Below are 72,089 nucleotides of genomic sequence, written 5' to 3' on the forward strand. Positions count from 1 at the left end.
TACAATTATGGTTGATCATGAACTAATGTGGCTAAAGAAGGATAAAACTAAATTTGCAAAAGCAGAACTCTACAGAGAACATATTCCTAGTAAGATTCTAGACTAGGGAAACAAGTCCAATATAGTTAGAGTAATTCAGAATTACTTGCATAAATATTTCAATGAATACTTGTTAATTAATTGATGCAGTCTGAGCATTCTCTCCTGGCATGTGCCCTTCACACTTTATTTTACCTTGTTTTTTCTGTGGTTCTTGCTTGACTTGTGTACAGCGTTGCTGTAGAATTTTCCATATTTTGGGAAAACAGGTACTCTGTGTTTTATTCAGTTAGACTTAGCAATTGTACATGGTGCCCACTTATGAGGCAGATAAGCTCTGGTGATATGAGCTGGCAAGTTTAGCCCTCTGCTTTCAGTACCTTGTCACTTAATAATGAGTAAAAGACAATGACAGAGTAGGTCCACAGATACCATGGTGAGATACTGAAAGGGAGCATTGCGTACCAACCACTGTAAGGCACTACAATAAAACTTTACATGTGTCATCAAATCCTCTCAAAAATCTCCAAGATAGTATCCCACTGATGCTGATATACAAGACCAGGTGATAGTGCAGACCTAGATGAAATGGTATATATACTTGTTCAAGGGTTATGAGGTTGTCAGTCTCAAGCTAGTCAGCCTGGACACATGTACATATGAGCAAAGCTAAATAGACTCAGTAAGTTATATAGACACACACACGTATGCATGCAACAGTCATTAGAGAAGAGATTTTGCATGTGGAATGAAAGAAACACAAGGGATATGAGGCAGAGGGAGAGGCAGGAATAATGTAGATGTAGTGATCAAATATGGCAGTATCAAAAAAATTATTGAACAAACATCATCCACAAAAACAAAACAACAACAAAAACAAAAATGGTACCATGAGCCTGTTGTGGGCTCATATCTGCAATCTCAGCCCAGAAGGCCCAGGTAAGAGAACCTTCATGTATTCAAGGACAGCCTTGTATACAGCATGAAGTTGAGACCAGTTGGCACTAAAATAAGATCCTGCCTAAAAACCAAACCAAAACCAAAAACCAAAACAATAACAACAGCAAAACAACCAAGTAAAACATTTATATAAGATGTGGAGCCAGAACTCAAAGCAAGAATCATTAAATTCCACACCCCTGTTCTGTTATAAATACGCAATAAACAAATGCCCACAGATGTCCAGTCTGCAGAGGAGTGCCTTGAATATTCCAGAGATGATGCAATACTGTCCCAGGAGCACTTCCCAGAGGAGAAGGCAGACAATAGTGCTGTAGGTCTTGAACATTCCATCTTCTGATGGACTGTTCTTAGTCCATGTAACTAAGGTGGAGCCTACCTGGAAAATTAAAGTGCATTGTAGGTTTGCCATTGGATGGTATCACTCCCCTTCTCTGTCTGTCTGACTTTCTCTTTCTGTGTGTGCATTAATGCATACACAGAGACATCTTAAAGGATACACATTATTATATTAAAAACTATTTAAAACAAAGTTTCAGTGTAAGTAGCTTTGCTAATTTATTACCTGATTTATTCCTAACCGTTAATGTCCTCTTTCTGTCTTTTCTCTCTGAACCTTCAGCATATGTACTTCATTTATGCATGAAATGAGTTCTTGTAAAGTTGTGTGATTTTTTTCCCTGTAAATGAAATATTATATTAAAGATACTGGGGACATATTCTTTTAAAAAAACCTTATGGCAAATTGCTTTGTAAAGCAAATAATGACCCTATAACCAATCTTTCTTTAATCTAGATTTCCATATATAAGATTTGACTAAAAAAATGTTACATCTGTACTTTATTTTTATATCTGTCTGCTAGCTGTACTGCAACATAATAGTATGCCAATTTGAAATACCATAATTTTATACTTTTCCAGTTCTCACAATGCAATCTTAGAAGATGTGTTATTTTCTATGTAATTCATGCATACCTTTCCTTTTCTTTGGTAGAACTTTGGACTTGAGAGTTGTCTACCACTCTCTCTCTCTCTCTCTCTCTCTCTCTCTCTCTCTCTCTCTCTCTCCCACGTGAGAGTTTGGAGAGATCAGTAACTCTTCATCTTTCACAAAGCCATAATGATGTGTCACAATTAGTGCATGGTATTGTATGTTTCTTTATATATTTACTATTTACAACAGACTCCTTGGTATGAACAATTGCCTCAATTGTTTTACAAGTCAGTAAACTAGACATCATTGAAACTGAACTTATGCAGGTATCTTGCCTGCCTACAATTCATTAATTCATATGAGCTACATATATTAATATACACATCACACTTTACACACATGCAAACACACACATGAATATCTATAATGTGTATTTGTCAACCATACCTTAATATATAGTGTTCAAAACAATGCTCTGAGATGGATACTGTGGGATGACTCCCCAAATCCATCTAAATGACACCAGCTCACCAAGTTACTCAGAGGGTGTGTGATGTGTGTTAATACATGACTTATTCTTTTGAGCATACAGTACAGTGCTAAGTAGAGTCACCATGCAGCACATTGTTTTTCAGAATTTTCTCATTTTATTTAATTGAAAATTTTCATTCTTTGACCAATTCTTCACATCTTTCATGCATCTTAGGAAAGCAATGTTCTAGCCTCTGCTTTTCTACCAGTTAAACTTTTGTAGATCATACAGTATCGTGCAGTTTTCACCATCCTGTGTTTGGTTTACTTTAATTAACATAGTATCATCCCCAAGTTCACCTATATTTTCAAAAATCACAGGATATTAAAAAGCTACGTTTTCTATTTATTTATTTTGTGTCTATGAGTGTTTACCTACATGTATGTATGTGCACCAGGTACATTGCTGTTGCTGAGTGAGGTCAGAATGTGGAATCAGATTCTCTGGAACTGGACTTACTAATGTTTGTGAGCTGCCACGTGAGTTCTAGGAATTCTTAACTGCTAGGCTGTCTCTCTAGCTCCCAGGCAGGATGTCACTTTATAAAGTTAAACGATATTATACTTAGTGTGTTTATGAGCATATGTCATATTTTCTTCATTAATTCATCTATGAATACTTCAATCCCCTCCCCCCACACACCTCTTGACTATGTGAATATGCTATAATGAACACAAGAGCACAGAGAACTCTTGAGAATCTGATTTCATTTCCTTTGGATATAAACGAAGGTATAAGATTACTAGATGAGAAGTCTTCCTAGTTTAATTTTTGAAGGGTGAGATTGTTTTCCATAATGGATGTAGCAATGTGCATTCTCGTCAACAATAAAGATTTATATTTTTCCTACTTCTTTGCCAACACTTCTTCCCCATTGTCATTTCATAGTAGAAATTCTAATGTTTGGGATGACTTTCATTTTGATATTGATTTGCATTTTTCTGATTATTAATGATGGGAATTTTTAAATATTTTTTTCATATTGCCCTTCGAGTCATCTTTTGAGATAGATCTGTTCAGGTACTTTGTCATTTTTAATTGGGCTGGCATTTTTAATGACTGTGGAAATATTCCAGTTCTTCATGTATTTTGGATATTAACCCCTTATCATATAGATTGATTGCAAATATTTTCTCCTATTCTGTGGGTTATCTTTGCACTCTGACTATTGTTTCCTGTTCAGCAAAGCGGCTTTGTAGTTCAATGCCATTCCACTTGTCTATTTCTGCTTTTGTTACCTCTGCTTTCAGGGTCACATCAGAAACATCATGGTCCAATGTTAAGAAGGTTAAGACGTTTCCTGTGTTTCCTTTCCTACGTTTTAAAGTTGTAGGCATTCCATTAGTTTTAAACTCATTTGAGTCAAATTGTGTGTATAATGTTGGGTAGGAGTCCAATTTCTTTCTATTGCATGTAAGTTTTGAGTTCTTCTATTTATTGACAATGTTGCCATTTCCCCATTGCGTGCTCAGATACACACAATAATTACTATTGTGTGTATTTTCTTAGTACTGGAATAATGAACAGTTAAAAATTGGTTTCATGGAGAATACAAAGCTGTGGATGAAGGTTTGCCCATAAAAATATTTTTGTGAAAGTCCAAATTGATTTTAGTAATATGCTTGCTATCAGCTGTCTTGATGAAATATTTTCTTGTTCATTTCAGGCCTCAGTATTTTTGCCTGTGGAATGGAATGCTCAAATCCATACTGGCAAACAATATCTTGCTGGCCGACACAGATGAGATGCTGTGCCCATTGGATACTACTTAAATCTCTTAACATTTGTTCCTAGAAAGCAAGTCTACATTAACACCATGTATATCAAAAGGAACCCCCATGAATAGCTTTGGAAAAAGAAAATACACAGTGAAATGAATTATGCCAGTCTCTATTGTGGTTGAGGGGTACTGCCCACCCTGGGGAAGGCTTTTTCCAAAATTTTTTCATGTCACAATTTCATGAAAAACAATTACAATATATTTAGGATCTAGAATCTAAGAAGGAAGGTTCATGTCTTCATTTATTTGGCTACATCACAGGTTTCAGGGATAAAGTCCTGAGTCCAGCCCTTCCATTAATGAAGTCAGTCCCCTCACATGTTTTATCCCAAGCATTTCCACACATCAGCCTTCCCAACTAGGAAACAAACCAGCTTTTTTATCACCTCTCTTTGGCCTGTTTCCTCTTATGACCAAGGTGACATATAAACAGCTGCAACAAAAATGATTTTTTTCTTAAGCATCTTCTCAATAATATCTCTGAAAAAGCAAGGCAGCTAAGAGATACATGACATTCACAGATTTTTTGTCCCTGAAGCCACAGAATGCACATGAGCAATTTCTTCATTTGACCAAAATGAATGGTCATCACAAAAACAAATGTAACTTTGGGATCCCTGATTCGGCAGAGACAGCTCAAGGGCTCAAACTTAATAGACTTTTTCTAACCGATTAGGATCTCAGAGTGGGCTGCATCATCCTGTCAGTGCAGATAGCCACATCCAAACCACAGGCACCGGGCTGCCCTTGATCCATGACCTTAGCCGACAAAATAACGGGCTGCTGAATTTCCTAAGGTTCCTAAGGAAGTCTAAAGGCTGTGTTCATTTTGCTTGGTGGTCTTTCAGGGAGGCAATTAGGAATTAAGCATAGATTGGTGCTTAAAGAAAATGCTGAACAGTGAAAGCACATTTCTATATTCCAAAGGTCCAAGAGAAGCTACGCCTAAGAAGGGATTAGCTACTATCAGATGATATTACGACTGGATTAATGATGTTCCACATTCACTATATTTATAAAAAGAGAGGAGAAAAAGAATAGGAATCTTTTAAGGAGCAGATAAGTGATTTCTATAAACCTTAAAAGCTAAAAGAAAACTCAATTTTATGGAAGATAGTGGTTCTAATAGTATATTTATTTATAAATCCTTAATTGGGGGTATTTTGCCTTATAAAAGGCCCTACATTTCAAGTAAATTACTGTTAACACAGTCTGTGAGTCTTGAGAAAAGTACATGTGTATCCCTATAAGTGTGTGTGCACAGAGAGGGGCCTTCTTGCACCAGTGCTTTATAGTCTACCAAGTATTTTAACCATTCTTATTTTAGACAATTGTTTTTGTAATGGATATACTAAAGGTGATCATTTTGTTTTATTGCTAGTCATTGCTGACTGAAATATTTTGCCATATGAAAGTAATTACTATGACTATATTACTTTTCTAACCTGTTCATGTTGGGTCCCAAACACTCACAATATGAAATTCTCCTACCTTGTTTAAAGAAAAAGAGTCACTGGCTATCATGCTCTGACCTTTTTTAAATAAAGACATGCAATGGTTATGTGATTTCTTTTTTCCTTTCATGACTCCAGAGGTTGCAAGAACAGTTTAACATTGTGTGGCATTATGAGGTGAACACTGAGAAATGAAGTAACTGCCATGAATATCGTAAGTCAGGAAATGCAGCAAATAATTCCAGGTCATCATAGTAAATAAAAATAATCCATATCATGTCTAAAGCATAAAGAAAGGAAGGAAGGAAGAAAAAGGAGAAAGGGGAGTGGAGAAAGGGAAGAGGATGGAGGGCCAGATGGATGGAAGAAGAGAAGGAAGGGAGGGAGACACAGAAGGAAAACCAGTATTTTCAGATTTGAAGTGCTGCACCTCCTCTGTCTGGTTCTCTGGGTTTCTCCATGTACAACCATACCACATCTGGAACTCTTATTTGAAAATAAGGTCAAAGGAATACATCACATCAAAGAAATAACTGCCTGTTGGTTTTCTGTCCTAGCCAGTGAGTTACCTAAATAAATTCATGTCCTATAGCTTCAACCAGGCAGAACAACAGCATTTGACCCCTAAGTGAAACACAAAGGACAGGGCATGGCAAGAGAGAGAACTGGCTTGCAAAGCTGAGCTTTTGCTCACTGATGTTTCCTTCATCTACTCTGTGCCCACAGTTCCTTTAAGAAAGTCACCTGGCTCTCATTAAGATCTGGTATCCACTCAAGAAGGAAGAGGAACAACATGCATTTCAGTTGCCAGTCTCTGAGAATGGCCATCCTCTCCAGGACACATGATGGGACAGCAGTGGTTCTGATGGGCTCCTGTCGTGCTTGCAAGGGCTAGTTCTCAGGAAATACACAGAACAGGCTTATGAACCAGGATCCCATGTGAAGATCCCAATGCTTTCTGATGTTTTTTTTTTTTTCATTAATGTCTATATTTTAAATTTTTATTTCATTGAAAGCATAATCTGCATTGTCTTGGCCCAACATCTTTAAAGAGATTGGCTGGTTGGAACGTTGCCAGGTTAGTGGTAAGGAGTCTGAGTGTTGTATTTACTTCTGGAAATAAAGGAAAAACCTGAACCTACAAAGCAACTAATGGACACTTGAGTTTAGTCTTTCTAAAAGCCCTAATAATACACATAGTCTCAAAATCATTCTGTCAATTTCTAGGTAAGGTCAGAAGCCTCTTTCTAAACCCTTTGTGCTATGAGAAATGACATTTAGTAGGAGATTCCATCATACAGTGCCAGCATGCTATGAAGTTTACTTTGTCCTAGACTGAAATCATATAAAACAAATAACTTCATATTATCTCAATCTGCATGAATTGGAGGCATTAATTCCCCAGAAGCAAAGAAAGATAGTTGGTTTCTCAAATCTGGTCACTCTAACACCTATAATTAATACCTGTATTTTGCAGAACTCTGCCCAGGGACAGACAGAAATGTGAGTTTGTCCTTATGAGATACTCAAGTCCAAAGTCCTAAGAGCCCAGCCTTCCGGTAAAGCAGTGGTGAGGTTTTTTGCAGATAACTGTAGTAGAAGGAGCTTATGAAAGTGTGAAGAGAAGAGAGCTGGGTATTGGGTTGAGCTCATGATATAGCTTCTCCATGCAAGATGAAGGAGGAGTGGGAAATGGAAGGAGAGGCCAGCCAAGAACACACAGTTCACTGAGATGAAAGGTGGTATTAAGTGGCCAAGTCTACAGATAAGCAAAAGCATGGCTTAAAGATGTGATCATTGCTCCCTAGGTTTAACACAAGGTCCGTTTTCAATGGCAACACAGTCATACATGCATCAGTTCTGGAAGGCTAGAAAATGGGAAGTGGGTTTCATCTCCTGTTTGAGATGTTGGGAATTGACAAGGGAATGCAGAGATTGCATAGAAGAGTTACAGGTCCAAAGTGTGTGTGGAGGGGGATCAAAAGTTAATTTACCTACATTGGAAAACTATTGTCGTTTAATAAGGATCAGGATAAACAAATAGGCCGAACATTTGTTTATTCAGGGAGGAATAACTTACAACCTAGACAGATAAACACCAGCAAGTTTTCCACCTACAAGAGAGCGATCCTGGCTCCTCAGACCTCCTTTCACAGGTCACTTCCGCCCCTGGCTCCACCCCCAAGGGGCGTGGTCAGTGCCACAGAAGGAAACTACAGAAAATTACTATTAGTCAGTATAGGATCAACTGAAAGTGAGAAAGAGTTGAGTTACTGAACATGAAAAGCTTTAAATATCAGCTGACAAGATGTTTCAGAGGGCAAAAATACTTGCCACTAACTCTCACAACCTGAGTTCAAGTTTCAAAGTCATATGTTATAAGCAGAGAAATGATTCCTGATGGTTGTCTGAGGAGTTCCAGTTTCCTACTGTAGCACACATGTTGAAAACGTAAATAAATACATGTAATAAAATTCTAAGTACTCATAAATTACAAATGCCTGTGATGGAAAAAATCAGTGGACATAGTGTTATTTCAAATTTCATTTTTTATCAGGTGCATTTGACAATTCCATGACTCTTTCCGATGGTATTTTAAAATTCCTATGAAGTAGGAATTGCTACTCGAATTGAGTCTGTGATGGTAATCACTGTTTTTGGGGGCCATGGCTGCTGAATGGTAGACCTAGGGCATGCATGTTCCCACCCTTCCATTTTCCTTCTATATGGAATTAACTCTTCAACAGAAGAAATACTGATAGAAACTTTTTTCAATACTTGGGACAAAAACAGATTTTTAAAAATGTAAACATCTTTTCTTGTATGTATCTTAACACCACACATCCTAGCTTTTTCTGAAAGATGTTGAATGACCACCTGCAAGCTCAGAATTGCTCCCTTCTAGTTCTGCAAGTCCAACTTCCACTACTCCTGCAAGGATAGCCAGGAGTGTGCACAGCCAACATGCACCTAGTATTATACCAGCAATTGTAGCATACACTCCAGCATTGGTCTTCTACCAAACATACAAAGACAATTAATTTTCAAAGATACCAGTCTCTCTTACATATCTTAAGATTGACATCCACACTGCAGGTCAACTGGAATAATCATATCAACATTTTTTATACCCAAAACAATCTAAAGCAAGATTTTCATAAGGGATAATTAAGCGAGCTAATATTGTAAGAAGTGGAATACACAGTAAGAATATGTGCAGAAATACTTGCTTTGTGTAATTCAGAACTGGTGTTTCAGGAGATTAACAATTATGATCGCCAGTCCTCTTCTGATTCTATAATACTCCACACAATCTTTTTTAAATTACTTTATTAACCTTTCCTCCTAGCACAGAAGTGCCCGATTATAGATAATATTTCCAAATCATCTGAGGTGTAAGTGTGTTTGATTTGCTCGGTAATTATTTGTCTACTTTATTACATTGGCCAAGCGCACAAGCTCCTTGACCAGCTCTATCTCAAGTCCAGTTAAGAACAGGGTCATATCCTTCTGTGCATTATTCCCTTTGGGCCCCAAAGTCCATGAAATTTCCCAGCTGGAGACAGGGCTGGTGCATGGGACACAGTGCTGTTAGGTCCTGTCATTAAAGTTTTAGGAGCCCTGAGCTTTATGGACAGAGTATTGTTCAGAAGTGAAGGATGCTGTTTATTCCCTGTGAGACTGGGATACTGGCATTTAAGTTTGAGCATGTAAGTATTGCTTGGTGAATCCTAAAAGCCTACCATTCATATCCATCTGGTGGTCTTGCCCAAAACCTTTGTTTGTCCCTTGTCATTCACACCACCTAGGACATTGCTTCCTTTTTGGTGTGACTCATGTATGCATTTGGGGAGCATCTACATGAGCTCACACAGACAGAAAATGATGGAATGGGATTAAAGAGGGGACATCACAAGGCCCGCCATTTCCACGGGGACTTAGAGAAAAGAAATCACTGAAAAATCAATCTTGGATTTGCAGAGGGAAAGTTTGTCTGCTGCAACTTCATAACTGTATTTACAGATGACAGTGTAACAGGGTGGAACAGGGCATGTGGCTCACTGTGGAAGGCCACCAGCAGGATAAAAATGCAAAGCCAAGAGACCCTGAGTATTGTCCATAATCAACAAATTTTGAAATTTCCATATGTAGAAGGATTCCAGGGCTGTGTTAGTAACACAGGAATCCACTGTTCAGTTCAGTCATCCATGGAATTACAGGGTAGGGTATGGATGCCAATATTTTAGACCCAAACAGAGCATAAAACACACACACACACACACACACACACACACACACACACACACACACACACACAAAATAAAATTCAGTGTCAGCACAAAGTTGACAGCGAATGATTATAACAGCTTCAAAGCTTGAAAAAGAGTGTAAATAACTAGTATCCCCCGCGGGCTCACTCAACCTGCATACATAACAAACCTGATGGACAGTCTCTGTGGTAATCGCAGAATGAGACACGCTGGGAAGATGCAAAAATTCTGCGAGCCAAGAGCCTTGACTGCAGCTCCTTCCGTGCGGGAGGGAAGCAACGCCCTAGGTGAACCTCAGCAAGGCCAAGGGCCCTAGCCTCCAAGCAGGAATGTTAATTATTGGCTCTTGTGCAGTTATCAAGGCGATGCAACCTCACCAGCATTTGCACTCTGTGAATAGTCCTCTCTCTGATCTTTAATCCTTGACACTTTGAGTCCACAAAATTGGGATTCAGCCCGACTCTGCTAGGTTCTACAATGTAAAAATAAAAGCAAAAGGAAAACCGTCCCCACCCCGGACACAAGTCTGAACTTAATGGGGTGCTTGGAAGAAAGGGAATTAATTTGCTCTTCTTTGTATGTATATATACAAACAAATGTGCCCATGCCCATAGCTGCCTCTGCCAAAGAATGTTCACAGGTGCTGGAAAAAGACAAGTGCTTCCTGCCTTGCCTCAATCCTGAGTGACAGACTTTGAGAAGGCATGACAACATCATCACCAGTACTTACAAACTGAAAGGAGACAAAAAAAAAAAAAAAAAAGCAGAGACCTTCTACACATACCTAGAGAACACACCACAGGTTTGTGATTCACTTCCAAGATAATTAATCAATTAGCAAATGATTCTTTTGCTTTTGTTATTTATGAGGCAGGAGAACTGCATGTCCGAATACAATGGCAGACCACTTGGATTCAAACTGCCCTTCAAACACATTGGTCTTATTTATCTGAACTGAGCAGATGCTTTACAATGCCAGGCCTTTGTGACCAGACTGTTTGCTATTAGAACCTGAGTAAGATTTAAGCTAAGCGGAAGAACATAAATATGACATCCTATAGACATTCATGATGATCAACTGTGTTGTATCGTCTCCAGCCACGAATACTTATTCATATAGGAAAAGAGGGAGCAAATACACTTGACATTGCTAAAAGGGGAACTATAGTCATTGGAAGGACAGGCGAGGATGAGGCTCACACAGTCATTGCTCTAGAGTACAACTCTGAAGTCTTAAAATGCAATTAAATTGCTGCAATGTGTATATGCAGTTTATAGGCTCAACACTTCTTATTTCTTTCAGAGCTCCCATATTACATGTGACACCTCTTTGGAAAGCAAAGATGTCAAGCAGCTTTTGCTTAGGGACCAGAATGTTTATCGGGTCTCCCAGACAACCATGGCTGAGTGGAAGTTCTGACAATGCTACAAATCCCCTCAGATCCCACTTGACCAAGGATCTCAGCCTTGGTCAAGGGGCATGGCTGTGCAACCTTTCTCTCTCTCTCTCTCTCTCTCTCTCTCTCTCTCTCTCTCTCTCTCTTTCTTTCTTTGTTTTTTTTCTCTCAAGGCTGCAGGAGCCTGTCCCATAAAATACAAAACTGGAAAATAGCTGAGCATGCTGACTGGTGTATGCCTGTAATTCCAGCACTCAGGAGGCTGAGGCAGGAAGATATGAGTTAGAGGCTAGCCTAGATTAAAGAGTGAGCCTCTGTCAGAAAACAAAAAAAAAAAAAAAAAAAAAAAAAAAAAAAAAAAAAAAAAAAAAAAAGAAGAAGAAAAGTAAAAAGGAAAGAAAAGAAAGGGAAGGAAATGGAAAGGAAGGGAGCTGTGTGGTTATTACCCTTCCTTCCTTCCTTCTTTTTGCTTCTGTGATCACCTCTGTATTTCCCCATCCTCAGCACTAACTGTTGCCAGGTGGATAATAGGGAACACCTGCTTTAGCCAGGTCAGGCAACTGAATCCTTCAGAAACAAAGCCTCTCAGAACCTTACAAACATTTCATTAGCCAAATAATCAGAAAGTCTGTGTCTGAGGCTGCACTTTTGAGACAATAATTGTATGTAAATGTACTCCTTTGTGCACAGAACAAAGATGAAATGGTTCATTTTTACAGCCATGGAATACTGAACTCCAGGTATACATAAGGCAGGGAAATCCTGCAATCTGTTACTGCCCCTAGGGCCACAGTTCTCAACCTGTGGGTCTCAAATCTTTGGGGATCAGATGACTTTTTCACAAGGGTTGCACATCAGATATCCTGAATATCAGATATATACATTGAGATTCAAAACAGTAACAAAATCATAGTTATGAGGTAGCAATGAAATTATTTTATGGTTGGGGTCACCACAACATGAGTAACTGCGTTAAAGCATCACAAGTGTTAGGAAGGTTGAAAATCACTGCCTCAGGGGCTTCAGGATGTAGTTACAGACCTATGGCCTGTCATTTGACAAGGAGCCAAGAAGAGAAGAGTTATGTGGTAAACTTCCCTAATCCCTAACTCTATAAAAAACAAGTCACCAAGCAAACAAAAATAATAAATAAATAAATAAATGGACTTAGAGACAGTAACATAACATAAAAGAACCATGAGACCTCATAAATAAGAATATTAGAAAAAGATCAGCAAAATATGAACACCCTAAAAAACAAACAAACTCTAAACTCCATAGCCCTTATCTTAAAATGGCAACAACAATAACAAAATAGCCAAATGTGAGCAGAAGCAAATACTATTTATTAGTGAAGCTAAATATAACTGGATTTGTTCACACACAAGAATAAAAATCACAACAGTGAATCTTGGACACATTATTTCTTAGCAAAATTATCATAACCCAGCACATCTGAACATTAAAATTTAAAAAGGATTTCAAACTGTCCTCATATCATCAGCAGAGTCATGTCACAGATTTTTTTTTATTGGTTCTACTGCCTAGGTGTAATTGTATTAATATTTTAATTTTGATACATATTGCCCATGATAACATTGCTTGCATAAATAAAAAGCACCAACATTCAATTGCCAATGAAATAATCACATAGTCTAGATCTTTATTATATCATGCATTATTTAATTATAATAATCAGAGCCCTTTTGAAGGTAAAACAAGATTAAAAAGGTTTTGTTTTATTGGATCTATATATTTGATTTAAACTTTACATGTTAGCTTTACATTAAGAATTTATAAGGCATCAGTTCAAATGGTGCTATTATGAGTTTATTTCTTTTATAATTAGTACAGTACTCTTAAAGTACTCTGACTATGAGATAATATTTCAGTATTTTAATGAGCTTTTTAAGTGTAATTGATGTAACAATCATTGAATTACACATTTATACCTGAAGAATAATGAAGGAAACATTTTAATGAGAAATTTAATCATTATTAGTAAATGATCTACTAAACTGCCATTGGCTGACATTTAAAAGCTTAGTAGAAGAAAACTGTATTCTCCCTCCATCCCCATTGGCATTGATGGTGATTGCTTTTCTGTTACCCTGACTTCCCAGGTTAACTTTCTACCATCACTAATTTATTTATAAATTTGAGAAAACTTTCTTTAACCCACCCTTGTCAGCTCCTTCCAGAAAATGTGGGGCTTGACACATAGAGGGATAATTTAAATAAATTAGCCCCTTTCCAGCCTTCAGCAGTTCTCAGCATAAAAGGGCTCTTTCTTGTGACTATTCACGCTTGCATCAGCTTGATTTTGATGAATGCCCTGCGAATTCCCTGATAGTACCTCAGACAGAGATCTTAGACCAATGTCAACAGGGTTTTTAAAGCTCCTTCATTTCCAGCACACATCAGCATTCAAGGCCTGAGAAGCAGGGGGTGGAAGGGAGCCATCTATGGGATTGAGTTCTACTGATGGGTTAAGCAGAACACCTATGCCAAGGGGGACAGACTAAACATGGAGACATGGTGAAATTTCTAACAATGTGTTTTGAAGCTACAGAAACAATACCAAATGCACTGGATTTGCATAATACTCTGTAGGTCAGGAGAATTATAGCTGAGGTACAGGCAATGCCACCCCTGGTCAGTATGCATGCTAGGGAGGCAGGATGTCCTGGGCAAAGACGAAAAGGAACTATGCCTGCTTTCCATTCCACCCTCACTAGTGGGCAGCATGCCATGGTGTTTCTGTAAGAGACAGTCATTTCCTGACTACTTAAGCAGCTTGGAATGTCAAGGTGCAGCAGTCATGGTCCTCTGATAGAATTTATCCGTCTAGAAGGAAGAAAAGGGCTTGGGTAGAAACACACTGTTAAACAGCCAATACACAGTGAGATATATCAATGTGTGTGTGTGTGTGTGTGTGTGTTCTGTGTGTACGTGAGAGAGAGAGACAGAGGCAGAAAAAGACAGAGAGAGACATGGGTGTGAGTGCCCACAGAAACCAGAATCAGGCATCAGATCCCCCAGAATCTAGAGTTACAGGCTGTTGTGAGGTGCCCCGTTTAAGTTTTGTGAAGTAAACTCAGGTCCTATGCAAGAACAGTAAGTGTTCTTAACTTCTGATCCATCTGTCCAGTCCCAATGCCAATTTTTAAAAGTAGCTCATTTTAACTGTGTAGCAGGCTTCGTTACAGCGCTGCACATAGGTGCATAATTGCTTCAGTCACACTCATCCCTTGCTCTTCTTTATCCCCTTCCTCTATCTCTTTTCCCTTCCACATCCCTGATAGTCCCTCATTTATCTCCATTGCCTTTGACTCCCTCAATTCCACATATGAGAACAAACATGCAATCATATTTTCATTTAAGTGTTGGGTTTGGACTCACAATGGGAGAGGAAGGGATTCAGGGAACAAAAGATGGCAGCACATAGTTTCCACCAGTTCCTTGCTTTGATGATCTAAAGACCCTCTCATTTCAGAGGTGTTGTGTTTGACACAGTTCTCCTCTCCCCTCTCCTATACCCTCACATCCTCTCTCCTCCCTTCTCCTCCCCTTCCTTCCTGTCAGCTCCTTTTTCTCTCCCTATTTCTCCCCTGCCCATCATTTTGCATGTGCTCAAAAAGCTTTTCAGAATTTAGATATACTTAACTGCTTTTTAATCATAATGGAGGGAGCTTTAGTTTATGACTGACTGTACAGTATGTCCAACACCTTGGTAACAACTCCAGCCCTGATGGATTGTGTAGGACAGCCTCCCCTATCCTCTTGAGTATCAAACACTCAGTCTCCCTGCTGTGCACAAACCAGTACATGATGGTAACAGTTGTAAATGACCCACAGATTGTTAGGGCATTAAGAAAATACAGATAGACCATCTTTGAAGTAAAAGGAAGATGAAGAAATCTCAACTTTTAATTTGTTGGTTTGGATGATAGTGACATGGAGCATTGTTCATTGTGGAGATAAAATTGCCAATATCCAAGCACACTATTTATAATGTATTGGTCATATTTAAAGATTAGTCATAAATAACCTCTGCTCTTACATTGGAAAATAAAATTATAATAGACCATTAGTAAGAAGGTTCTTTCTAATTACAGGATATTAGTTACCTAGAGAATAGTACATGTGTTATAAAGGAATTTCATGTAGTACAGATATTTATTTATTGAAAAATTTTGAGATTAGATCATATGTGTTTATAAATACAATATGTATTCACAGAGAAGTATGATATTTTAAAAGAACTTTCTAATTAAAATTTCATGTAAATAAACATCTTCCTTTAAAATGCTACGTCAAAACCAAAAATACAGGAAAATCTGAGGATATGTGGTATATTTTCAGAAAATCTAGACAAGGATTAGACATCAGAATGTTTTACTCACATAACATTAGAATGGTGTTATTTAGCTCTGAGAGAATGCACTGAGATACCTTGAAGTGTACATATGAGCCACCAAATTTCCATTAGTACATTTTTGTGTGTTGCAACACAATTGTAGTTACACCTGTGCATCGAAACAATTTCACTAGTCTCAAGATGAAAGGTACAGCTTTCTTCAAGATAAATAAATAAATTACTATTATTATGTGTAGCACTAAACCAATGCAAAATAAAATAAAACATTTTCTAGAATGTGAAAAAAAACATTGCCTCCTGAGAGCATAATGGAGTGAGTGGGGGCAACAAGAAGCACTACGCAAACAGCAGTGTGGTGATAAAGGGCAGCCCCGTGGATTATGTAATAGTTGTGGATGCAATTTAATTCCTTTAAGTGTGTCACAAAATATTCTGATATTCAAGAGTGTGCCATTAATGCAAAAAAGGGCATATAGGTGGAAATCAGATAAAACCAGCTCAAAGGAGAGTTGCTGTTTGAACAAAGCATGGTTTATATATATGTAATTTGATATATATTGATATATGCAATAATTTATATTTAAGAACTCTCTTGTCTCTAATCACCTTGGTTTTACTCACTATATTAGACTCCCAAAGACTAACTCATCCAGTTAGCAAACCAGATATAAACAAATGGTACTTTTAAAAATGCACCTTTAAAAGGCTCATGTAAAGGTTGTGGGAGTGTGAAGTGAAAACCATGGAGAAGGTTAGCAGTGGTGAACCTCAGGGCAGCATCATGATGCTGCCAACAAAAGTGGGCAGTGAGGTGTTTTTACCACAGCTATGGACCCTGATCCAATTCAGGAGATATGCCTCACTACACAAAAGCTCCCACAGGAGATCAGAAACTCATCTATGAAGGGAGCTTCCTCTTTAGCTCTCATTCAAAAGAGATACTTTTCACACAAAAATATTAAAGTTCTTTATGTAATCCCAGGTAAATATGAGTCCAATTAAAGCTTTGAATCTACCTTACTGGGGCACCTGAGCTATGAAAACCATATTTAAAATGGGCACACACACACACTTACACTACACACACACACACACACACACACACACACACACACACACACAAAACACATGCACTCACACACCACACAACATTTTCCTGGGAAAACAACTGTTACAAGCACTTTCCCACCAGTCTGGTCCCAGAGCTAGGTATTATTAATGAAACTATTGGCTGGTTTTTTTTTTTTTGTTTTGTTTTGTTTTGTTTTTGTATTGGCTAGCTTTATCTTAAATAGTAACCCATTTCTATCAACCTAAGAGTTTTCATGTGGTATCTTACTGGAGAGAGGGTTGGAATCTCTTCTCTCATATCCTACATCTTGACTCCTCTGTATCGCATCCCCCAGACTCCGTCATGTCTCCTAGTCCCACCTATCTTGCCTTCCAATTTGCCAACAGTGCTTTATTCATTAACCAATAAGAGAAACATATTTACAGAATGACATCTCCCATCAAACAACCAATGCCTCTAAGGCCCTGTCTTCCTCAGAAGTCAGTACTCCTCTAATGATTTGTTGAACTGGTCCACTGACTTTTGGCTGCGCCATTTCCCTGAGACTTATCATTTGCTGTTAATTATTTCCAAGAGGATACTTGACTGATATATTTATTTGAAGGGGAGCATAAATTTCATTTGAGTCAAAAATATGTTCATCAGAGAATTCAAACATAATCAGGAATGTTTGAAGGACTGATGGTGTCCATTACTTACCAATATATTAGATGAAGAATCAAGGCCTTCCTTGGAAGAGTGGTGGTCTGTGAAAGAGTCAATTAATGAGAAATATACGTGCTCTAACAGGGAATGAGTCACACCAAGATGAAATACAAAATTTTAAGGGAGAACTACTGGACATTTACTCACAGTCTAAAGACACTGTCCAGTACCTCTATGCAGTGACAAGACTTTAGTTATGTACAATCCTTTACCTTCCTTATGTGTGGCTAAGTCATATGTCCTATTTGTTTAAAAAAAAATAGATCAAATGTTACTTTCTTTGAAACCTGGGGCTGATGACTACAAGAGAAAAATAGACACAAATCAAAGAGATTGATTTCACAAAATATCATCCTGGACTAGTAAATCAACTGTAGTATATACTACAGTTAAAAACAAACAAACAAACAAATATAGTAAATCCACTTTTCTCCTGGACATCTCCCATCTCTTGTCAAAGAGCAGGGGAGTTTTGGTACTGGTATTGGTTGGTATCATTAGTTGGCATACAGCACAAGAGGTTAGGTCTTCCTGCAGTGGTGCTCAAGGCTAATGGGGATATGGTGACTATGAATGTCTTCAAGGGTGGATGTGAGAACTGTCATCTTGCCCTGGGGTGTCATTACCATGGGAAAAAGTAGCAGAAGATATAAAGATGGCACATAGTCTAAGAGGACTGAGCAAGCTGTTGCTTAGAGATGTCTAGCACCAAAGTGTAAGGAAGCCTGAAATCCTCTTAGAACATGCAGAGAAGCCAGGCAGGATAGATGCTGTCCTTTAGCTCTTCCCCCGGAGAGCCAAAGCCTGAATAAGCAAGCTGGAAAGCATACAGACTCTGGGAACTCTCAAGTGGAAACATTAATTCTGAGTAAAAAAATTAGAGTTATATTTCCCTTTCTCAAACCTGACAACCATTTTCATGTTAACGTCCTAGAACCTTTCAAAACACGGACTGAGGACTTAATATGCTACTTTGTAATTGCCAGAACTTTTATTAATAATTTTTAATTCCAGCTCTGTAGAACAGTCAGAAAAAAAAAAAAAAAAAAAAAAAAACTGACTGACAAGCTTAAAAGGCAAATGACACCGTGAAATAAAGTCAGGCCCAGGAACAATTTTGGAGCTCCAGTCTAAAAAAAAAAAAAAAAGTCTTGACAAAAATAAGTACTGCAAGTGAGCAGTAAAACTTCCCACCAAGTCCTCAAGATGTTGGTTGAACACGAATTTTGGAACCTAAGATTTAGCTATTTATTTTCAGAGCAAAGCCATGGGTCTGCTAAGAAAAGACTACACCCATTTTTATGGCGTGACTTTTTATTATAGGAGCCTAGTGTGGAGATGTTCCAGATACAGCGTGGCTATAGTAAATGCTACAGAACAGAGCAGCCATTGCTGAGTGGGTGAGAACTATTGGGCTAGTCTACTTAAATACAATGCATTCTTGCACACATCACACCTGCCAGGCAACACTAATTGAAAACACATGGAGGTCATGAAGAGGGAAAACTCTTCTGTTCCCTTAGAGTTTATCAGAACAGGGACTTCAAGATTAGGTCTGAAGATTTCTGTTTCTGGTGAGAAGCTCCTAAATGAGCAACAGGGCTGAAAACTTGACTTTGCTCTTGGACAGAATGTGAGGAACATGTCCATATTAACCTTTACAAACAAACAAACAAAAGACAGAAACTGTAAAGACTACGTGAGCATAAGATTTTGTACGATATTTATGTATCTGGCAACAAAAGGCAGTATTCTCCAAGGAAAGGCAAATAAATGAGTGAGCCCTACAGTGGCCGAGTTCTAAGGATCTCAAGGTGGTACAAAAGGAGAGAGAACTTATAGAGCTCAACTACACCCTCAGCTGTGCACATGGAGCCACAAAAGCACTCACCAAGTGTTCACCAGAAAGAGAAACAATATAGAGAGATGCCAGAGAGTTAAGATGAATTCTCACCAGCACAGGCACATGAAGAAACCAAGAGAAACATCCAGGTAGCTAGATAAAGTTGGGGGACTGCTTCTACCAGCAGGACTGGGATACCTCCCAATGTCCAGAACATGGTGAGGAAGACCTGAAATCCTTGCTTCAGGAGTAGGAGGCATCCCGGGTTGGATCAAATACTGTTCTGAAGTTTCTCAAAATTCTTAAAAGTTATTCCATTCAAAAATTAAACATTTAAACAATATAGTCATACCTATAACAAGAAATTATTAAGAGAATTAAAAATAATCCATATGTACTAGATAAACTCATAATGCTAAAGGTTGACAGATACACAGTAAAAAGAAAAAAACAATAGGTTTTCCACTCTAAGATAATCATGGTGACACTGGCATCCAGCACAGGAGAGGCAGAGCAAGAAGATGTAGTAAGTAAAGCAAGTCTAGACTACATAGTGAGAACCTGAGCCCCACCCCCAATTCCATTGTAATACTAATCAAAATATAGCTCGAGTAACTATGTTGTTATCAAAGCAGATGAATGGGCACTGGGGCAAAGAATATTAATAGTTCATAATGAAAAGGACAGGTTGGATATTTTAAATGTACATGCACCTAACAAAAGACCTTCAAAATACATGAAGAACTGCAGGATTACTTAGAAAGAGAGAGAAATAGTGTAGGACTTTAATGTTCCATTTTCAATAGTTGATAGAATAATAATCAGTAAGACTATAATAACTTTGACCTATCTTATACCCAGAGAAAAATATCCTACACACCTGAAAATACATATTCGTTTCAAATAAATGCCAAATATCAACATAGCTCATAACCCAGGCTACAAAATATCTCCCCATAAATTTAAAAGAACTCAAGCCTCAAAAAATGTTTTTTAACTACAACAAAATTAAGTTGAAAAATGAAAACAGAAAGATTTATGATCAGTTCTCAAATATTTGGAAATTTTAATAGAATTCTAAATAAACCCTAATTTAAGAAAATAAAAAGAAACAAAAAGTCATCTGAGCTGAATAAAAATGAAAACAACAATATATCAGAACTGTTGGGATTCAATAGAGCAGCACTTGGATTGCAGAAGACATTTAACAGAAAATTCCTGTATTAAAAAAAAAAGAAACATCTAAATCAATAAAGCACAGCTTATACCATAAGAAACAAGAACAACAGCCACATTAAAAAGTGAATTAAACAGAAGAAAGGAAATAGAAAATATCACAGAAAAAATCAATGAAATAGATAATGTCATGGGAATAGCCTTGAACTTACTGTCAGCTGAGCCCTGAAGAATGGAGCTCCTGGTGAGTGCACTGGGAAGAAGTTGGGACACTCAGCATGCCTCATGAACCTACCATGTAAACAAGCTTGCAGCAGGCAAAAAGTTCTGTGGGACATGCCAGAACCTATGGTTAATCTAAGGTTGCATTAATTGTAGAAGCTATTTTTGCAGAACGAGAGAGGAAGAGGAGAGACACCAAGGGACAAACACAGTACAATTGAATTCTAGTCACCATGGGAAACCATTAGAGGCTATAGTGTTAGAGGGTGTTACAACCAAATCCTTCTTATCAAAGATCATCTTGGGGAAAGCATGGAAGTCAAACCCCAGAGAAGGAGGCTCCCAGCAAATAGTAGTCCTAGAGAGCTGCATTCATTTCCTGTTGCTACATTCAAAAGTGCAAAGGGACCTGATGGCTGAAGAGAAGCAAGCCTCTACTTTCAGTACTTGAAACAGAAATTCAACCAGGTGGTCTGGAGATAGAGCAGTGGAAGAGTCCTTGACTTGGGAGTCTGTCAGAGAGAGAGAGAGATCATGGAGTTAAAATACTGGCGGTGGCACACACCTTTAATCCCATCACTTGGGAGTCAAAGGCAGCCTGGTCTACAGAGTTCCAGGACAGGCTCCAAAGCTACACAGAGAAACCCTGTCTGGAAAGTAACAAAAACAAAACAAAACAAAAAATACTGGCATCTCAACCTTCTTTCTGGAAGCTCGAAAGAAAAATCCCTGCCATTGCTATCCCAGCTCCTAAAGGTATTCCTTGAGTTAAGCCCCTTCTTCAGTTATCAAAGCCACCAATGATGCACCAAATCCTTCTCACAGTTACAGACACCCGCCTTCCTTATAATACCCCAATGATTCATTACTTCATATCATCAGATGCTCAGTGACCTTGATCCCTTCTCTAACTTACCCTCTTCCCACCCCTTCTCCAACCCCCTTCTCAACATTGCATCCTGGGGTTTGGAACATGGATAGTTTCAAGAGACTATTAGTCGTCCTTTGTCTAAAGCTATTATAAATTCCATGTAAGAGATGAGAAATTGAAAAATACTGGCGGTGGTGTACACCTTTAATCCCAGCACTTGGGAGGCAGAGGCAGGTGGATCCCTGTGAGTTGGAGAACAACCTGGTCTACAAGATCTAGTTCTGGGACGGCTTCCATAGCCCAGGAGAAACTATGTCTGGAAGAAACAGAGAAAGGGAGAGGGAGACAGAGACAGACAGACAGAGAGAGAGAGAGAGAGAGAGAGAGAGAGGAAAACTACTCAAAGATAGAAGATAGGAGAAAACAGGAAGGACAGAAAATCATAGAGTGATCTTTTGATGCGTAACTGAAAGGATAGAGGGATTTGCTTAGTGGGCTTGGAGGATCTAGGACATGACAAGAAAAATAGGAAATTTCATTGATTAAGTTTGAAAAACTTAGTAAAAGATGATTTCATTAGCTCCTTGAGCTCAGTGTGACCACCTCTAATACGTGACTATCAAGCTCTTATAGGGCACTTGATTGTAACCAAAGGACCAAGAAGCAATCATAAAGTTCTTACAGAGTATTAAGGTTGAACTGTGCTGAGGCTTGCTGGAAATGCGAACTGAAGTGCAGGAAAGCAGCTACTCTGACAACTAGGCCATGAGCATTGCCAAGTAATTTGAAGTCTCTACCAGAGCCTTTGGCTGTATGTTACTTCACACAGTAAAGACCAACACACACAGCTGCAGACTTAGGGTCTGCCAGCTCTCACTGTTGTTACTTGAGGATTAACATGAGAACTGAAGTCCCTTTCTGGGTCTTCAAAGCCAATAATAATTCACCAAGTCCTCCAATACAATCACTTGGACCTTGTCTGTGTCCCACTTTCTCTTCAAGACTCTGGTGGTTCAACTGGACTCACCCCCATAATTAGCTTATCTTAGTGGGAAAACAAACAAACAAACAAACAATAAATAAATAAATAAATAACGCACAGATTCAGTTGACCTGATTGGGGCAATAAGGAGCAGAAAGACACAACTTAGCCACAAAATCCTGAGAGGCATTTCCAGAAGCAAGGGACTGCCAGTGAAAAAGGCAAAGACCATAGGAAGGGTTTTGTCCTATGCAAGGGCCTGGGCATAGTAAAGCCCATGACATCCTAGTGTCACTCTGTAGAGGACAATGGTTTGGATGTTTGCATCCTTCCCAGTATTCCTGGTCACTTAATTATCAGAACAGCATTAGTGAGAAGTGAAGAGTACAAGTCATGAGCAGTCCACCCCTGCCTCTTAGAAGGTAAAAGAGGTTTTCGCACAGTGTTGTATGCCCCCACACACCTTTTTTTCCCCTCTGTCCTGAATGAACATAGATTTTCACCCTCTCTGGAGAAATAAGCATTCAAGCTGACAACCAGAAGCAGAGATTATCCCTTGCTACACTGACCCTGAAAAATGCCCTAATTTTGAACATTCTGGTCTCTAGAACTGTAAGAAAATGCATTCCTTTTCATTAAAAATTGCTCAGAATTTGCCAATTGGTTATAACAGCACTACATAGAATGAGTCATCATCTGTCTCACATGAACCTGTGAGAACACGAGCATATTGCACTGGATACCAGGCCTCTGTTTAAGATTGAGGTCTCTACTCATTCTGAGAGAATCTGAAGTCTGGGTATCCTTGAAAATTATGGTTGAATTCACTTCAAAAAACATGAGCAATGAAAATGACCAGGTAGAATGACAATGCTAACACACCTAGAAATAAAGGTCCTTTTAAAGATAAAAACTCAAGGCATTATAGAAATTTGTTAATTCACAGCAACACAAACAGTGCAAAGTACAAATCGTGAGCAATAAAAGATCCCATGACAAAATCTTAGGATCCACATGTATCGCTGAAGATGGCAGGGGAGACCAGGGGAACTGTTGGAGTATCAACACTTCATCCATTTTCTTCTATTGTGGAACCATAACACCCCAAAACAAGCTCCATGGCTGTGGCTGTGGTGACATATGAGCAGGGATGTCTGGCATGAACAGAGGTGAGCAATAAAAGTGAAGCAAACGAGCAAAAATATATCAAAAATGACTAAAATGATGGGCTTTCATTGTTAGGAGATGTAGTGAAATTCGCATCTGGTGAATTCCAGTCCAGCATTTCCATGATATATCTTTTATAATTTCCCTCTAATTATAATGAAAATCATTTCTCAATGTAATTTCGCAATAAAAATGTTTCTTATTTCTCATTACATAAGAACATGATCACGTACAGTTGTGTAGCAAGCTTACAGAGTACACTCTGCATCTTCTCTTTCTTACATTTAATCTCTTCATAGTCTACAGATGTCAAGAGGTTCAGATTAAGCTTGTTAAAGATCTGCTTCACTCGAACTCACTGATGATTATTTATTTAGCAGTTTTATGTAACCCTGTCATTGCTAAGCACTCTATTAATTTGCCGAGGGACAAATCAACACTAGTTATTTTTCTACCGGCTATTAGACTCGGTGCTGCTGTTTGCTACAAACCACTTGCCAGTTAATTATAAATTATGGGTCCTCTTTGCCTATATTAATTGATATCTCCTCTGCCATTGTAATACTAGACAAATAAATTGAAGGCAAGATTTATTAAGCAGTGTATGCCTTGTGTCTCTTGATTAGTATTCTTTACTTTTTTAACATTTATACTTGTTTATACAGATTTGACAGAGCAATGCATTAGAGAAATGATCTTTAGGGTGTTTTGTGGTTAAAAAAAAAGAAAAAGGAAATCATGGAGAAAAATAGAAAAATGTAATAGGCTCACAATTCATTGCAAGCAGCTCCTAAAACACTGCTGACTCCTATGCTAAAATATGGTGGTGACAGACTCCTAATTATGCAAAAAGCTAATGTTCAAGTGGGTTTAAAGTCTATGTGTCCTATTGTTATAAGATAAACTGATATGAATGTCACCTCGGATCTATCTTTCTTTGCTCATGCAATGTCCTTTGTTGTAAATTTTCATCTGTTATACATACTTCTGTATACAGAACCTTTTATCCTCTATGCTTTCATTTTGTTTAAATTGTGACTTGTTAAATTGTTTTTGTGCCAGTTTAATACATTATGATAAAGATGCATGACAGCTATTTTTAATTCTCAGCAGCATGAATTTTACATGGCACTAAACAGAACCTACACCTTTCCAGTTGAGACCACAAAGGAACTGGAGTCAGAATTTAGGAGAGATAGGAGGGGAAAATTACCAAATAAAGTCTTAGTTTGTTGGTTGTCTGGACAGTATCATTCACTGAAGAACGTTGAATTTGGCAGGACTCTACTCCAGCTGGCCCTTACACCAGATTCTGTCTCCAGAGGGCATCAGAACCCTGTTATACACAAAAAGATCTGGGTCTTTGAAATTATAGTTTTGAACAGAATTTCTTCACTTAATCGACAGCTTTGATACAACTTGCTTTTGTGGCATGTTGTATTCCTATTGGTTCTCCATCCAACATAAATTCAGCCAATGGACAGCAAGCTTGCTGGGGTGGGTGAGCTGTTTGCCCATTAGTTATCCAAGGAAAGGACAAATCTATTGGCCAAGCAGACCTAGTCCTACTTCAGCTCACACATAATTGCATCTCTTTCCCAGTGTATCTTATTTGAAGACCTTAAGGCTCTCTAACTAAAATGTAAGAGGAGGCCTTTTGAGTAAAACCAGCTAGTCTGTTTAGAAATCGTGCACTCTGCTAATGTGCTGTGACCTTGAGCCACATTATAACAAGATTTGAATAATCTTCTCCTATGCAGTGTGCTAGCTTTTTGTTGACTATTTCTGGACACACTTCCCAGTGGATGTCAGGAGTAACAAAATTGCCTAATGGCCTGGTTTCATTCAATGACAAAATTATTTTGTCTTTAGATCTTTCAAGTTACTCTTCCTGTCCAAGCTCACCTCAAAGCTCAAATCTCTTTCCCTCTGAATAAAAGATGATCAAGCAAGTACAATTCCAGTCATTACATACAACTAGAAACCCTTGTGATTAGAGAAGCACTGTAGTACACATGCTCTCTCTCTCTCTCTCTCTCTCTCTCTCTCTCTCTCTCTTTCTCACACACACACACACACACACACACACACCTACCTCTTAAATAATTTTTTGAATCATTCAAATTTTAAATTAGTCTTGTCAATTACAATTCAATCTATTGATTGTTGACCTACTCTGTTCTTTAAAAAATACCTATTATTTTATACCAAGTTAGAAATTTTTTTTAAATTGAGAAAATTTGCTCCCAAGAAAATATCAGGGCATGCTGTTGCTACAAAAGGTGGAGGGCAGGGCCTGCTAACCTCTAGTGAATTGCAGACAGCAATAATACTAAGTGCCCTACAATGTACAAGACAGTCCCAGTCTCCCGAGAACAAAGAACCACTAGTCCTAAATGTTGATGGTGCTAGGTCTGAGAGACATTAACCAGTTTCCTCAAAATAGGATGAACTCTCCTACTTAAGCGGCACTGGGCAGTAGAGCAAGACTTTCAGAAGAAAAAGCCCAGAAACATGGTTATCATGCTAATATAACCTGGGTGGCCTCCAGAAGATCTCTGAATGTGGTAATGATGCTAGAGGTTACCTTCAAGTGTTCTTACACTGCCAGGTTTAAAATGTACATACTCGAGGACCTAGATGAGTTGTCTATGATGTTTTCTGGTGTTTATCTCATGATAATATTACCACAATGTATTATGGTAAATAATTCAGTTCTAACCAATTCAAGATAGTTGATTGGAAGTTTTAAGCTGCCTAGCAGGGCTACCATTAGAGGTAGAATCATGAATGAGTTATATGGTTAATTGAGAAAGTGGGAAAGCAACAGCACACAAGTACACATTGATAGAAGACATGAAGTAAGTTTTAGTGCATCTAGAAAAGTATTATATTAATCTGAGATATGAGTCTTTTAGCAAATGTTTACCAATATCTAGTTGTTCATCAACAAAATATTCAATATGTGACTTAGCCAAGGAAGAACAGAGAGTCTGTCCTCTGACCTCCATGCATGTACACACATGTTCATACATATCATACACAAGCACACAATCCATATTATAGACACAAATTCACATAATAAATATTGAATATTATTTCTCATTTAAATTTAGTGTCATCAAATTTAATATCATCTATTGGTTTATTCTTTGTATACGGACTCTACAGCCCCTCCTTGTGTTCTCCTCACTTTGTAGATGCCTCTTTAAGACACACTAATGTAAATCCTAATAAAATGTATACACTCACCACTAACAGCCTTCTTGATATACACTTGCCACTAGTATCTTTCCCAAAGCTTACAATGTTGTCTTTTCCTTTGTGTCTCTAGCACCCAGAGCAAAACAAGAGTTCACCACCAGTTTATTTAGTTTGTTGTTGATTTGTAACAGTAGGAAGAAATATGATAGATACTTGTAGACAAATGCCAGAAGCAGAACTGTAATGTGGTGCAGATGAAAGAATGGCTCATTTACACCTGACAGAAGCTCTCTCCAGGTCCACACTAAAGCTTGGTCAAGGACCACACAGACTTTCCTCTAATATTTCTCATTCCTAAGTCATCTTCAGGTTAAAAGCGTAAGAGTGACTAACTAAGCTTTATGAGGTCCATTAAGGCTGATTCCACAGTACTTGTCAATCTAGCTTTCAATCCTGCCTTCTTTCTAGATTCTTCCAGGATAAAAATGAAACTGAACCAGCAGTATATAAGTAGGAGACATGTTAGTCCCTTCTCTTTCTAACATGAAGTGTTTTTTTCCTTTTCTTATTTCAGTGACATAAAGTTCTTTTTGTCATCTTGCATCTTTCGTGACCACTGTTCTGTTAGTAGGAAGAGACACCTACCAACACAGGAACTATTGTAGAGGAAACATTTATTTGGGGGCTTACTTACAGTGTCAGAGTGTTAGTCCATTGTCATCATGTCAGGGAGCAGACAGGCATATCCAGGGGCAGTAAACCTGACCCACATGCAACAGGCAGAGCAACAAGGCCACACCTTAATCCTCCTCAAACATTTCCACTAACTGGGGATTAACTATTCAAACATATTAGTCTAGGGGGCCATTCTCATTTAAACCACTACACCACTTCAAATGAATAATCTTCAAATCCCTATTCAACTAAGCCAGATGATATACATCTGCCCTACAACATTTGGGCCATCCTCTTAATACTTAGATTTGTGTTTCCTGGTAAGCTTGTGTATGTTCCTGCAGGATTTCCTTGTTTGTGTTCATAAGCAGGGAAGTCAAACTGGAAAGAAGTCTTGATCTCACATCATATGAGGAGGGAATTCTTGCCATAATCATAACATAGCCACTGCCACCCTATTCTGAAGCAGGGTTTTAATAATTTGGTCATTATTTGAACTCTCAATGGATTTTATATTGTGGAGCCTCTGTGCCCATCCTGATAGAAAATAACACCTGTCTATGAGTGTGGCACGTGGACAGCTAATCCTCCATTGCTATTGGCAAAGAATTTAGGAGTGGTTTCACTGTCACTCTGGAAGACCAAAGTCATATTCCTTCTCTCCTTTGCTTTCCTTACATTTTCATGGCAAACACAATGCCCATTCAGTTGACAACCACAGATTCTGCCAGAGTGGAGAAAACTGCTTCCTGGGGGAGGTCCCAGAAACCACAGGTATTTTTCAGCCAAGAGTGTTTAAACAAATTCATCTCTTGGATAAAAATTTAAGATATGACTATGATAGAATGGTCAAACTGAAAGATCTGATTATTACTTGAACATATATTAATATGAATCAGATGCTTGGCCTATAGAATAATCTATGAATTACAGGAGGGGATATCAACTCTGCCTTGCAGGTACAGGAACTAAAGAGGAAGAGATTAAATGCCCCCGCACCAGATCACAGAGAGATGGAGAATGAGAACAGCAAGAAGCATTTATTTCCTGTTATATATACTAGGAAGTTCATTATTACTGGAGGAACCAGTTCACTTTAAAAACCATTGTACAACTGATGGGGCTTTAGAGTTTGATTGCAGAATTCTATGAAAAGGGATTGTTTGGGATGTAATTAACATGACAAACAAGGGAAAGACACAAGTTTAGCAAAAAGCTCACTTCAAGTGGATCAATTTCTCTTTTTCCTTTTTCTAAGCAGGAAGGCTGGGTGAAAGCACGTAAAATAACCACTGACGAGTGGAGCTCTTGAGCTAAGGACTTGTGCTGTGAAAACTCGACTTTGTCTAGTAAACACTGCCAAACAGAAACCTTGAAAGAGGAACATTTATTTTTCTCATTTTCTTACAAATACTCAGTTCTGACCTCAGGGCTTCCCTGACAATGCTCCAAGTCATAGGTGCTAGCTACAAGAGGTAGAAAAGTTGGGAATATGGCTGGCAGTGGTTCAGTCTTGAAGCAACAGGAACGAAGGCACCTTTGGGTGGCTGGGTTCCCAAGAGAAAATGGAGCCTGCACAGCAGTCATTTCCAGAGTAGAATCTCACTGTCTCTCAACAACAAAGCCATGGAATGCCTGACTATGTAATAGACTCTTCATTTTCCACCATGGCCATATCCAAGGGCACACAGTTGCAATGACTATTATTATGTGATCTGGAAGACAGCACTCATTCTAGTTACTTGAAGGAGGTGATGATTTAGTGGTTGAGACCATGAACTGTGTGGTAAAACAGAACAGGATGTTCTTCATGAGGTAACTCTGCAAAATACTACCCTACGATGATTTTCTTCCCCTAAATAAATGTAATTCTTTGGGTTCTGTTGTCTGATTCTTGTTGTTGTGTTGTTTTGGTTGACAGGGAGTCTCACTTTGTACCACAGGCCGACCTCAACGTCCTCTTGAGGCATTGCTCACAAAACTCAGCCAATAAATGGAGTGCATATCTCTTGCAATTTGATGGGATTAAATGAGAGAACACAGCAACACACTATTTGGCATACACTGAAAGTGAAAAAAAATGTGAATTTTATTATTATGTTAAAAATGTGAATTTTAAGATCCTCCAGAAATCAGTGCCAACATAGGACTTGATGTGCAGAGAATTCAGAGGAGTATTTGCTTATGAAAGAAAATGAGGAAGAAGTCAGTGGAAGAAGCACCTGGGATTCTGAACCTGTCCTCCCCTCCCCAAAGAGAGAAGGAAGGAAGATTAGACAGTTAGTTTTCCCTCCCTCTCCATTTCCTCCTTCTCCCTCCTTTACCCTCTGATACTGGGTTATATACAACTGTGTTATTAAGGTGACCGGATGGTCAGGATTGTAAAGTGTCCTACAGTTCTTGGACTATATACACCTGTATTATTAAGGTGACCAAATGGCTAATCTTGTGAGGATGTTTTACTTTTAGCTTGACACACAAAAACATCATTAATCCAAACTGGTTGGGAGCACACATTTAAATAACAGGTATATGAAGGCAGGGAAGCTTGATTTTATTTTTTATTTTTATAAACATGATGTGTCTACATTCTGGGTTTAAGTATAAATGCTTAAGAAAATTTCATATACATCTTAACAATTTTCCATTCAGTATTAGGTTTAATAATATTATGGTATAATTATAGGTCCAGGAATGTAAATGTCCATTACCCTACCCCAGTTAGTCTTTATTTAAGTTATTCTTCTCCAGATACGATCATACTCCCTAGTGTTCTCCTGAAGCTCATTAATGGCAAAACCACACCAAGATAGACAAAAGGGGAAAGAGATACATGAAGATTCAGTCATCACATCAAATTCACTCTCAGGAAGATGTATACGACATACTACATTCATCACACACTTGGTGTTAGCCTTACAGGGTACCTGCACACAATGGGCAAATCTGTTATATTACAGGGAGGTAACTCTTTCTTCTTAGCAGTGAATGCCTCCAATCACTCAGTCTCCAAACCACTTGCCCAGCCTTGCAGCTTTAGCTCTCCATTTTCTTTCCTTTGGAGGTTAGTGCCAACACTTCAACCTGGTGTTTTTTTGTTTTTTGTTTTTTTTTTTTTTTTTGTTTGTTTGTTTTTTTTTTTTTTTTTTTTTTTTTCATGAGTTTAAAGAACATGGCAAGTGACAGAGGTCTGGAAGAATACATTTCTTCTGAAGCTGGTGACCAATTAGTTGTTTGCCACTGACTGTCATTTCCCAGCTATGAGGGCTATGTTCTGTAGCCTGGTGATAGACACATTGTTTATTTTCCACTTTACAGCCTTTGCCAATACTCTGAGTCCCACACCACTCTTTTAATGCAGCTCTTCTGGATAGCTTGTGACAGGGGACAAGATAAAAGGTATGTGAGGGTGCAAACTGGCAGCTATGAGCAAACTTGTCTGGGGTACACAGCAAAGAGAATGGCCATTTTAGTACCTCCCTTTTATTTTAATGCTTCCCAGTGAAATCATGAGAAACACCAAGTCCATGAGGTTAATGCTCAGACATAAGCACTGTGGCTACACACTTTCTGAGGGTTATTAAGCTGTTGACAAGATGAGAATCAGACACATTCACCACTAGGTCTGTAATTGTCTTTCATGGAGGAGGAAGCCCCCCCCAACTTTTATGATTCATCATATTTATTTTTTGTTTCCTCAAGCAACATCTTTTATTAGTTGCACACTCATTGCAGAAATTTAATTTCTGCCAGAGAACAACAAAACCGTTGATTATTATTATTGAGAATCTGGTACAACATCGAGTGAAATAAAATCTATAAGGCATTAAAATGACAGATTAGGCAAGAGCTGTATTCATTTACAAGTGTTAGAACATCATGCTAATGCCTTGCAAGTACAACATAAAATGAAAATCAACTCTTTCATGCTGCTTTAGGAAGGAACACAGTGAAGCTCCCAGAAAAACAAGCTAAATCCAGGAAAAAGGCATCTTTTGTACTTCCCTTATAGGTCATCCTTGACAAACACAAATAAAAACATTCGTCTCTCTTGCACAGCCAGAAATCTCTTATCCTTTGTCATCCCAAACTAAACACTGCTAATCCTGGTAGGATTTATGTTCATGGGCATCTTCTCGCTTTTAATGGAGAATAACTCTGTACTCAGTCAGGCAAGTTCAACTCTTCATAGCTCAGCTTAGAAACCCCAGAAAAGGTGGAAATCAGCGCCCTGGGGTAAGTGAGTAAAATTTATTATTTTAAATATCCCTTTCCCACGTAATTTATGCACACCCAGCCACTCAATGATGATTAGTCCCCATTGGAGACAGGATATCTGTGCTTTTGTATCATGTGTTGTGGCTTAGGACAGATAAGAACAGGCAAATTCCAAGGATGCTGGAGTCCACTGGGTTAAACATGGACATCAGACCAGGTATTTTCCTAAGGGAAGAGAGTACCATCATGTCATCACAATGTCTCAAAGACTCTCAGGACCAGCATATCTAAAACTGTTAGGACAGACAAATGAGTTGTGATTAAAGTAAGACAAGTCTTCCATAAAGGTTTTCATGAGCTGCATGTCTCTTTATGTCCTGAACAAAAAAACATGCAAAACAGTGTATAGTGAATTCCATCAGCATAGTTAGCTCTCATAAGTACTTCAATAAGGGTACTATATGTTGATCAATTTACTTTTTGACGTTATTAATAAAATGTGATGCTCACATATTTTCTATATGAATAGATACATTTAAATAAGCTTATAAAACAGACACATGCACTTTACTATAATAACATTAAACACACACACACACACACACACACACACATACAAATTCTCCCTATGTCATACAAATATATAAATGAAATTTATGAGTCAAATGTTTAGAAATCAACATAAGATTCGGTAATTATTTAATTCTCAGAAGACAGCATCAGATGTCAATGGCATCCTTCAAACCAGTGGTGGATAATCTTGACAAGTTTGACTTCTTGAGTCTGCTATGGTATGATAAGGATTGTTGAAGAGAATCTGTTGAATGGCTGTTCTTAACACACAGGATGATAGGATAAACCACAAAAGAGGGTAGGCAGGTAAGATTCCACCAGGGACATGTCAGACACCATTGCTTTCCCATAAGCCATGGAGGATACACCCGCAAGATACATTGAGTTTGTGTGTTACACACAATCTTAGAGCACATGGAATATTTCCACTCCTTCTCTGTTCAAGAAAGCATATTTTAATATTAGTCAATGGGCACAGAAACATTCCTTACTATTTCTTAAAAATACAAAAAGATAATCATAGAAAATCTTGTGATACTTGTCAACACATTCCTGGGGGTCCTATGTACTAACTGAGGTGGGGAAGCTCAGCCAGAGAAGGAAGGTATGGCTAGGACCCATCTTGCAGTCCTAGCTGCACTATATTGAACAATTTACTTTCATCTCTAAGACAGTGGTTTTGGAAAGGAGGTAGTTTTAAAAGAGGACCTGCCTTAAAATGACGCACTTGTATTCTAAAAATTAATTGAGATCATATGATGTAGGAAAGTAGAGGGAAATACTAAGGTAGCAATAACGTTTAATAAACAACAATTATTCTTGGATGGCTTTCATCCTACTTTCTTCCCTTATCGAGTGTCACTTCTTAAACCAACTCTCATTCTGATGAATGGAATGGAGTATTTCCTGAACCTATGAGTAAGTATTTTTAGAGCTATGTATCCTGTGTGAAGAAGAAAAGACTGAATGAGCAAAGGTTCACTGACTCAAAAGTCTTAGAGCTTGTATACAAGTCTGGGGATTGTGAAGTGGAAGAACATTGGTATGGGAGGCAGACACATTTTCCAAGCATATGGTGGCACCTAAAGCTTTAATGAAGAGAAATCCATCCACAGAGGTAAGAAGAAAAAAAAAATGAAGACACATGAATTTGAGTTTTGGCGTTCTCCCCACTGTCTGGCTGCTAATTTTTTGAACTTCACCCAGACTGTGTGTCCAACAGACCACATGGTGATTGCTAAATTGCTCAATGACCACAAGCTACAATCATGAGGAAATATTCATGAAAATTAACATCCCATTTAATACTTACCACATTTCCAGCCAATACTTTGTGTACCAGAAAGTCCTCAAACTGGCTCCAAAACTTTTCAATTCCTGACAAATGTGCTGGCCTCTCTCCAAGGAGCTGGGTAGCAATCTGTGCTCTGTTTGTGAGTATGGTGGTGGCATGAGTGCTGGTGGGGGGGAGGCAATTTCTCCCCAAGAGGGTCTCAAGATTGTGATCCTGGGACTTTCTGAGCTAATAAGGTCTCTTATTGTCATGGTTGGAGGCAGGATCTTAACTGCCTCCAATCTTAGCTCATCAAAGCTGGAACTCCGATCAGTGGCAAACATTTGATAATTTTTGTTAAATAGGAGAAAATCATATTTGTTTTTAAAGTATGGTGACATTTATAGGAACAAATTTTCAATTACAGACCCTTTAAAATTTCCTTTAAAAAATGATATCCATTAGATGAGTCATGTCTTTTTAGGAGCTTGCCATACTATTACCTTAAAGAAAATGTCTATCAGATTGTGTTGGTGTTATTCATGCTTAACTTCCACAGGCCTATATCTCTGCCTCCTTTTCACGAAAACTTACTTGTCTTCACTACCCCAAGAAAGCAGTTGTTTGTATTCTTCAAACATTTTCAAAATTCACTTTTGAATATATTCCATGAACACTTGGGTTTTTTAGGAAGGCTAAGCACAATTAAGTATATGCCTGATTCAGGCCTGATTTTCTTAAGGCAATGGTATCTGGGGGTTTGCACAAATGATTACTTTCAATGATAAAACTTTAAAGTGCAGGGCTGTGTCCTGTGCTCTTCAGGGTCTCTCTCAGGTCCTGCACAGTCTTTGTGCACACAGTGACTATATCCCACTTTTGGATGATCATGGTGGTAGACTCTGCTGCAGATATAACAGGGTCTGACCTTGGACGTTTAAAGATCTACTAAATGTCCACGGTGGGCAAGCATAAAAACCAATCAAGCAAGGCATAGTGGAAAGAAGACTCCACCAGAAACCCAAGAATATTATTTGCCTCTTGCACCAGGAATTAGTAATGTGACTGAGACCTACATAGTCACAACCTCCTTTGCTGTCACTAGACACAGAAGAATTTACACTAGATAGTTTTCAAGGTCCATTTCATTAGTAAATCGCAAGCTAAGTCTTTTCACTGTATAAAAGAAAAACCCTCCTTAGACTGTCATGTCACTCTACTCAATGAGGGCATCTGACCAATACAATACTCTGTTTGTATCATTGTTGGAATGTCACACTGAAGGATGTCCAAACACATGGTTAACTGAGTTTTCAATATTAACCTCTTCACCCTTTTTCTTATTATTGCTGTATCATAGACAGCTCTATGAACATTTCCAAGAGTTTCTTCCTCTCTTTTTCATCCTCATGGTCCCTTTTCTAAGATGTTTGTAAAATAAGGACTCTTTGAGGGGCCTCTACAAAGTATCACAGTGACTGCAAGAGATCCTTGGGAGCCTATAAGGATTCTTAGTTTTAGAATAGCATGGTTCCTGGCACTGGGCGCCATGACTCCCCTTGGGCTTCTCTGCAGCAGAGTGCCATTTTTAAAGGAGGTACCTAAGAGAATCAAGCCATTAAGGTAAGAACACATATAGCATTCAGGGCCCATCAGATAAGCAACAAAGAGAAATATGAGGCATCATCCTTCACTAACACTGTAATATGGGCTATAATCAGTCTCCTAAGACTTTAGCCCAATGCTTGATTTGATCTGATTTACTTTTTTTTAAAAAAAAAAAAGACTCATTTGGTGATCTCCAGCTAAGAATATGCTGTAAGACATTCCCAGAACAACTCAAAGGGGCTTAGAATAAAAAGTAGGTGTTCTTATAAGGTGTTCTCAAGAAACTAGATATACAGCAGGAAGTAGTTTGGAAAGAACGATGCCCAAATTCCCAAATATTGTCTATAAATGTTTGTTTTCATTTAAATGGACTTGGTTATATAAAATAAAAAAACAAAAACAAAAAGAAACTAGATATAAAGTAAATGTAAGAGACCATGCCACTAATATAAATTAATCAAAGGCAAGTGCTTTTCTGCCCAAAAGAACTGCTCGAGTCCCTATATTTCCCTTCAATTTGTTTAAAAGGGTTTTAGAATTTCCCAGTTTCCAACCTTGCTTCTGAAGGCAGGTCTCTTACCATCCCTGTGGGGAGCCAAACCAATGGAATGGGTAAGCTGATACACTAGGGAGGCAAAGACTGAAGAGTTCCATCCTCACTTTCTGCTTCTCGTCTGTACACATTTGTGCTAATCTGTGAAACCCTTGGCACCTTAGTTGCATCATCTGGAAAATGTGCTAAAAGTGTCTATTCATGTCCTTCCATAAAACCTCCAAGATAGACTCTCAGTTATACATAATCCTTGCACACAAATTGCTCTTAGGGCGTAGTGGTTTATGTTTTCTCTATGCACTATAGCTATCTTTCCAATTTTTTAAGGTAGGCCTTCTTCAAGTTTTTTGACTGTGTGTGTGTGTGTGTGTGTGTGTGTGTGTATTTACACAGCATTAAACATTTAAGTATATAAAGCAGATATTACAAGTCAAGATTTTACTGATAAGTCAAGATTGTGTGTAAAAACAATTCTTTGTCATCAAACCTAAGGTTTTACCACTTATTAAAGACAAAAGAATATTTGCACACTAATGAGATCAATAAGCATGCTTAGTTTTTACACAAAGATTAAATCTTGATAAGTAATTGATAGTGTAGACCATAGAGTATTTACATCCTTTTTTCAGAGATCATTGTTAGTTTAGGTTTAGAATCACCAAAGTTGAGAGTTCTGCAAAGTTGAGAGTTCTGCTTCATATAAATATGTAATAAGACATGGCAGACATATGTTTAAACCATTTCAAATATTATTGGAAATTCGGCCCAAGTCCCAAGCTAAAATTCATTTAATGATTTTCTTTATGAAACTCAAGTCAGCAATTCAAATAGCAAATTTTAAATTTAAACACTAACACAATGCAATCCAACTACTTATTAATAATGACATGGTGAGGAAATGATAGTAAGAAAATATTAAAAGTCTTTGTTTCCTATAATTAAAAATTATGTTTCTATAAGAGTAGAAAAATTTGTACCATAAAACAGTATAGTGCATAGGACACAACATTCTCAATCTCATACAAACTGATGGTTCTGATTGGCATGACATGTACAGTGGAGGGTACAGTATGTTCCGAACCATGCAGCAAGCAACATGAACAATCATTGCAATAAACTCCCAGATTCATCACATGTTTGATATGGAATGTTTTGGGTTTTACATGTTCAAATATCTTATACTCTTGTCAAATATTTTACAGTGCCCCACTTAATTCGGTTAGATGACCCCATATGTGGCTATGCCCCACAGATGACAAATCTTGTATTTAATATACTGAGCAAGTCATATTTACATGTGAATTATAACTAGTCATATCTAATTTTGAAAGAGGTGCCATAGGCTCATGTCTGTGTGACATTTGTCTCATGTGATAGGTGACAGGGAAAAAAATCAGAGATCCAGTGCTATGATAAAAAATGAACTCATTGGAGGAGATAATAGCATTGAAGCTTTCCACACTTAGTTCCTGATCTCAGGAAAATATTAATTGTAAGTGTTTTCAATTAATGATGCAAGAATGGTAGATGATGCAGGGATATGGTAGGAGATGGTGGTGTGGTGAAGGCTTTCACACACAAGCAGTTTCCAGTCAGGCTCCCTGATAATAACTGGATGGCTGGGTGGGAACCAAGGACTGAGATTTCAGAAAGCCTAAAAACTTGACAAAGTGGGAAGAAAAGAATGAAATGACGCCAAACAAACCTGGGACAGATTCACAGTAGAGTATTAATTATTTCACATCACATGAAACACCTGACAAAACATAAAGAAAGGTGTATTTTGGCTCATGATTTTCATCATAGCATGAAAGGCATAGTGGATTTGCTGTATTTATGGTGGTGGAAGTGTATGGCAGAAGTTGCTCAGGACCAGGAAGCAGGGAGGAAGGCTCGAAATGAGTGGAAGTAGCACACCCACCTTCATCACCTACTTCCTCCACCTAGGTCATGCCTTGTTGAGCTTCTAGAATAATGCCACCAGCTGGGACCCAAGCACTAAAATATTAAGCCTGTGAGGAACATTTCAGATTATCTTAATCTTAATCAACTGTCACTGGCTAATCCTCTCTTACGCAGAACAGGGTTCTTTGCAAAACTCTGCCCTGACAGAGCCTTAGAAGGTAGTGACCACAGCCTCCAGGAGAAAATCTGGCTTTGAATGCTAGTTCTTTCACTTGTTAGCCATCCATACACAGTCTGCCAATATGTACAATGGAAAGAATATTTCCCATAGCACAGGGTCCAGTGATTGCTGGTACAGTACTGGTGTTTAGTTGATGAGATGTCTCTGTAAACCTGTCTAGAGCAGCAGCAGCTATACAGTTTCAATAAGATTCTGTAATCTTGGTCTTCAGTCAGCTCAATAAACTATCAATCAAAAGCCATTTTCTAGATCTCACCTCCAGTGTTGTGGTAAGACAGAGCCCCCAACAGTCCTCTGTGTATCAGTTCCTCTTTGATCTGCTTTCCTTTGCTTTAGATGTCTTTTAGAGTCTTTCCTAATCTTATCAAAAGCTACCAAAGAGCATCATTTTCTTTATCATTTTAAACACACTAAACTACTAAGGCTAGAGTGATGGCTCTGGACACAATGTACCTTCAGAAAAAGCATGAGAACCTGAGTTCAGATCCTTCATCCCATAAAAAGACAATGGTGGATGATGACCCACACCTGTAACCTTAGTGCTGAGTGATGGGGTGGGGACAGGCAGCTGTCTGTAGCTAACTGAATTAGTAAGTTATGGTTCAGTGAAAGACCCTTATCTCAAAAGGGAGATGGTGAGTAGGGTAAAGGCACCCATTGCCAAACCAGACATACTGACTTCCATCCTCAGGAAGCACAACGTGAAGGGAGAGGACTCAGTCCAACAAGTTGTCTTCTGAATTCTATGCATGCACTGTGGAGGGCAGGGGCATGCAAATATAGAGACACGTAAATGTAAAACAGTTTAATAATAATTGTAAAATATGTAGAGTAGACAAAATCTACTAATGCCAGTCTATCTAATGTCAGTCTTCTATGCACTTATACCCATACTGGCACTGGCACACACACACACACACACACACACACACACACACACACTATTTTTCTCATATAACATAGCTGTGAACTGGAAAAACAAAGTTAAGTGCAAAAGGAAATCACAATATGGATATACAGCATTGAAAATAATACTTCAGAAATGGCAGTGTAAGAGACTTTTCTTTAAGAAAAATAAGAAAGGAAGAAAGGAAGAAAGGAAAAAAAGAAAGAAAGAAAAAATACCCACATCATCGTATTTAGTTATTCCTTAAGAAAATTAATGATCTGAACTAGTGGAAATGTTAGCACTTTTTTTTTTTTGACACTTTCCCATACATACTCAGTCTATGTGCTGTCAAAGCTGGATATTATAAGAACAGGCTGTGAGAAAACATGCAGCAAATGTTCCTGCTGGAGGGAAACATGTCCCTTCAGTGTCCCCAGACTCAGAAAAGAATGTGATGGTCACTCTGCAGAGGATGTAGTTTGATACTCAACCAATCTCTGAATAGACAAAAGTCTGAGGAGGCAAAGGTCACACTTGCCACTTGCAATATTACCAATGATGTCTCCACCTTTTCTCAGCTAGGAGAACCCAGAAGTGCAGAAAGATCGAATGTCTGATCTCATTTTCCTTGGTTTACCCTGCTCCCAAGTCATTCTTTCCAGAGTAGCAGTGTGGCTTAGTGGAATCATTGCAAAAGGCCAAAGATTGTAAGGCAAACATGATTGTGTGTTGGTGTCTGTTTATGCTGTGGAGTGTGTGTGTGTGTGTGTGTGTGTGTGTGTGTGTGTGTGTGTGTCTTAGCCATAACCACATTGTAGGCCCAGACACAGGAATGAGACATGTTGTGCTTCTTTAGGGCTTGAAGGTACAGAAGCAAAATCTGTCACTGCCACAAACACACACATACACACACTCCACATACTCACTGTAAAAATGTCATACATACATAATGGGATTAAAGCAACTGTTGTTTTGGGTATCATTAGAGCATTGTTACAGACCACCTGACTGATAGTACTTAATGTTTATCTATTTATGGAAGTAATTTATCATTTTAAATAATAATAAGCTGATACAAAATACTTTCTAAGTATAACATGGCCTAGAAACTGTCAAACACCATTACTGTACCAATGTGTTCATTATCTCTACATGACTTGCAGTATATTAGGTTAGACCATATGAAATCGCTACTTTTCTTGAACTCATATGATCAAATATTGGTAGTTTCATGTGGCTCATTTAATAGGTATTCATGTCTCTCTGCTACCCAAGAGGGTAAGTACTGTCAGAGTAGGGCTCTGTGTGCTCATATTGCCCTGCTGGAGCTGGAAACAAGGTGTGGGTTTGGGAAAGTTTTCAGAACTCCTTACTGAACAAATGAAGGAGTGAGTTTTGATGGTCACAATTGAAAATGTGTTCCAAGTATAGTGCTAGAATTAGAACTATATCCAGCAGACTGACAGTTCTTCTGGAATAAAAGGCTCAAATCAGCAGCTATGAACTACTAGGCAAATTCTGAATGAAGCAGGATGACATAGGACACAATGAAGGTGAAAGGCAAGCAGACTGAGTATGACTGACGGTGGAAGAGAAAGGAGGCTAATGTGTGCTTCCCATCAATGATGACATCATTCCTGAGATCTAAAGAGCAAATGTAATGCCAGTATATGAGAAGTAGACATGGCCATAAAAGCACAGTCAGATTTTGGACATTAGATATGCCTACCCATAACTCTATCAACCCTTGAGAAATGAAGAATGCCACCCATCCATTATGAGTTTGACTGTCTGGATTTTGATTGTTGGTATAGAATAAAGATTTGGAGCATCAATCTCAGGAACATTAGAACAATTCAATGATATGAAAATCAATCAGACAAAACTAACCAGGAAAATGAAGTAAATACACACATAACATGGGAGCAACTCTTAGGATAGAGTGTACTTTACTGTTGCCTCTTGTTCCCCAGCACATTTACGGAAAAGAAACTCAAGTTTGACTGTTGTGTATTTCTTCACTATATTTACATTTAAAAACTGCTCCTGCCATTTATCCCTATGTTTTAGGAGCATAGATATTCTGAGTTGGTATTGAAAACTTGCTACTACTGATTAGAGTATTAGTTCTAGCAAATAAGGTAAACAGAACTTATTCCTAGGTAGAGATGTGCCTTCTGTAGATCTCATGGCTGACATTACCCAGATATGCAAGGTAAGATTTTAGGTTCCATCATTGCCATCCTGGGAGAAGGGTATAATCTTGGGGAAACATCAATAAGACCACCTAGATAGTGGTGGCATTGGAAATAGACTAGAGAATGTAATGGGAGGTGATTTGCCATGTAACCCTGAATACAGAATCTTTGTCTTTCTGGATATCTATGGGGATTGAGCAGGTCACAACATCATCTATGGCTTCATACTTCATAACTCAAAACCATTTTCTCATCTCTTCATTGTGATTATCCTAGCCTATCAAAAAAAAAAAAAAAAAAAAAAAAAAGCAACAGTCTTCCCAACCTTGTACATCCAAGTGGATCCTTCCCTGGAAGAGCATGCTGTGGTACAAAATGCCATTTCTTCACAGAGCAGCAGCAACTCAGATGGAGTTGTTGGGGATGCAAGGCTACAAACCATGGTGCTTCCTTTGTGAGGCAATTCAATGAACACTTCACTTCCAGGGAAAATCCTGACCACCTAAATTCAGCCTGTACAAGCTACCTTACTAAGAAACTGCAGCTTGCATTAAAATTACAATTAAATTGTGTGTGTGTGTGTGAGTGTGTGTGTGTGTGTGTGTGTGTGTGTGTGTGTGTGTGTGTGTGTGTGTGACAGAGGGAAAGGTTAAAATCCTATCCTGGATGGGCATTGTTTCTGTGATTCTGGCCCTCTGCAATGCTGCTATGTGGATGAGCCCACAAATGATGTGAAATATTTCTAATACAAATTTTATTTTTATGTGAAACTATTCAAATGCTGCTGTACAACATGAACTACCTGAACCAAATCCAATCCTCAGGTCAATTCCTCCTTCCGAGTGCTCCTTAGATAACAAAGTCTTGTTCTGCGAATCTGTTCAATATATTAAAGTTGATTCACTCGGACAGTGTGTAAGATATAATACATTAATCTGGGCCATTTCAATTTCTGAGGCTGGGACTATAAAACCGGTGCGCTGCATATCTAATTTTTTTTGAATACCTGATTTATGCATCCCTCTGATGCTGAGTGTCGATGCTATGGTGGATGCGACTGCTACATTAACAACTGGCTGCATCAGCACTCAAATCTTATCTTGTTAAATCAGACAAATGTAGCTCAATGAAAAGGAAGGAATAAATGCCTGGGATGGTTGAAAGGAGTGAATTTTAATCCTGTTTGTTAGGGGAATTTTGTGGTTTGTTCTGGATAACTAAGATGGGGGTGTCTCTGAGACATTAGGTGCTATGATTTCTATTTTTATGTGATACATATAATGTACACAGAAGACACATATGAAAATATATAACTTATGTAAATTAGTACACACCCTCCTGGCAGATACAGTGCTGCAAGGTGCAGAGACTATATTTTACAGATGCCGTAAAATCTCTATTAGATAGACAATCTATAAAAAATGGGTTTCTTTTTAATATTTCCATTACCACTGTAAAAACTGCCCCTTTGTGCATAATTTTCTATATTTTTTCATCAAAAAAGAAGTTACCATGAAGGCTAAATACCAGGAGGATGGAATAGCTTATCACAATCATTATAAACATGATGATTTCAGGAACTTCTGTGGCACAATGAATACTGCTACCATTCTACAGACAGTATTAATTCTCATTGAAGGGAAACGTCTCTGTGTTTGCACAATCAACAGAGTTTTATAAATGATCCTTATGCTATTCAAGGAAAAATATTCCACCTTTGCATACAGCACAAATGGCCAAAGCATTTATAATAAATGTAATATACTTCAGAAATAAATTCTTAGGTAGGACTCTGTGATGCTCGAATCTATTTTAGGTATCTTTTTCTTAAAACATCTATAGTGTTTAGCTTCAGGAGTCAATCAAAAGCCTTCATCTAAATGTGCTTGAAGCATAGAACCAATGCAATACAGATGTAAAAATGCATTGGCTCTTAAAATATAAGCATCATAAAACAGAACAATTACAGAAGAGGCCATGCTGGAGCTAGAATTATTTAATTGGCTCAAAGATGAACTTGCTTCCTTAGTGACACTTTGAGAAGATAGTATTTAAACATAAATCAGTTCTGCTTTCATTGGCATCTCCCCTTCCTTGCTGCTTAATTATAGAAGGTGTATGTGTCAAAGATGGGAAAGGAAAAAAGCTCACAAACAACAGAGATATTCACAGCCCCCTCCTTCCTGTGGTGCGAGACTTCCAAGGCTCCTCTCTGCTGGCTCAGTGTTGTTACCAATTACAGTGACCAGTGACATGCCAGCCCTGGTGATCACAGTTGACTACTACAGAGAAGCAAAGGGGCTGGAGAATGGCTTCCAAGCACATGTGAGAAATACAGCATTTTATTTCTGGGAGTAAGTAGAGATATGCTCTTGCCAAGTCTACTCATTTTGCACATGAAGACAGCCAGGCCAATGATGGGGGCAGAAAACACCTTGGTCAAGTTCAAAGCCAAGGCAAGGCCCAAGTCATCCGATATTCAATCCATTGCTTTCCTATTGCACCATACAGCTAAAGCTTCCCACACTTCATGTATCCTCCACCTTCCCAATGATAGCCCCAAGCCAGCGCCCCTCCCTTTTGCCAAAACTGTATTCCCCAGACTTCTCATTAACACTAAAATTTGGACTCGATGCTTCCCAAAATGTCATGGAATCTCAGCTTGTTTGAGCCTTATCTTAATAATAGTAAATTGTGAATCATGTTTGGGCAAGATTCAGAGAATAAAGCCTTGAATTATTTAGCTCTTAAGAGAAGGCAATCTCTTCATTATCCTCTTGAAGGAACACAAACTGGGTTTTCAATAGACAGAATGTATCTTTCAAAGAATCAATGGGAAGTTCAGAAGCAGGTAATGTAGAATGGGTGACAGTGAACTGGATGCAGAAAGGGCACATCAGGGATGATAGGAATCAGCAAGGGCAACATATGCTTCTGTGCAGTGTGAAAGCCCAAAGCTTCTTGAGTTTGATAAACACAAGACTTAGTATGAAGAACAAATGAGAAACTGACTTCATGCCAGGCAACCTAGCAGTCTTTGAGCTAGTCGAGCAAATGGTTCTATGGGTTCTCTGCGTGGGTCCCACCAAGCAAGCAGGACAACTTTGTGTAACACAGGCCAATGTGCAACCCATGAAGGAAAGTCTTAGACCCTGAAGCAGTTGCATTCTCAAATAAAATCTAATCCATTGAGTTGGTGGCACAGTTGGCTGGTGCTCTGGCTGCTGGGTAGAGTGGGAATATGCAAGAACTCAGACATTTCTAAAATATGATCATTTCTTGGAGAACTTTATGGTCACATTAACACACAACACTTGAGAAAACATCAAGAGGGGCAGCAGAGTAGACAGGTAACCTATGACTTTGATTGTTAAAAGGAAGGAGAGACCTGGGGTTCAAAATGAGGCTTCCTTAGGAATCAGCTGCTACTGCAGACATATTAAGAGCAAATAATGTGTGATCCAAGCCTCACTAGATGCTTGAATTTATGTCAAAGTAGCTCCATTACATATGTGTCCCCCAGGGTCAGACTACATTTGCTGCTTTCCTCATTCACATATGATAAACTAAAAAGTCAATGGTGTACATCAAAAAATGTCTCTATAAAATATGTTTATAGTGTCCACAGGACACTGATTCAGTGTGTTTGTATGTGTATTTATTGTGTGTGTGTGTGTGTGTGTGTGTGTGTGTGTGTGTGTGAAAGAGAAAGAGAGAGAGAGGGAGAGAGGGGGGGATAAATGTGAAATGTCTCTAAGGTCACAGAACACTGACCTCATTGGCAGGGCTAATTTGATTGTGCGGGAACAATAGCGCTGTACTCCTTTGCCTGCGAAGTGCATGCTAATTATGCGATTTGCCCTTGATAAGACCTTGGTGGGTCATTCAGCAGTTGTGATCTGTCACTGACTTCTAATCATGTATTATCGTCTGGGTGAGTCAGAATGGGACCCTAAGCTTTCTGTCTTTGCAGCAATGTGGCACTCTAATTACCTTATGCCAAGTGGATATGCAGCGAGTGAATTAAGTGATCAGTGCGATTGCCTTCAAAAATCTTCCCTTTCTCCTTTGTGTTGCTTCATGGCAATTTACATTTTAAGATGCCATGGAGCTTTTGGTGAGACTGAAATTGCCACTCTTAAAAATAACTGTTTTATTTTTAATTGAAGCAGGATAATATAGAGTTCAAGCTATATTGTCTCTTACCTTACAGTCTGTGGAACAAAACAAGATGTAGCAATGATAATCTGCAGAACTAACTTGTTGAAAAGCATCATATCTAGAGCCTAGCTTTGGCTTTCCAAAAAAGAGAATAAGAATGGTTTGGGTTATAGAGAGGCTATGGGGAATAAGGAGACATTTTTCAGATCATTATGGTGTTTTTAGCATATTATTATTTAGACTTTATAAGCATCACTTTCTAACTCCAAGAAGCACCCAAGCTTCACTAGAGGTACCCTGAAACTGTAAGCAGAAAGAAAATGGTTAAATTGGTTAATACAGTCTGGCCACAAAAATCTTCACTAATAAGAGTCAATGAGAAATTGAACTTCAATGTGTTTTAAGTTCAGTAGCAGTTCTTGCTATTTTAGTTAATGTGTTCTGTTCTATGGCAGTTGGAGAGTTCTCTAGCCCTAGTTATGTTGATAGGGCATGCACTCTTATTATTTGTATTTGTTTTGCTTAATTTATTAATTTATTGTGAGTGCCTGGAGAGCAATTCTCAAAATCTACAGAGTAACCTGTTCTGCCAAGCCAATTCTATCCACATCTGGATTTACCTAGAGAAAGATCTAATGTGTTCTGCAAAGAAAATGCATTAAAATGTTTAAAAATGCTATAAAACAGGAAGCCTGATATGGATGGTCCTTGAAAATATGAACTCTCAAACCCTCCTTGAAAGTTGTAATGAAACAGACACTTCCCCCCCCCAAAAAAAAAATACAACTGACACCACAACATCCCAGGGCAAAAGCCGCTGAACCAGTAAGGGGAAATAGAAAAGGAGTTTCAAAGAATTTCTGCTTTGTGTGTCAACATAACTGCAGAATTCTTTTATAGTAACTGAAAAAAAAAAAATCAAAACCAAAGAGGACAATTCAGAGAAAAATTGCAAGCCTTATTTTCCTTGAATCACATGATGTGGAAGGAACATTATTTGTTGAATCCTTGACTTGTTTGGGTGGGAGGGGGAAAGAAAGAGCAGGCAGGCAAGATAGTGAAAGAAATGGGGTGGAGGGAGAAGGAGGGGGATGAGAGCGCCCAGAGAGGGAGGGAGGGAAGAAAGAAGAGACTAGAAAAAGAGAAATCTAAGCTCAGAATACTCTGCATTCCCTGGGTGGCAAAACAAAAGAGCCCAAGGAGGGGGAAAAAGCTGCAGAAAGTTGACACAGTCAAGAATAATGGCTAAATCTATCAAGTTTGATCAGGTCTACTATAATGAAGTGAGGCTTCATATTCCAAGCAGGGACAATGAAGACAGGAGTCGGCTCTGGAAATGCACCGCTCACTTTGTGCTTGGAATATGCAGCAGCCAGCAGGGAGCCACCAGATAATTACACAGTATTTGTGCGGTTCCAGGAAGCTTCCCGTGCAGGTTGAATGCCCGTGCTATATTAAAAGGCAGCACAGTGAAATGTTTTTAATGAATATTTTTGTCAGAGAAAGAAAAGGCATTTGAATGATTTCGTGTGTGTGTGTATGTGTGTGTGTGTGTGTGTGTGTGTGTGTGTGTGTGTGTGTGTGTGTGGAGAGAGAGAGAGAGAAAGAGAGAGAAATAGAGAGAGGGAGAGAGAAAATGACTGTGTGTGTTTATACTTACGAATGCGGAAACCAAAGGTGGAATATCACTGTCAAAATACAGGTACATTTATTTATTTTTATTACATTATTTACTGTTTCAAGAGGCTGACATCCTTTCAATAATATGAATCACAACATTCAGCTAATGTTCTTTCAGGCTAAACGTACATAGAATCCCTAACTAGTACTTCTAATAATAACTTTCAGTAAAACTGTGCATCAAGCATAGGCTTAAAACTAATTCTAAAATTCAAGTTGTAAATAAAATGTTCAGCAGCACAGATTCAAGAAAGGTACTGAGGAGCCGACACAGATGTTGACACAGACTAGTCAGTAGCCTTTGGCAGTGACAGCTCTAAGACATAAGAATGCACTATTTCAATGCTCTTTAATTTGCACCTAACAGATGTGAATAATCCATTGAATTTTAAACCCACACATTCTATTCATGATGCTCCATTTAAGTTCAGATTTCAGGGCACGGCCAGCCACGTACGCCAAGAGAATTTACTCAAAAAGGTGATTTAAAAAAAAAAAAAAAAGCCCAGGCCCACTTATATAATGCAACATATGTTTCAAATATTTATTTGATGAGAAAAATATAACTTTCTAAAATGCATTTTTCAGATGCTGGAACCTCATAAGTAAAGACAACATTTTAAAGGCTAAGGAATATTCAGCAATTAGCAGTAGATAGCACACAATAACTTCTTCCAAATTCAATACATTCAGTACTTCAAATTCTTTGGAGAACAAAAGCATCACACAGATATTTTGCCTTTTATATCAAATGATTTTCAGATAATATAATGACACACATATGAAGGTATTAATTTAGGCCTGGAACCTCCACATTCTAAAGGAGGATATTGTATTTCACATGGCTAAGTGCAGATTGTGAACCATTATCGTTGTTAACAAGCGTATTTTGATGAGGTACCAGGGATCTTTATTCGAAGGGAGAGTTGCTACCACATTTCCTGACCCACTTGGGAGAGGTCAACAATTAAGAACAGTGAGAGAGTCACAGGATTGGTTGTTTAAAGGCCGGGTCTGATGAGGCAATTCTCTCCTCTCTCTCTCTCTCTCTCTCTCTCTCTCTCTCTCTCTCTCTCTCTCTCTCTCTCTCTCTCTCTCTCTGAGTGTGTGTGTGTGTCTTTCTTCCCAAAGAGTAATTTCAAGTAGGTTTCTCAGCCAAGAAGGCTGCTACTCCCTCCAACTGACTAAAATTTAATAGCTCTGACTCCTCCCCCTGCAACAACCCCCCCCAAAAAAAAAAAAAAAAAAAAAAAAAAAAAAAAGCAAGAAAGGAGAAACTGTATTCAGCATGAGTACAGACTGGTGCAAGATTATTGCTTTTCTTTCTTTCTTTCTTTCTTTCTTTCTTTCTTTCTTTCTTTTAAAACATATCCATTCCAGATCGTCAAGGATTACTCTCAAGGTTCCTGTCATTGAAATGGTTCCTTTGTAAACTGCATTAGTAACTGCAAATACTTAAATGGAATCGTTTAAATGGAAACTGATTTCTTCTGTTACAATGAGGAAAAAACCCAACCCCTTCAGTAAATGAACCCAGTGGGTATGCACCAGACCCCCAAGAAGGTACTTTCAGCAGTAATAAATGGCCGTGTGTATTTCAGAAGAAGGACAAGGATTACCTTGGCATGTCTAAGTCTGATTATCAGTCTGTCCTCAAATAGTTTCAATACTAAAATGTAAACAGCAGGCAGATGTGTCTTCATTTGAATTACAGCTGTTACACATAGCACTCTGTTGCCAAGCTGTGCATTCAAAACATAAGGCAAAGTGAGGTTTAGTCACTGTTTCTATCTTTTTACTGTTGAGTAAATACATTCATTGTACTATTATATTAAATAGTTTATGCATTCATCATGAAATTTATAAATCATAAATGGTCTGGATGTCTACTTAATTTTTTTTCTGAGTGAAAGAGCTTCACTGCAGTAGCATTTAACCAATTAAAAGAAGTCTTGGAAGAGTGGGATGTGGACTTGCTTCCCCTTGATGGAATTGCCAGCAATAATCGTACAGGGCCAGTGCTCAGTGATAGGACAATGCTCAGTCACAGGACAGTGCTCAGTCAGTCACAGGACAGCGCTCAGTCATATGGCAATCCAAAGATTTGAGAAGGCATCTTATAGCTCTGCTCCAATAACAGCTAGTAAACATTAACCTCAGGGCCAAATGAGGAAGAATATTATCAAAGTTGTTATAAAATTACACCATGCTTCTCAATGGTGACAGTGAAAGTAAAAATTTACATATAATAGAACTATTAGAGGCAATTTCATATGTAGATCTTTCTTTAGTTTCCATCTTTGTTGTCTGTTCATTGTCGACATGAATACTCCTGAGTAGAGCACTGGAGACTTGACTCCCCAAGAGAGGGCTCAAGCCAAGCTTTTCTGCTGGCTTGAGAGAAAGGATGGTGAAAGTGGAGTCTTTGCTTAGGATAACTGCAGCAACACTGCTACAATTCATCTGCCATTTAAGCATACCCTGTTCTGCTATAGCAGCTATCTTGAGTCAAATGAGAAGACTTGTCTATGTTTGCAGCATTTCACAGATTTCACAGGTGTCTTTTGTTAAATAGAGAATAAGGTTTTCATTGACTCCATTAGTCTGGTACACTTCTCAAACAGGTTTTTTGTTGTTGTTGTTGTTGTTGTTTTGGTTTTTTGTTTGTATGTTTGTTTGTTTTATGATGATGAAAAGTTATTCTCATGTAGGATATACAACTAGACTAAGTATTGTTCACCATGAACACTGATACATTTGTAAGCAGTGTCTTCATATGCAAAGCAGTGTTACCCCAAGATTAAGTGGTCCCCAGGAAAGCTCAGGGCCCCTTTGCATGCAGAGCTTTGTAGCACAGCAAAGGTTCCTCTCCACCTTCTAAGCTTCTGTTTATTCAATTGGCCCCATTTTACATTGTTATAGCTAGTGATATAGCCAAGTTGGATTCAGAAGAGAACCCTTAGCGTTATCATAATGCTTAGAAGAAATGGCTTCACACTGTTTAATCTATCAAAGGTGTCAGATTTACAAAATGCAGATTTTCTGTCACATTTGGGCACTCTGAGCACTGTATCTTTTCACTAAGGTGCTGACTGCCGTTTTAATGAGGCCCTTTGGTGGCTGTAAAAAAAAAAAAAAAAACTGAAAGAAGGGGATTAGAGGGGTAACCCTAGATATTGTCTATTTGTCTTACAAATTTCACACTAACTACCAATTACATCGCCATAAACCTTTTGGCTACTTCAAGCTGTATGCCATATAATGCATAAAAAATATGCCATGTTAACCTCTCCTATATTATACATGTTACTATGGCCACTGATGCAAGTAACATATCTAATGAAGCCAATAATGAGGCTCTTTAAAAGTAGTCTTGTTATAAGAATAATATTAGAGCAGTTCAGTTAGAGGCTAAGATCCATTATGGAATTCTTCCTATATACTCTGGTCCACAGTCTGGAAAGCTGCTGACACACTAATTCAAGCTAGGGAAGGGCATTAATCTTACAACCTTCTGCTTGTCATGCTTAATGGGACATCCTGCCTAGGTGAAATGAACCTGATGTATTCAGGTAAACATAATTTAATAAGGAAAGATAAAAAGAAATAGACGTCTGGTGTGACCCTAGGGGAATAAAAATATCTGCCATTTTATTTGAGAAACTAACTACCTAGAAGTATGGTGCCAGGTATAGGGCCAGTACTATAGACACTCATAAGTATATAGGCATTTAAGAATCAATTTTTTAAAAGATAACTTGGTTGATTTTATTCCCTTCCCAAATTTTATATTATCTATTTTCTTGGCAGGGAATGATACCAGGTAGGGGAAGCAACTGTATTCACCTTAAAGAAGACACAATTTAATGGGTAGCTGAGTTTCTGAGTGTGAAATCAAGATCTGAAACAATGTAGCATGACATTTAAAAAGCATGACTGCCAGAGAATAACCAAGTATCTTCTTTCATTTGCAATCACTCTTAAGTCTAATGAGCTTCCAAAAATTGTGTCAATGTTTCAGATAAGCTTATGAAAGGCATATGCAGGAGAAGGTAGAAATCTATCCCATTAAATGAAGCATGCCATCACACACACACACACACACACACACACACACACACACACACACACACACACACACACAAACACACAGTTTCCTCTGTTAGTCCATACTTCCTATATACCCATCTATATATGTGCTTCAGAAATAATCTACATTAGCCTTGGAGAATGCTGGCTGGTCTCAACACTGAAGCCACCAAGTCAAGCAAATTTATGATCCTCCATATTCTGCCAGTGGCTGGTAAAACTATTCTCCAAGTCACTAAATGGAATTTGATAGTAGGAAGTGGCCAAGGTTTCTTTAATTTGAAGCTAAGATGGAGATGGAATTATTTGATTAAGGTTAAAGCACTGGACAAGTCATACATATGGTTCAAACCCATTATCATAAAGCACTAAAATGTCAGTTTCTTCTGATGCTTCAAGCTAGTTTCATGTGAGCTAACATATGGTTAATAAAGCTCTTTGAAGAATAATGTGGCTAAAACCATTGTTATGAATTTGTAATTAACACATTTCTATATTTAGCTGGCCAGGCACTTGCAAATCTACACAACTAAATTTTTATTGAAAACTCCATGTTTTGTTCCCCCAGATAATATATGTTTCTTGTAAAATTGGGTATTTTACTTAGAATTTAATTCTAACAGGGGCAGAAAAAAAATGTAAATGACCACTCAACAAATGAATTAAAATTAAAAGGCAAATGGCACTTTCATTAGTAAAAAATCTGAGGAGATAGTCGTGAAGTGGCAGTAGTCCCTTAGCTTCCCTCCCGTATGACTGAGTTTCCCACAGTGCATTCTAACCTGGCAAGCATCTTCTGCATCCATCTACATCCATTTCCTAATGTATGAGCAGCACTGGTTCTGCTAGCCATGATCGCCCAAGACACAAGGACACCCACCTTTGGCAGAGGCAAAATTTGACCTGTATCAGACATTATGGAGAATACTAGAGAATAACACCAATAGAAGACAGCCACTATGCTGTGCCAAAGGGACAGAAATATGTAGAAAATCGGGCATTTGGAACATTACAGCTAACTTTTTACTCATATTGTTATTTTTGTCCAAATCTCTTAAGTGTATCATCTGCAAAGTGTTAAGAGGAGTTACTTATTCATTAAGCACTTTGCATAATCTTTATAAGTAGCACCATGGAAACCAAAAGCACTGCACTACTTTGGTCTTCTCCCTAGTTGAACTCAAAGAAACAACTTCTGCTCTGTGGAGAATAAAGCAAAAGAAAGGAAAACCAGGAAGGCAGTGTCTGTATGTATTTTCTTTATGATTATAATATTGGATTATTATCTATCCATTCTTAATTCATAAATTAGTATTCCTGAGTCATGAATAGCCAGTCTTGGAAGTGAGGAGAAGGCCCTCTTTAAATCCCCTAGACTCATTCAAACATTCTCCTTACCTACATCCTCTTCAACAGACCCATCTAGCTGGGGATTATTCCTGGGGCTTTTTGCTTCAAGTGCCAATGATCTTGAACTCCATGCTCACAGTGTTAGGCAACACATGGTTCTAACTGAATGACTGCTATGAGGGCTGTAGAACAAACACACTGAGAACAATTGGACTCTATAGTCCCACTCCCCAGAAATCAGAATTGACATTAAATTTGGGATCATTTTTTTTTTTTTTGAAAATTGATGTTTCTAATCACTCTAATAGAGCTAGCTAGCTTCTCTGGGTTGTTTTATATCAGGAGCTGTACTCTATTCTATGTGGAATAGACTATGCTAAGCTGGTTTAAAAAATGTCACCTTAGGCACCTGAATTAATAGTTCGGTTATGTACTCTGTTAAGTCTTTACTATAGATCAGCATAACTGTGCTAGACAGACAATTCTTTAGAGCTAACATTTTTAAAAGGTGCCAAAGCCCCTTTGAGATCTGTGTGAATTATCCAGATCCAGGAGAAAAAGTTAAATATACAGTGCCGCCCTCCCCCCCCCCCCCCCGCTCCTTTTCTTAGTTGCACTGAATAAGTAAAATTGCAGTGAAGTTGGCAAGAATAAATACTTCCTCGGTTTTTCTAAAGCTGCAATTAATGATAATGAAGCCATACCTTATATGGCAAGAAATACAGTACAAATTGGATAAGTAAGAAAAATGATCAGCCATTGTGTGCCTCCAATATAGTACATCAAGGTATCGCCACTGTGAGGCTATCTTTATTTTAAACCATTAAACAAAACAATATAAATCTGCAGGCAGGTGTTTCTTGTTGCAGAAGTATTGAAAGTTGTAATGCAAACAATCTAATTTTAGCATCTATGTAGAGTGTGAAGTAAATTTACTGATCAGTGATGCATTGAGCATAGGAAGAAACAAGCAGCAGGAGCTTTCAGCAAGATTATCCTATTAAAGCAGGAAGACTTCACGTGGCTGTGAAGGAAGTAGTCACAGGCAGGTGCTGGAAGTGGGGGTCTGATGACTCGTCAGTGGGCCCCGTGTACATGTTAAGTTGTTGTTTTCTGCTCAGCTAAGCAGCAGAGAATTGATATGTCGGCAATGAAGTGCAATGACAATTAAATTGTAACTGACCTACATGTTACCGTCATTATGCTTTCTCTTTTTTTACTGCTTTCCCTCTTATTTAATCACACAGTATGGGGTTTTTATTAGGCTGTAATGTTAAAATCTTCATCCATTTAGCCATAAATGTGTGACTGGATATCTATCAGACTTTCTTGCACTATACAAACAAAGCCATTTTGCTGAATCACTGTTGACTTGTTTGTGGCCTAATTTAATGAGTGTAATAACTTACATTACTATCCAGTTAACATTTAGGAGCCCAGAAAAGACCTGCTAGCACACAATAAGCCACTGTACACACTCTCTGTTCCCATCTCTACTGTTTGCAGTAAATTTTATGTGAGAATATGCGTTGCTTGTAAGCCTAGCTCAGCTTACACCAGCTGAGGGTAGCCCTGTAAGAAACTTGCCATGGTTGGATTAAGGCTCTCCTTACAGTGGAGAACTAACTAGTTACGACTCTCATTCTCTGAGTGCTACTGCTGCGGTTCTATCTGAAACCCATAGAAATAATCAGTAGGCAGAAGTAGCTTAGGTCTTCCTCATTTTCCTTTATTGTTACTTTTCATGCTATTCCCATTTTACCTTCCTCAAACATGGAAAGGAAAAATAGTTTAACAAGGGGCATCATTATTAATTAAGCAAAATAAAGTTCCAGGATATACAGACAAGGAGTTATTAAATAAAATGAGTTATATTTATGAATTAAGATGTTCATGACCTTGAATTATGTATTATTTTATATTTCCTCAGAAAGGCCCTATTCCTCCACCCTCTCAAACTATGGACATATATATGCTGTCTTTATTTTTAAACATAAACATATTATAATTTATTTCTCTTTCCATTATAACATTTTGAAATAAAAGAATAAAAGACATCTTTTTCATTTAACTCTGCCTTAGCTATTTAACTAGTATCTCATAATTCAGTGACTCAATTAATCATTAAGAATTCTCATTATTTTGATATGAGTCCTATGCATAGATGATGAAATTAAGACTATTCATTGTCTTAACCATTACTTTAAAGGTAACACACAAACACATACAAAATTGGGAATTTACAAATAAGTATTTCCATACAGTGATTTGAAATAGATTTTAATTTATTTCCCTCCTTTTCAGAGCATTGTCATTGCAGTATTTGAGTCAAGATTTAAGTCTTTAATTACTATCTATTATGCAATGCCTCAGACTTAGAAGTCTCTAATGGTAAAACAATGACAAAAAAAATCATGGATGAAAGAGATACCTTAAAGTTTTATTTCTTCCTATGAAACAGACAAAGGCAACCATGAGGCTTCTTACCCTTGGAGATGTGTTACTCAATAGACAGATGACTTTAGTTCTCCTAAGTGATACATAAGACTCTTGAGTGTGTAAACAGGACCTCTATGTCTATACTTCTTAAAAATAGCTGTATATTTTTCTATGTATGTGTGTGTGCCTCATTGTATGTATGTTCACCTAATGTGTGTCAGATTCTACAGAAGTCAGAGGAGGGTGTCAGATCTGCCTAGAAATGGAATTACATGTGAGTCACCATGTGTGTTCCAGGAACCAAAAACTTGTGTCCTCTGCCAGAATAGTAACTACTCTTAACTGCTGAGCCATAGCTCCAGTCCCTGGGATTTTATCTTAACAACCACAAATTTAAAAACAAAAACAACCAATAAATAAAACACTAACAAAACTGACACCTTTATGGAAAGAAAGTGACCTACCAAGTCCTGTAAAGAAAAGGGAAACATCAGCAATAGTACAGTCATCTTTCTTCAACCTGTGCCTCTATTGAGTTCCACTGTTCTAAGCACTGGGTGGGGGTATAAACATAAATGATAGCAGTAAGGCCTTTGGTGCCAACATTTCTACCAACCTGGGCTACATAAAGCAGTGAGACCAAATCTCTGAAAATAAAAGGAAAAGACAAATAACCAGAATTATGGCCCTTGAAGGACATGTATTCTAGTCTGGGAGAAACAAAAACAAAGAAACAAAACCTCAAGCAAGTAGTATGTATACCAGAACATGAGGTTCTATTGAGTAAAATTAAACAAGAAAGCTGAAGAAATAATTCTGGAAGAAAGGCTGGATTTTATATTAGTGTTCCCACTATACCCACCACACTGAGTGTTCCCACTATACCCACCACACTGAGAAGATAATTTTAAAGACTTGAAGTACATGATTCAAGTACTAAAAAGATATAATCTAAATCTGTATTGTATATAACATTAATATGTGGCTTTATAAATTTAGCATGTTGGAACAATTTAATAAAGCAGATTTTGAATTATTTTCTGCTAAAATTGTTCAAAGAGAGACTAAAAAGAACATGAGTTGGAAACAGTGTCCCACCTTTAAGATGGGCAGACTATGTGTCTGCCTCTCTGTGTACTCATTTTGGATCTATTGTCTGTAATTTGCCCCTGGTGTAAACCTTTATTCCTTGTGGGGTTTAGAGGGATGCAGCTCCAGTCCAAGATGGGGGAAGATGTATCCATGTCCCCTCGAGTATACTATCCAACAGGTAAGAGCTGGAATGACTTTCGGGCACCCACTCCAAACCAAGAACTTCTGGGTAAATATTATGTGTGTGTTCAATGCGAAGGCCAGTGTAGCAGTTGATTCTGAAGAAGCAATCAACCAGGCCAAATTGCCCAGCAGCTGAGTGAGGAGCATCTTTACTGTCCTGTTTCAGCATTTTTCCTGCACTTATTAGGACAAAACAAAAGTGAAAACAGAAAGAAAACAATCTGTACTGTCAACAAAGAATTTCAAAAGCATAGGAAGGTTGGTATCTATTTGTTATAGAAGTGTAAAGTACCACTAATTTGAACTTAAATATTCTCATCGTAGGTATTACCCACACAAAAGTCACTGTGATGCTCTTCAATATAAAGTCTGGTTTCAGACTTTTAATGGGAACTGACAATTCACTGATATTTCTCTTCCATGGGTGGCTTCTATGAATCTATGAAGCACCTTTGCATGCTTTAGAAAATTGGAGCTTTTCCAGGCAGAGTAGATGGTGGGGGATGATAGGGGAGCACTGTGTACATGGAACTCTTCATTTTTCTACCTTACAACATAATTCTTCTTCAAAGACATTTCAAAGTTTCACAATAGCAAGGGTACTTTTTGGTAAGTTTAATAAGAACCCCAAAAGAGACATTAACTTACTGTGCCAATGGGATGATATTGGATAAAAGGGTCTGGGGCTAATTCTGACCAACTACTTTCTATCTAATTTTTCTCAGTGTCTGGAGTCATGCCACTTGAAGCAGTAAACTTCAGGATTGGAAAATGAGAAAGAAAAAGAAAGAAATATAGAAAATAAAAGATTTGATCCAGAATTTAACACTGCAAACCCCATAGTTGAAACTTGCAAATATCAAGACTGTTGACTAAATATTTTTCAGCTGCATATGTGGAGTTTTTATTGTTTTGTGTTGCTTCATTGTTGCATATCAAACTCAGGGCTTCATATATACTCATCTCTGCTCTCCTCCTTTCTTTCAACCATCAGTTAAACTGCTCATTTTTTAAAATGGGGTAATAGATTTCCATTTCAAGTTTTGTTAAAAAAAGTTAATTTTCTACCAGGATTTATCTCATCACTTTGCTATCCAGACAATGTCTGCAGTACAAGACAGATGTTGTTGTGCTCCCAGATGCCAATGCTGTACCATTGTCACATCCTATCTTTTGTCACAACCATTGTCTGATTCCCATGCAGTCCCATCCTCCATTTATTATATTCAGTTAAAGAAAAAGAAAATGATTTCAGTTCCCACAACATTTCCTAATGTTTCTCACTTCTGCACTTCTTGGCATGCTAGTACCTGTTCTTAGACTGGCTACTTCTTCCTGAGTCTGTTAGTATGGTTTCTAACCATGCAAAAAGCTTGACTTGTATTTTCACAAATATTAGATTTTTAAAAATGCATGCTGAGTGCTCATTGGTGTGATTGAGTACTGAACGGATGTTAACTCCCTCTCTCTGACACAAACTCATTCTTTTTTGTATATCTCACTTCATCAATGAACAACAATTCCATTGAGAGTCACTCTGTGTCTAGTCCAACCCCAGAGCTGCTCCATGTTACTAATACTGATATTTGTGATGATCACAGACCCTCCATAGGCTTCATCAAGTATATAGTACTTTTTCACAGAAAATTTTAAGGGCCATAAATAGTGACTTTATTGTAGAAGGTCATTTTATATTATGCAATTTTATTATATTATTCGTGTACAATACTGCCTCCTGATAGCTATGTGACTAGGATTTAAAGTGTCTAATCCATGAAGTACAAGTTAAATTATGGTACAATTAATTCTCGATGTAAGAGAGTTGGAAGGCTGCAATAAAATGCAGTGAATGTTATCATGTTATATTAAACTATGTTTGGGGTATTACTATGGCATTTTGTTGTATCAACATGATCATGACTATTTACTGTTTGATTATCACCTTGCAATTTCATCACACCATCCTGATTTACTAGAACACTGATTCTTTAAACATATAAACTCATTCACTTGGCATCCTTGTCTTGAATGAGAACTTGGAATCAAATAGCTTGTGTTCAAATCTCAGCTAAGTTGTCAACTTCTGTGACCTTGAACATATTGCCTAAACTTCCTAAACTTGAATTTTCTCCTTTTAAAATGACAATGATAATAATGGCTCCTTTGGAGAAGATTCCTGAGATTGGAACAGGCTGACACATGGGATAGATTCTGGCATCTAATATATGCTCATTAAAGGTTAACCACCACAGCACCAACACACTACCACCATTAATTCTCTGCTGCTGTCAACCAGCAAAGGGATTGTTTATCCAAGGCATTCTATAAATCTTAGCTTAAAATTTTAGCAAATCCTTTTAAAAATTGAAATTTGTCACTTAGGTTTGCTTCCCAATTATGGTTCAGTTGCCTTACAGACATCTCCAGATGGCTGGGTGTGAAGGATCATTCTAATTGGACTGAATTCCCAAAAGTCAGTCTTTTTCTCTGCACCATACTGAGGGCCTGAGGCCTTATCACCCAGTTACCTCTCTTTCCTCCTACCTTCTTCCACTAGAACTGGCCAGCCTCTGGGCAGTTGGCTTCTGTCTGTCTCTGCCATCAGCTACTGCCAAGGATGCTAGCCTGTCCTGTACTGGAGCCAGGTGGGGCTGGCAAAGCCAGCTGTGTCTGCCTTGTGTTGCCTAGACTTGTAGATGCCAATCTTTCTTTTCTCTGGCTCAAGACATATCTTTGGCGTCTTTGCTCTTTTCTTCAAATCCGAGGCATGGGCTCCCATCCTTGAGATTTCCCTTGTGGGAATGGCACTATTCTGCAAAGGATAAGTCCATCATTCATTTACCTATATTCACTTGTTTGTTTTCCTGAAACTAGATCAATGTAAATGTGAGATGGCACGGTATACCCTCCAGAATCCAAAGAAAATAAACAGAGTTAATAAGGTTGGGGGCAGGGGAAGAGCAACCACCATACCCAAATGTGAGGCATCTGGATCTAGCAGCCTTGCAGTGAGTACTTTAATTCAGCACCCCTCCTAGGATCTTCCATTTGTAATTGTGCTGAGCCGAAAGCTGATTGATCTCTCTTTAGAGGGAAGTGGAAAACACAGAACTTAAGTGTTTTCAGCGTTCAGCTCTCCTCACTGCTATTGCTGCTTATCTGGCAGGAACTCGTAGGACGCCTACAACCGCTTCATCCTAACTCTCCAAATGCTGGCAACAATTAAATGAATTCTTAAGAAGAGAATCAGAAAAGCAGGAGGCAAAATGAATGGCTTATCCAAGTGCTGGGGAAGGAGAGGCTGTGTATTCAAGATGGAAAGCATATAAATACACACACACACATGCATATTATGTTACATATCTATAAAAATGTGAAATGTTATTTATTTTGAGAATACCCAGTCATTTCCATCTGTAGTAAGAATCCATAATAACATTCTCTGTTTATATAACTCTTTTCACCTCAAGAGATCCCGAACGCATTTCAGACAGCTCTATATACAAACAGAGGGCAGGAGCACCGCCATCTCTTCAGTGTGGTGGTGGGAGCCAGGGAGAAAATGCTTGCTTGTTTGCATTTATTTTAGGGAGCACTAATAGGAGAGCAGAGAGCCAGTGAAAGACCTGAGATGCCTATGATCTTCAAACATCATAAAAGGGACCTTTGATGTCTGGTAACACCTTAAATTTTGATAGCTAATTAAAAAAATAATTAAGGAACTCAGTTTATTTCCTTTGGACAGATGAAGGCAGGTACAGGCAAGGCTAGGTTAGCAAATCAGGAACTCTGTGGCATAGAAATCAGCCTAACATAGATCACAAAATCATACTCTCAAATTTATAAAATTGAATAGGCCTGTGACAGGAACACAGAGAACAGAAGTATATATACATGGATCCAGTGTCCCCATGCTTTCATTCCTAATCTGTTTTCCAAAGGACTGGATGGATCACCTTATGACCTCCTTGTTGCTCATCAACAATTCAGTAGAGGTTAGTGCACAACCTGAATGCTCAGGCTTCCACTTATGCCCATTTGAAAACAATGGGAAATAAAATGGTAGTAACAATGTATAGGAATTCACATCTCATAAACTAAAGCTTGACAGAGGAGGATACTCTACATAACCATAAGACTAGCACACTGCAAACATCTCAGTATCCAGAGGAAAAAACTGTAAAGCAGCTAAGCCTTGTTAAAAGAAAATACTACTGACCAAATGCTCAGTTATAAAGATTGCACCTAAAGCCTTAAACCATGCTTGTCTGACTTACAAATGAAAAACATACAAGCACACAGCAGCAACAAAAGGAGCACTTGTCCATAAGTAGAGAAGAGGGAGATGGAACCAAGAGATGAATCTACTGAAGAGAACAGAAAGCAGAGCTTCTGGTATAGAAGTATCTTGTTGACAGGTCTGAAAAAAAAAAAAAAAAAAAAAAAAACCTCTCCCTGTTCCTGAAAATCAAGGTAGACTATTGATAACTCATTTAATGTCTACTGAGACCCCCTCCCATTAAAAATGCCCAGTGCCTGAACACAGCCAATCATACCTTCTCTACTCTCTTGAGACATGAGAAGGATCTGATTCTTCCTAGAGCAATGGGCAGGAGTTGGGAATTGTAGAACATTATCGAGTATTTCTGAAGCAGTATTGATGTGAATAGGTCAAGACATTGGGAGTCTTATGCCTCTAACAAAGGACTATAATACAAGAAGCCTGCAGGAGGACCCACAATCACTAGTGCTTGCTTTGAACATTCCACAGGGTGTAACTGTAGCTGCTTGATACTTACACACAACTCCAGCACCATACAGGGTAAGTCACAATTTTTTCAAATAGTTTGTAGCAGATTATTTTTCCAATCTCAAACCTCGGGGCGTTCTGACAACATTGTTTACTCTGCAGACTTTTTCTCTGGTGACCCAGTAGAAACATTGTGGTTAGACCAAATAAAGTCACTCATGAAAACCTTCTGTGGTTGAAGAAAACAACTTTGCCATGTCTCTTTATCTAAGCTTTTTTTTTTTTTTTTTTGATGATGTCAATCCCAGTTCCCTCACACTCTCCTCCTCCCCTGTCCCCCCAATCCCACCCCATCCCCTTATTGCTCCCAGGGAGGATTAGGCCTTCCATAGGGAATCTTCAAAGTCTGTCATACCATTTGGAGCATGGCCTAGGCCCTCTGTCATGTGTCTAGGCTGAGAGAGTATCCCTCTATGTAGAATGGGCTCCCAAAGTCTATTCATATACAAGGGATAAATACTGATCCACTATCAGATGGCCCATAGATCCTAACTAACACTCACATTCAAGCGGTCTGGATATGTCCAATGCTGGTTTTCCAGCTATCAGACTAGAGTGCATGAGATCCCCCTTGTTCAGGTCAGCTGTTTCTGTGGGTTTCTCCAGCCTGGTCTTGACCACTTTGATCAACACTCCTCTGTAATGGGATCTAGTAGCTGATGTAAGCTCAGTGCTTACATCAGCTACTAGATAAAGGCTCTAGGATGGCATATAAGGTAACTGTAAATCTCATTATCAGGAAGGGTACTAAAGGTAGCCTCTCCACTATTGCTCAGATCGTTAGTTGGTGACATCCTTGTAGATATCTGGACATTTCCCTAGTGCCAGATTTCTCTTCAAACTTATAATGGCTCCCTCTATTAAGGTGTCTCTTTTCTTGCTCTCATCTTTTCTGCCACTGACTTAATCTTCCTGCTCCCTGGTGTCCTCCTCTCCCCTCCTCTTTTCCCCTTCTCTTTCTGCTAATTACGTCTCCCCTCATGTTCCCAATTTGTTTAGGAGATATTGACCCTTTCCCCTTCTCAGGAGGATGATGTATGTCTCTCTAGGGTTTTCCTTGTTTCATAGCTTTTCTGGAAATATGGATTGTAGGCTGGTGATACTTTGCTCTATTTCTAAAATCCATATATGAGTGAGTACATGCAATGTTTGCCTTTTTGTAATTGGGTTTCCTCACTGAGGATGGTTTCTTCTAGTTCCACCAATTTGCCTGCGAATTTCAAGATTCCATTGCTTTTACCCTATTGATAAGTGTTCCATTGTATAAATGTACCACATTTTCTCCATCCATTCTTGAGTTGAATGATATTTAGATTGCTTCCAGGTTCGGGCTATTACACATAATGCTGGTATGAATATAGTTGAAAAGATGTCTTTGTTGTATGTTTGGGTACAGGCCTAAGAATGAAATTGCTGGATCTTTTGGTAGACTAATTCCCATTTTCCTAAAGAACCTCCATACTGATTTCCAAAGTGGCTATACAAATGTGCAGTCCCACCAGCAGTGGAGGAGAGTTACCCTTTCTCCATATCCTCTCCAGCATAAACTGCCTTTGGTGTTTTTTATTTTAGCCATTCTGACAGAAATAAGATAATATCTCAGAGTTGTTTTGATTTGCATTTCCCTGATGGCTAAAGATGTTGAGTACTTTCTTAAGTGTTTGTCAGCCAGTTTAGATTCCTCTTTTGAGGACTCTCTATGTAGTTCTGCATCCCACTTTTTAGTTGGATTATTTGGTGTTTTGGTAACTAACTTCTTGAGTTCTTTGTATATTTTGAAAATCAGCCTTCTGTCAGATGTGGGGTTGGTGAAGATTTTTCCTATTCTGTGGGCTGCTGTTTTGTCTTACTGACTGTGTCCTTTGCCTTATAGAAGCTTCTCAGTTTCAGGAGGTCCGATTTATTAATTGTCCATCTCAGTGTCTGTAATACTGGTGTTATGTTCAGGAAGCTGTCTCCTGTACCAATTTGTTCAAGGCTACCTCCCACTTTCTCTTCTAAGAGGTTCAGTGTGGCTGGATTTGTGTTGAGGTCTTTGATCCACTTGGACTTAAGTTTTGTGCATGGTGATAGATATTGATCTATCATATCCAGTATCCAGTTATGCTGGCTCCATTTGTTGAAGATGTTTTCTTTTTTCCATTGTATAATTTTAGCTTCCTTGTAAAAAAAATCAGGTGTTTGGGTTAATATCAGGGTTATCAATCCAATTCTATTGGTCTACCTGTCTATTTTTATGGCAATACCAAGTTGTCTTCAGGACTATAGCTCTATAATAGTGCTTGATGTTAGCGATGGTGATGCTCCCGGAAGTTCTTTTATTGTACACGGTTCTTTTGGCTATCCTGGGATTTTTGTTTTTCCATATAATGTTGAGGATTGTTCTTTCAAGGTCTGTGAATTGTGCTGGGGTTTTCATTGGGACTGCATTGAATCTGTAGATTGCTTTTGGCAAGATTGCCATTTTTACCTATCCAAGAGCATGGGAGATCTTTCCATTTTCTGCTACCTTCTTTAATTTCTTATTATATAGGTCTTTCATTTGTTTGGTTATCATTACCCCAAGATATTTTTTGTGGTTTGTGGCTATTTTAAAGTGTGATATTTCTCTGATTTCTTTCTCAGCCACTTTATCATCTGTGTATAGTAAGGCTACTTCTTTTCTTTTCTTCTTTTAAGTTAATCTTATATCCTGCCAATTTGCTAAAGGTGTTTATTAGCTGTAGGAGTGAGTTCCCTGGTAGTTTTTTGGGTCACTTATGAAAACTATCATATCTTCTTCAAGTAGTGAAATTTTACTTCTTCCTTTCCAATTTGTATCCCCTAGATCTCCTTTTGTTTTCTTATTTCTCTAGCTAAAATTTCAAGTATAACATTGAAGAGATATGTAGAGAGTAGACAGCCTTGTCTGTCTTGTTCCTGATTTTAGAGGAATCATATTGAGTTTCTCTCTATTTTGTTTGATGTTGGCTGTTGGTTTGGTGTATATTGCTTTTATTATGTTTAGATATGTTCCTGTTATCCCTGATCTCTCTAAGACCTTTATCATGAAAGGGTGTTGAATTTTGTCAAAGGCTTTTTCAGCATCTAGTGAGATGATCATGTGCATTTTCTTTTTGGGGGTTTGGGATAGGGTAGTTGGTTCAGGCACTCAATGTATTCAGAGAAACAAGGTTAAACATTTTTACACCATCTACAAAGTTTCTGTCTATGCTATCCATGGGCAGGGCAAAGATAGGTGAATTGTTTATGTCACTTTGCTCCTTATGGTTTTCCTGAATATAACCCCACCATTTGATTATCCAATGCCATTGTTTAGGCTTTGGAGAAGGTAAAACATTACTAGGAACAGGAGAAAGAGAAGACTAAATATCACTGAGCAATTTAGTACCTACCATCAGGATAATTCTTCATTTTACTCCAATGGTTGAGCTGATAGTCTGGTATGCAAGATGCAAGGAGCAAGTATCAAAAAGATAAGAGCTTCTGCACAGACAAGGAGCTGTCTAGGATAGGAAAGGACCAATGATATTTATTGATTGTATAGGGAAGAATACTCAATTATCTATAGAGCCAAGTACATGTGAATAATCTAAGAAATGTGTGAATAATCCAGGAAAAAGATTGTATATGCTAAAGTTGAAGCTGTAGGTTTTCAAATAAAAAGCCTGTTTCTAGGTATAAAATACTTCCATTTGAATTGTTGGTTGCCCTAGAGATTCCTGAAAAACAATACAAAGTATTGCCATTGCTCTTAGCTGCCTTTCAGAACTTGATGACTACACCCTAATATTGAAGTATCACACACACACACACACACACACACACACTTGTCACAGAACCTGGATAAACAAGTTGGTACTGAGGAGGCAGCTTCCTCCCTTCTGGATAGCTTTTATGGTGGTAGGAAGAGTCTATTCAGGCTGCCAGAGGTGGAGGAAGACATCATTGACTGTCTAAGTTAGCTGCAAACTGTAGCAATGACCAGTGTTCATGATATGCCCATGGGCAATCTACGAGAAAGAACATTATGGGCACAGCTAAGGACTTTCTGATCAGATTTAAGGCCTACTCCATAGGAGGAAACACGTGACTGGTACTGCAAATGTGGTCAGGAACCCATGGCTGGGTACCTCATAGGCCCCAGAGATGAACCAACTATTATTATTTTTGCTAAAGAGACACAGTAACAAATTATCCTATAAATTAATATCTCTCTACTTATATTTTGGTATAGCTCTCAGACCTCACTGGAGAAGTTTAGGAACTCCAAACTGGTTAAAGTACAGAGACTATATTATATAAAATCCTAAAAGAATTAATAACAAAATATTTACATTTTAAGATAATAATAAATAAAAATGGATAGAAACTATCATTTCGTGGAGATATTCACATACACACATGGAGAGAGAGAAAGAGGGAAAGAGAGGGAGGGAGACAGAGAGGGAGGAAGAAAGAGAGCCTTCCCCCATCAGCTTTTGAAAGGGACATGAGAATAAAGGGACATCCACTTACTTCCAAAAATCCCACGAAGACTAATGATAGATGGTGGCTGACATTGTGTCTTAGCCAAAAAGCTAACAGATAGAGGAAAGGATAGAGGAAAACAATCATAGAACATGACCACAGATATAGCTGATAGGCAGAGCCACTGTGGCATGATCCTACAACTCTGTTTTCTAAAAGAAAAATCAAGTTCTTTGTGTGCATGCACACACAACTTCTCAATTTAAAATATCTGCACAGTTATTTTTGAAAGATGCTACATAAGCCAAACAAAACATGATAAATCCTGGATCTGGCCAATGGCCTAACAGTCTGTGACTTCTGCTAGAAATAAAGCAATTGTGCTGTGAGTATGGCTGTGGAGGGAAATGGAGAATTGTATGGTCTCTCAGACCCAATTTTGGGACAATCAATAGCAGTTCTCTCATGAATTCTTAACCTGCTTAAAACAAGGAGTGGACACATTGGAGGCAAATTCTACCATTCGTATCGAAGAAAGCAATGCTTGGAAAGACAAGCAGCGGAGATATCTGGAATTAGACTCATTTCTACAGTTGCTAGTTAGGTTAGGCCTCTCTGCTGTCCCTCTCTATCTTCCACATCCACCTAAAGATGTACTTAGTGCAGACATCTGCTTTTCTAAAGAAAGACAGCAGAAAGTAGACACCTCCACTTTATTCTAATACAATATCCCAGTATCAGGATGCCCATTTTTCTTCCTACCAGTGGAGGTGAACAAATGGGTTGTAGGAAACCAGGAGTGTTCCACAGTATTGATGGGGAAAAATGTGATCTCCCCAGTAGTTATTTTTAGCCAAGGCCACCTCTAGAACACAGTACATCTTTGTACAAGTAACAAAACGGCATTCCACTCTGGCACATGAATGGCAGAAAGACCCTTTCCTCCGGCCAATGCAGCCCCAGCCTGGGGCACACAGCTTTGCAAACAGCAGCAGGGCTAGATTCCAGTCCACACTTGCCTACTCGGCTGGGTGCCTAAGTACAAAAACCCACAACTGCCCATAGCAGCTATGCTTCAGACACTAATAATTCTCCCAATTTGATTTCAGACTTTCCAGTCTCCAAAGTCATCACATTGTATGAAGACATACTCATTGTCCATCTCAAATTGTTGGACTCAGCATTGCCAGGCTGTGGAGGGGGGGGGGGGGAATATAGGTATGGCTGGCCGCCTGTGCAGCCTGATGCTTTTTTATTATTATTGTTTCTCTCAATTTCACAATCACCAACTTAGTACAATTTTCAAAGAAGAAACAGCCACTTTTTTTCAGCATGTCAGAATTTACTGAGACTATAATCATTTCCTCACAACGTTTTTTAGTAAAGAATATATTAAAGGAGACATTGTTTTAAAAGTTTCCATGTACAACTGTGGTTTGTCCCATATTCTTTCTATTCAGATGTCAGACTGTAATTGCTGGTTTGCAGCAAGGTTACTGGATGGGTTCTAAAATGCATTTCAAAGAATATCAAAGGGACTAAAGGCAAGCACTTAGCAGTTGCTGTTGTTGAGGTGAGCTCTAGTTTTATTGCAAATAACAACACCAACACAAGCCTCATTTAAATCAGTTTCATGTTCATGATATGCAGCTTTCTTTGCACAGTTTAACCCAAAAGAGAAAAAAATAAAAACAAAAAACAAAAGGAAAAGAAAAAAAAAAAAAAAGGACACCATACTCTAATCAAATAAAACCAAACAGAAGTGGAAAATTCCACTTATCAGAGGTAAATGTCATGCCTAAGAAAGAGAACCAAAGATTTCATTCAAGACAACTCCTCCTCTACATTTTATAACCAAGGGATTGCTACTAGCCCTGTCTCTGGAAAGTTGCAGAAGGCAAAAATCCCATTCCTTGAAACCCTCCACTCAAATTAAGCTCCCTAGAAGAAGTAGGAAAGATTCTGTGCTATTTAGTTTGAAGTTAATTCTTTTCCCTGCTCTATTGCCAACAAACAGGAGTCTCTATTTTTGCCAAATGATTTCCAGGTATCCTACGTATTTTAGAAAAGGAAAGCAGACCTAGCTATCTACTTAACCAGCAAAGACTGCCCCTTCAAAGACAGTGTGAGATCATTCATTCATATATTCAGTTCTTATTAAGCAAATCCAAAACTGCAAGTTGATATCTGCCACTGCTGCTTTCTCCATCATCCTTTTACAAGCACAGTGTATATAGCTAAATCTGTCCTGATGTGAAGTTTAAAATGCTCACATAATTTCTCACTGAGAGGAGCCACTGCCTCATTTATCCTTTAATGAGGAAACAACGTCAAACAAGAAAATGAATGCAATTCTATCCCACATGTAGCTCACATGTGGAAAAATCATACTCATTATTGCTTCCATTTTAATGTACAGAAAGATAAGAGCAGAGGTGAGTTCTTTGGACACAGCGAGAGCAAAACGATGCCTGCTCCCAAATGTGCTTACTCTAATCTTGGGTAGAAGGCTATGGCTCAGCGCTCCACTGTAGCTCCTACATAGTTTTCTTCATTTATGTTCCTAACACTTTCAACTTGGAGAGCTACAGGGTGAAAAGTCAGCTCACAGATAAATACCCTTAATGTAAGATGCCCACAATTGATGAGCTTGCTTTTTCTCCTGTTCTCTTCCCTCACAAAGATAACAAACAGAGAGGAGAGCGTGGCACATGGGGAAGAGGAGTTAAAATGTACTGCACGTTACTAATCCTAACATAACATTGGCAGCTTGCATCATCCCCCTGCCAAACCCAAATTAACACACTGCCGCACTGGAAGGCAAAGGCTGTAGCTATATTTATAGCTCAATTAACAAGTTTCATAACTAAACCTCCAGAAGTCCTAGGCAAACCTGACAAATGCTATGCATCTTAACACCATGGTGACCCTGCCAGAACGCCACCATCTCCTCACAAGGAACAACTCCTGCTATCACCTCCGATAACAACGAAGATTGGCACTGGCCCAGTGGATAAAGGGAGGCTGGGTGGGCAACTTGGCTCTTGCCAGGGATACATTTCCTCACAACTCCCAACCAACACACATTCGGTGGATTCAGGCAGGGGGCTGATTCTTCCCTTTACAGACGATAGAAATCTCCTTTGGAGCCAATGGCTGGGAGAATGTCTGCCATCTTATGACTCAGGAGCCTTGGTTCCTCTGGGAACAGTATAAGGCAAACACAGTACGTCACTTGGAGGGTACGGTTTCTTCAAAACAAGATGAAAACCTCATTATGAAATCTTTAGAGTAGGTTATTTTGTGTAAGGGAGAAAAGTCTCAAGGTAGTTTTGTGGATCTAGAGAAAATACTGAAAAGCTGATAACACAGAATAAAGGTTGTTGAGTCAAAGAGAGAAGCTGTCATTGGGCTAACTGGAGGAAAATCAAGGAAATTCTGCCATCTTTCAATTTTTCTGCTTCTCAAATAAGTCTTAAAGAAGTGATGAAAAGGTCCAAATGTCTTTGGATGAGTCATAGACTATCCAGTTTATCATAACTCTCACTCTATCTCTTATACCCTGATCTTTTACACAAATATGATACTTGTTTTTGCCAGACTCTGCTCTTCCACTAAACCAGAATGTTAGGACCTATGAGAGTAAGACATTCATTCTATTAGGTGGCTAATTCTTCTGAAGATGACGGAAATGCAATTTCCTAAGGAGCCAGTGGATGAGAGAATGTTTTGTCTCAAGTCTGGAGTATACACACACACACACACACACACACACACACACACACACACACACACACACACTGCTTCTCTGTAAATATATTTTCTATATTTGTTACATGTATGTATGAATGCACTAATGCAATTCCACCGTCAACTGTTCCCATCACAGCTTCCATCATACTGTCTCCAAATTACCGTAGGTTTATTTATTCAACAGAAATTGAAGTTCTATAGACTGTCACCCAGAGATACACAAGAGACTTTGATAAGAACAGTAGAGTTCTTTCTATAAAAAGCCTCATATTTTTGCTCACAAAATAACACACTAGCTTCCATGAAGGAGACATGTTAAAAGTGTCTTGAAAAGATTGATGGGAAAGCAGGAAACATTTTCAGTGTGCCTCAGGGACAGTACAAGTTCATTACCTGAGTAGTAGAGGGAGGACACTAAACACAGAAAAGACTTGGCTAGGCAAAGCCCCAGAGCTATGAAATCACAGGATATCAGGACACAGCCTGTTTAAACAGAAGAACTTATCCAGAAAGAGTGGCTAGATGTATTCTGGGAAGGTAGCACCTTTTTTTAACCATTGGCACTCACAAACCATATGAAGACTTTAGATGCCATTCTAAGGGAAAGAAATACATACTGTTAAAGTACCTCAAATGTGGAGTACAAGAAAAGAAAGATTCCACTGAAGGCATAGTGACTTCACCATATGGAACAGTTGACATGGCATTATGTTAAGGAGTTTGATACAACAACTGATAAAAGAGACAGAGGTAGCCTAGGGAAGGTCAGAAAAGGATCCTTATCTTGGGAGAAATCTATGCAACAGAAACCTGTAGAATTAACAAATGAGGTATCAAGAAAGGGAAAGGAAGGTTCAGCACTGGCCACAACTTCTTGACCTGGGAGAGTTAGCTGGTGGTATTAAGGAAAGGGCAGAAAAAGCAATTAGCAGGAGTAAAGTTACTGAACAATTGGCCTCAGGGTCAATAGCAATATTTTTTTCAAGGAATTTTTAGAAAAATGAAGGCAATAAAAATGAACCCAAAAGATCAAAGAATTAGTGTGACATGAATAAACAAAGAATTTTCAAAGACATTAAGGTGCATTTATTAGTACAAAAAGTTTAATTAAGAAGAGGGGTTGACAGTGTAGAGCATAAAAAAACAAAAAGACAAACACAAAAACCTTTTCTTTGTGATATAATAAGAATGGATACATGCCCAGACCATAAACAATGCAGCACAAGAGTGAACCCCAAACCACTGAAACACACTCTGGATTTAGGGTAACAGTGAATATGACTCAACCCAGACTCATTGATGAAATCCAGGCAATTTTTTCATCGTTGTGGTAGAGTACATGACAAATTTCTCCTCTTGCTGCTTAATTTTGCTGTGAACTAAAATTCCTCTAAAAGACAAAGTACATGAGATAAAAATTTGATGGAATACAAAGAAATAAAGTGATATTTTGAGTCAAAAGCAGAAGACATGACTCTCAATGTCCTCAGAAAATCACAAAGAACTATGTAGGTATACCTATGTTTAAATAATTTATGCTGTTAACTAGTCTGTTAAGGAAAATATTCAGGAAAGAAAATATATCTAAGACAGAAATGTCCTTAGGAAGGGCTCAGTACAGTGTTCTGTGCTTAGTAACTGTTGGATAGGTATCTTATTTTCAGGACTATGATAGCCATTAGTTTCCTCTTTACTGCAAAGCAATTTAGATCATGACCTCAGCTCAACAATCAGACCATTAACTCATGTAATGAAGGTTTTGAATGCTTAGAGTTTGAGTTCCCTATATGAACCTCATACAACTCTTTGAACAGGATCATCATCAGTGGATCCATTCCTTCACCCAGTCTATTGGAAAGTGGTAGAACTGGGTGGTCATTTTGACTTGAGAAGTCTTTAAGCATTTTTATCCACGTGATACATATTTGGAAAGTGACTCAAGTCCTCTTGGATTTAAATGGCAAATTTGCATGTACCAATTATGAGATGCTCAGCTACATGTAACATCATTTCAAGTCAAGATGAAGACTGAGGGCTCTAGCTGGAGTGATACCAGATATGCCTTGGTGACATAAAACACTGGCTTCTTCTGCCTTTCTATTCAGCTTATTTCTGTTGGTTTTATTCAATTTTAACCTCCTTCAGTGACACACTGCAGCTGCCACACTGTTAGAGGTCACCCAGGAATCATGAGGCCTTTGCTTTCTCAATATCTTTATTTTGAAAATGAAACTTTCCAAAGAGCTCCCAAAGATTTGTTTGATGCCTCATCATTGGTTGCAATTTTCCTCAAATCCTCTATCTTATATCATTTTTAGGTGACACTAGGGGTGAGGCCACCACATTTGCCTTGGAATAACCAGACATACTCCCCAAGAAGAGAAGCATGTGATCTTCAGAATACAGGTGACCTGTTGCATGGTACAGAGTGACCATAGAAGTGCATTTGAGTGTTTTAGAAGTGAATTTTGATAGTATGTGCCAAATGTACAGCATAAAAAAACATAAATAATATAAAAAACATTTTTTCTTTTTTCATTTTTTTGAGACAGGGATTTTTCATTGAAGCCCTCTCTGTCTTGGAACTCCCTCTATAGACCAGGCTGGCCTCGAAGTCACAGAGATCTGCTTGCCTCTGCCTTCCCAGTGCTGGGATTAAAGTTTTAAAGATATGTGCCACCATGATGCCTGGCAAAAAAACCAAAAATTTTATATGTACCCATTTAATATGTAAATATAAAATTTGCTTTGGGGTTCTTGAGTGAATAGATGATATAACAGCAAATTGTCAATGGGTTCATGATGTTTCAAAATTAGTCCCAAGCGTATGAGAAGAAAACTGCCAAAATTTGGAGACATACCATGAGCATTAGTGTGCTGTCTCAGGATAGTGTGCATAATTCCAGGAGAGATGGTTTTTTTTTTCATTCAGCCTGCT

Source organism: Phodopus roborovskii, unplaced genomic scaffold, assembly GCF_943737965.1.
Source record: "Phodopus roborovskii unplaced genomic scaffold, PHOROB, whole genome shotgun sequence".
Classification (NCBI taxonomy): domain Eukaryota; kingdom Metazoa; phylum Chordata; class Mammalia; order Rodentia; family Cricetidae; genus Phodopus; species Phodopus roborovskii.